The sequence below is a fragment of the Microchirus variegatus genome (genome assembly GCF_963457635.1).
Source record: "Microchirus variegatus genome assembly, chromosome: 10".
NCBI classification, from domain to species: Eukaryota; Metazoa; Chordata; class Actinopteri; order Pleuronectiformes; family Soleidae; genus Microchirus; species Microchirus variegatus.
This window is the reverse complement of record NC_139811.1, coordinates 5,746,809-5,805,588: the sequence shown is the minus strand read 5'-3', so window position 1 is coordinate 5,805,588 and position 58,780 is coordinate 5,746,809. Positions and strand designations below refer to the sequence as shown.

General features: G+C 40.6%; 3 protein-coding genes across 3 annotated transcripts; 1 reads left to right on the top strand and 2 right to left on the bottom strand.

The window, feature by feature from the left end:
- The first annotated feature begins 13,633 nt into the window (after positions 1-13,633).
- gadd45gip1 (growth arrest and DNA-damage-inducible, gamma interacting protein 1) lies at positions 13,634-15,503 on the top strand. The gene is made up of 2 exons (XM_083895929.1): positions 13,634-14,011; positions 14,971-15,503. Exons 1-2 carry the CDS (start codon positions 13,635-13,637, stop codon positions 15,275-15,277), a joined length of 684 nt encoding a protein of 227 aa, XP_083752055.1. The 5' UTR covers position 13,634; the 3' UTR covers positions 15,278-15,503.
- A 1,055-nt stretch (positions 15,504-16,558) lies between these two features.
- Positions 16,559-34,298, bottom strand: LOC310933262 (tetratricopeptide repeat protein 39A). Its single transcript, XM_083896703.1, has 18 exons — positions 34,202-34,298; positions 33,772-33,876; positions 33,134-33,265; positions 30,829-30,872; positions 28,815-28,882; positions 25,916-25,980; positions 24,580-24,679; positions 24,066-24,131; positions 23,853-23,961; positions 23,684-23,751; positions 22,117-22,176; positions 20,963-21,124; positions 20,781-20,872; positions 19,579-19,699; positions 19,312-19,423; positions 18,294-18,408; positions 17,742-17,858; positions 16,559-16,674 (listed from the first exon to the last, which is right to left on the bottom strand). Exons 1-18 carry the CDS (start codon positions 34,240-34,242, stop codon positions 16,566-16,568), a joined length of 1,686 nt encoding a protein of 561 aa, XP_083752829.1. The 5' UTR covers positions 34,243-34,298; the 3' UTR covers positions 16,559-16,565.
- Positions 34,299-41,187: 6,889 nt separating this feature from the next.
- On the bottom strand, positions 41,188-46,203 carry tspan34b (tetraspanin 34b; the record flags this gene model as incomplete). Its single annotated transcript, XM_083896725.1, has 7 exons — positions 41,188-41,247; positions 42,100-42,189; positions 42,270-42,407; positions 42,501-42,608; positions 42,702-42,776; positions 44,751-44,966; positions 46,147-46,203. The coding sequence occupies 7 exons, from the start codon at positions 46,201-46,203 to the stop codon at positions 41,188-41,190; spliced, it is 744 nt and encodes a 247-aa protein (XP_083752851.1).
- Between the last annotated feature and the right edge of the window lie 12,577 nt (positions 46,204-58,780).

The following is a 58,780-nucleotide window of genomic DNA, read 5'->3' as shown; positions in this document are numbered from 1 at the left end:
TTCATCAGCGTGTCAGACAGAGCCACGTCGTGCCAGGCAGCCCCCCGACTCTGTGTGGTCAGGACACAACTGTGTCCTCTCAGCTGCTGTTTCACATTCACAACTAACGTGACAGCAGCAGCAGCAGCAGCAGCAGCAGCAGCAGCATCCTCGCTCATTCACTGCAGCAGATGGTGGCGGGGGGGCTCGCTTTGCTGCTCGGCGAGCACGCGCCTTTGCCCCGTTTCTTTTATTTTTGGAGAGGCAGCTGCGGGAGGCAGAGCGTTTGCCCCGCTGCTGCGTCTGTGCCCGACGCAGATCAGAGAATCTCGCAAAATAAGAGAGGATGCGTTCGGCTAAAGAGAAACGAGTCTCACATATCGCTCTGTATCATCACCGAGGCCAGGGCCAGAGTAAATCCTTATAGATTATATCCCTTTTGCACGGGACGGACAATGAGCATATTGTTGTGATCTTGTTGCCGTAATAATCCAGCTCAGCACCATATGCAATAGACAGCAGCCGCTCTCTCTGGAGAGTTAACACACTGTCCAATCGTTGGAAAGCAAACCCATCTGCCACTGTGCGTCTGAAAATATCTCCACTTGACTCTCAGGGAGCGTTCTCTGCAAAACAGAGGCTGAAAAGTAGCAGAGTTTTTCAGAGTTTTGTTTCTTAATCTCTTTCTGTTATTATTATTCGCTCCTCGGGACGGAGACAAAAAACGCAGCACGGAGCAGGACACTCGAGCCTCCTGCAGTGCGACATACGAAAACACGATTTCAATTTTTATTCATAACCTCCAGTGCTTGCAGCGTGGATAGATTAAAAAAAAAAAAAAAAACGAGGATGGGGTGAAGCCATCTGTTTTGCAGTACATATCACAGAGACGGAGAAAGAAATCTGGAGGAGCCGAGGCTCATAAAGGAAAAAACGGGCAGACTCGGGCCAAATTGTCAGTCAGTCGGTAGATGAGATGTCATGCTAGCCAGACATGCTAGACGGGCGGGCGGCGTTGCCCGAGGAGGAATCCGACCATTTAATGTTCCTCCCCGCAACCCAGCTGATTCACCACTACGCCATTCACTCTAATAGGTTTTGTGCTGATGAATCACTCCAGGTTTTTCCTTAATGGGAAGAGCCAAACGCGCGGCTCTAACGTCGGGCGACAAGGGCACCTTGGGTTTGCAGATGTTCGCGCAGATGACAGATGGTCGCTGGCGCAGCTAAGGGAGCGACGGGGAACGATGTCTGCGCCAGGCTGGTGCCACATGTACCAGCCCTCCCTCTTAAACTTCCCCTCTGTACCGCAGAGTCGCCCCCACCCGATCCCCCAAAAATCCCCCCAAAAATCCCCCAAATGAGGGGGAGGAAATGTCTGTGTGAACATCTTTACCTGAATGACTCAGCAACCCTGCAGTCAGAGCGCTAATATGCAACGTGTGACGCAGGTTAGATCAGGTAGCAGCTTGGTTGTTGCGTCATTCAGTCACTTTTCACATGAAGTAGGAAACAATATTGACATCATAACTTGGCTCAAAGTGCTATTAGCGGCTAGCTTTTTAATAAGATAAGATCTAAATAAAAAACCCTGTAAAAGAATATTAACATTTAGCATTAATGGCAGATTACTACCCATACGTTTGTTTATAGGTGCATTATGTAATAAATCTAAATCAACTGTCCATAAAATCCTCCTAATATGTCACAGAGACTCAGGAATAATGTTCATATAACAAACTGAACTCACCAACAACAACAGTACAGACAAAATATTTGCATTAAAAAAAAATATTTTGCAGACTGCAAATCATGTTTATGTTTTGAAATCATGTTTCGGCATGTGGCGCCACCTACCGCCGTCTACCAATCACTGCAGTCAGTAGAGTCTCAGCTGCCGCGCAACCACGGGTTGCCAGTTACGTCAGAAAACGAAACCCAAAAGACCTCTGTGTTTTGAATTTGAATGTAGTAACCGTTTTTGGCCACATTCTTACATATGGCGCCTTTAAGTGTATAATTAGAGTTTAGAGTAAGCGTTTTTACGTGTCCTTTAGGTTAGGGCCTTGATCCATGGAGGCTGCCATCTTGTTTCTACAGCAGTCTGAATGGACAAACCAGGGAAAACACACAAAACAAACATACCTTTTGGTATCCAAAGGCCACACTATAGCTCTAAATGTCTCCTCAATGAGGTAAGGACACGCAAAACGACACAATATATCATATATGTGTTTTTAAATGTGGATTTTCATAGAAAAATCAACTCTCAAAAATCAATTTCACGGCACAAAGGAAATGCACATTTCCATATCCAAAACAAAAGAACATGCAGGGCTTCACCATCTGTTGGGCGTGCTAATATTTACAGCTTATGTTAGCTATGTTATGCTAATTTTGCAGCCTGGGCCACTATCTGATACCAAAACCAATACACTACTCCATGTACATTTTTCCCCTGCAGAGGTCATTTAAGTCTCTTCTGTGGTGAAACAAACATGATATTTTACATACTCAAGATACAGCAGATTCATTGTGCCAGTAAATAAACATAAAAAAATTATATTTGGGGAGGGCAGAAGCATATAAGACAAGGACGTAGCAGCCTATTCAGCTTTAATTTTTGAGAACGCTCTGTATGAAGATCTGTGTTCATAGATCTAAAGTTCTACCAACCCAATAGACTTTTGTTTTTCAGGGTTAATTCCATCGTTAGAGCCGCCACCTTTCGGGGACTGTGGAGGAGGCCGAATGTGCCCGAGATAATCTCTCTCTCTTTCCCCCACTGAGGTGGAAATCTCTGGAAAACGAATGAAACTCCAGCCTCGCACATGTTTCTGTCATACTGTACCTAACCGCACCCTATTAGTGGTCACTATACTCCAGCGATTTGGCAGCAGGGAAGCACATTCACCCGCCGCTGCACATTGCGATTTTATAGCAACCAGTGACATTTAACAGCAATGCCGAGCGAAAGCGCAAAAAAAACAGTCACGGCTCTGTTGACCGAGCGATAGACGCAAAACACCGACGCTCCCACACTGTGTCTGTGGAGAAAAGCTCCCTGATTAGATCGTCCGGTGCCAACATGCAAAGCGAGGCATTCACCGTGGCAACAATACGGCCGCATTAGCAGAACGTCAACAAGCTTTCGCTTCACATTCAACGACGATAAAGAGGGAATTTGATTAAAGCGTCGTCTTCTCACGTGGACGCACGGGTCACGAGCCGTGGAAACCCCCCCCCCCCCCACAGAGAGCAGGAGCATGGCCGTGAACAGGTACAGCTGATGGATAATTACCTCCATTCATCTTCGCCGGACCTCACCACTGTTTTTATGAAGGTGCAGGACCCAGGTTTGATGAATCTCCCCCTAAATGAGCAGTCACTGGTGGATGGAGAGCCCCCCCCCCCCCCCCCCCCATCACTCTGCACGCTCTCCCCATTCATCATCTCATTAGGAACCCGGGGCCGCGGGGGCCCCGATGACAACTTCCAAAGAGCAAAAAAAGAAAGAAAACTCTACGAGCTCCGCCACCGCGGCTCAACATTTTATGGATGTAATCATGATTGTTGACAAATCTGTCAAATTGGGCACATGCACCGTTTTCATAAGCCGCAATCTGTTCAATTCCCAAGGCTGTGTGATCATTTGTAGGGAGAAAAAAAAATAAATCTTAATGTATCAGGAGGAGTTTACTCTCCAGTGTTTACTACCGAGGGAATCCATCGCCATTACAGGCCCGCGGACAAACGCCAACATCTTTATGTATATAAATGTGTGTTTAAATGAATGTGTGTGTGTGTGTGTGTTTGTGTGTGTGTGTGTGTGTGTGTTACTCTTCAGGTGTTTACATGAGCGTGACATATAAAGATTTGTGATGCAAGATAATTTGTTCAAATGCTACAGCGATTATGTGGCGGGAAGTGAAGTGGGAGATCGGGAGGGGTGGGGATGGAGATGGGGTTGGGGTTGGGGGTCGGAATCCCAGCCTGCCGTTTTTTTACGGCACTTTTTAGGGCAAAGTGAGCAGAAATAAAGGCTCTCTGGTGGTTACACTGCCAACACATACACACACACACACAAGGTTTTCATGACTTCAGGATAAATTGCATCGACTTACACTCATTTCCTGGTGACTTACTCTAACCTTAACCATGGTTACTACTGGCCTAATCCTAACCTTGACCCTAACCCTGGCATTGACTTACACTCATTTCCTGGAGACTTACTCTAACCTTGACTATAGTTACTACTGGCCTCATCCTAACCTTGACCCTAAACCTAACCCTAACCTTAGCCATGGTTACTACTGGCCTAATCCTAACCCTAGCATTGATTTACACTCATTCCCTGGAGACATACTCTAACCTTAACCATGGTTACTACTGGCCTAATCCTAACCTTGACCCTAAACCTAACTTTAACCTTAACCATAGTTATACTGGCCTAATCCTAACCCTGACCCTAAACCTAACCTTGGCATTGACTTACACTCATTTCCTGGAGACTTACTCTAACCTTAACCATGGTTACTACTGGCCTAATCCTAACCATGACCCTTAACCTAACTTTAATCTTAACCATAGTTTCTACTGGCCTAATCCTTACCCTGACCCTAAACCTAACCCTAACCTTAACCATGGTTACTACTGGCCTAATCCTTACCCTGACCCTAAACCTAACCTTAGCCATGGTTACTAATGGCCTAATCCTAACCTTGGCCCCAACTCTAACCCTGGCATTGATTTACACTCATTTCCTAAGGGACTTACTCTAACCTTAAACATGGTAACTACTGGCCTAATCCTAGCCTTGACCCTAAACCTAACCCTAACTTTAACCATGGTTTCTACTGGCCTAATCCTAACCCTAACAAAACCCAACCCTTGCATTGACTTACATTCAACTTACTCTAACCTTAACCATAGTGACAACCGGCTTAATCCTAACCCTAACCTCAACCTAACCTTAAAACATATATTCACCTTACAATGTAGTCATTTACATTGTGGGGACTTGCTTTTTTTTCCCCATAATGTGACTGTGCAAACACTTTTAAGTCCCCACAACATCAGTAATACATAGGCTCATCGCTCTATCACCACTCAATCTGCCCAGGTGGACAAATCTCCTGGAAAAAGCCACCCAACCCCCGCCAATCGAAAAACCAAACACAACAGCTCCCTCCGACTGGATCTCCATGTGCTAGATCTATTAATGTGAGAAAAAAAAATTTGCTATCCTCCTTTGCCCTCCACTTTCCCCTCACACACACACACATCAACCCAACCACCACCACCACCAAACTCCACCACTCCAGCCCCCTTCATAAAACCGCTTACGCTGGCAGTTCTGAATTGGGTTAAGTCCAAGTTTAACATTAGCGGAGGGGGGGGGGGGGTTGTTGGAGTGTTTAAAAAGCAGCCTGTGGAGAACTGCAAGAGTGATCACAGCCGTGACTTAAGCTCCGGTATAAAAAAAATAAATAAAACAATCCCTATTACTTTGTTGTGAACATGATGGTCCTCCCTCTGATTTTTTTTTTTTTTTAAATAAACCCGCAAAATTGTGAAATCAGTAATGCAACACAGACGCCGTAGATTCTGTTTTTGTCGAGGAGAGGAAGCTTAAGTTGTCTACGGGCAATTTGCGTCGCCGTTGCCAAGGACAACATCACATTACTTCGGGATTATTAATTTCTTGCGCGATGTTTGCCGTGGAAAGCAGTCATTTATCAGCAGCACTGCAGGGACGTGTCTCACCAAATATCCCTCCTCTCTCTTCTCTCCATCCGTCATTCCCTCACTCTGCGGATCACACGGCCACAGAGCGATGTCATTACCAGGAAATGGAGATATTCTGGGGCTCAGCATTATTATTTTGTTCTCATCTCTTGTTCTGGAGGGGGGGGGGAGGGAAAAAAAGAAAGAAAGAAAGAAAGAAATGCTGACAAATATTATTTTTGGTGCCAGATTCTGAGCGAAACCCCCCCGTCATTGTCCGAGGGCCAACGAAAGAGTGGTTCGTTTAGACTCAATTTGTTATGATTTCTTCTCCGTGTCAACAAACACTGTAACACTGGCTTGGCAAATTTGCCGCGGAGCAAATGCAGAGCTGTGTGTGAAAGAGAGAGAGAGACAGAGAAAGGAAAACCTTGTGATGATTTTTCACTCTCACTGGTGTAAAGTATACGTTCACGTTAAAGTAGATTTCCCACGTGGCGTCAGTGGCAAATCGTGAAGTGTGATAACGGGATTAAACGAGTGCAGCGAAAAAGGAAAAGGTCAAGAGACCAAAAACCTCATGCAATTCCACAATAATGAATTCTGCCTGTTTTTATAAGAATGTGGAGACGGTTAAACCATTATTGGACGTCCACCGGTGTTTTTAACTGTCTTTAATTTGTGTTTTTTTTATTGTAACAGAAAATTTACCCAGTTAGACTAAGAAAGGATTATTCTTCTTAGATTATCTTTTCATTTTTACATGGAAACAGTTTCAAACTCATAAATATGTTATATTAAGTTGGACCGGCACATTTTTTTCATTGTTTCTTGAATAGTAATTAGAGCTGCAACTAACGATTATTTTTGCGCAATCGATTGATCTGTTTTCTCGATTAATCAATGAATCGTTTGGTCCATAAAATGTCCGAAAATTAAAAAAAAAAACATTGAATTGTTGCGTTTGTGTTTGTCAAAGCTGGAAATTATGATGTTCTCGGAAGTCTTGTTTTGTCAACAAACCAAAATAATTCAGTTTTAATGATTTCTTTGAAAAAATATTCACATTTAACAAGCTAAAACAATCAGAAATTTTGTTTTAATAATGAAAAAAGCTTCAAACCGATTATCGATTATCAAAATAGTTGGCGATTAATTTATTAATCGATTAATAATCGATTAATCGTTTCAGCTCTAATAGTAATAATAATAATTAATGATCAACTGATTTTTAATTTAATTTAATTCATTTTAAAAATTGCAATCATTTTCTAGTTCTATTATTTTATTTGTTTGCATTTCATCTTCTTCTGCTCATTTTATGGAATGGTCTCAGTTACTGTGACTATTCGTTATATATATATATATATATATATATATATATATATATATATATATAAAGATTAAAAAATATTTCCACCACTAATTTTTTACTCAGTGGGGGCAAAAATGATGACATTTACCAGGCTCTTTGAATGCATCTCGTTACCTGCTCTTGTTAGCTCAACACGCTGTCAACCCTGCATTATTTTTATTAGCTTTCATGCAAAGAAACCAAGAAAATATTCACATTTAAGAAGCTGAAACAATCAGAAATCTTGTTTTAATAATGAAAAAAGCTTCAAACCGATTATCGATTATCAAAATAGTTGGCGATTAATTTAGTAATCGATTAATAATCGATTCATCGTTTCAGCTCTAATAGTAATAATAATAATTAATGATCAACTGATTTTTAATTCACTTTAAAAATTGCAATTATTTTCTAGTTCTATTATTTTATTTGTTGGCATCATATAGTTTAAATCTTCTTGTAATACCTGTATCTGTGTATTTATATTCTATTATTTTGCATTTCAACTTTTATAGATACATTACATTTTACAGTATATTTAAGAGTAGTAAGGTGCCTGAAAACACTCTGCTTTGAACACAAACATTTCCCAGTTTTGAGGTCAATGAAGTGTCCAAAGAAAATTTAAAAATAAAAAAAAATCAAGGATCCAAAAATGTCTAAAAGTCTAATAATAATAATATGTTCAAATTGTAATACATAAGGATGGTTTTCTTTTCCACAAAAAAAGGACAGAACATTAAAAATTAGCAAATGAAAATATGGTAAACGCACAAAAACGTTTTACCTCACTTAAGATTTGACAGTTATTTGACCATTTACGCTGTTATTGTCATTATCGCGTTGTTTCTCTGGACGGTAGAAGTTTCCTAACTCACTGAGAGATCCTTTCTTCTTCCTCAGGAGGTTTTTCTCAGGAAGTTTTCACACGACGCTTTCGCATTCGACCGTAACTTGGACGAGACTCGGTCTCATTCATAAACGTCTTCGAACGAGATTTATCCCGGAGAAAACTTTCCTCTGTCAGCAGACGAGTGTGAAAACAGCCACTCGGTGTCAAACTCTGCACTGAACTGTGCTGTCCGTCATTCTGACAGGCGACGCACAAACATCCACGTAAACTAACAAGCACAACACGGAGATTTGACTGGAGAAACACGTTCAAATGATGCATATTTCCACGTTATTTTCATCTCCTCCTCATTTTATGGAATGTTCTCAGTTATTGTAGCTATTCGTAATATATATATATATTTAAAAAAGATTTCCATCACTAATTTTTTACTCAGTGGGGACAAAAATGATGACATTTACCAGGTTCGTTGAATGCATCTCGTTAGCTGCTCTTGTTAGCTCAAAACGCTGTCAACCCTGCATTACTTTGATTAGCTCTCATGCACTGGAGGTTAGAAAATTCAAATATTTCATCAAAAATTGTCTTGTTAGCTCAAAACGCTGTCCACCCTGCATTACTTTGATTAGCTCTCATGCACTGGAGGTTAGAATATTCAAAGATTTCATCAAAAATTGTCTTGTTAGCTCAAAACGCTGTCAACACTGCATTACTTTGATTAGCTCTCATGCACTGGAGGTTAGAAAATTCAAATATTTCATCAAAAATTGTCTTGTTAGCTCAAAACGCTGTCCACCCTGCATTACTTTGATTAGCTCTCATGCACTGGAGGTTAGAATATTCAAAGATTTCATCAAAAATTGTCTTGTTAGCTCAAAACGCTGTCAACACTGCATTACTTTGATTAGCTCTCATGCACTGGAGGTTAGAAAATTCAAATATTTCATCAAAAATTGTCTTGTTAGCTCAAAACGCTGTCCACCCTGCATTACTTTGATTAGCTCTCATGCACTGGAGGTTAGAATATTCAAAGATTTCATCAAAAATTGTCTTGTTAGCTCAAAACGCTGTCAACACTGCATTACTCTTTTTAGCTCTCATGCACTGGAGGTTAGAATATTCAAATATTTCCTCAAAAATTGTCTTGTTAGCTCAACACGCTGTCAACCCTGCATTACTTTGATTAGCTCTCATGCACTGGAGGTTAGAATATTCAACAGAAAATGGCATTGAATATCCTTGGAAATTGGAAATGCTCACCCCTAATAATTACACATTAGGTTTAATCAAGATTTAATCATACTAATGCAACCCTATCTTTCTTACTTTTTCTTTCCTCCCTCTTTCATTGGTTATTTAAAGGCGCCATATGTAAGAATGTGGCCAAAAACAGTTACTACATTTTCAAACAAATTCAAAATACCGAGGTCTTTTGGGTTTCGTTTTCTGACGTAACTGGCAACCCGTGGTTGCTCGGCAGCTGAGACTCTACTGACTGCAGTGGTTGGTAGACTGCGGTAGGTGGCGCCACATGCCAAAACATGATTTCAAAACATAAACATGATTTGCAGTCTGCAAAATATGTTTTTAATGCAAATATTTTGTCTGTACTGTTGTTGGTGAGTTTAGTTTGTTATATGAACATTATTCCTGAGTCTCTGTGACATATTAGGAGGATTTTATGGCCAGTTGCTTTAGATTTATTACATAATGCACCTTTAAGCCCAACTCGGATTTGTCATGCAATGATGTTCTTGTCGTTCTCTCATTGAAACGTTGAGCACCCTGAGATTTATCACGTGTTTTTACGGTCAGTAGCGCTAAAGCTCCGCTCGTGCTGCTACTAAACCACAGCAGAAGTACAAGTGCAGCCATGATGACATCACTGACAGAGCGAGCGCCGGTCCAAAAACTACGGTGGGAAAGGATATGGAGTGGAAGCAGGAAAGATGGAAAACATGATGTTTCTGCTTCATCCAGCTGTTTTTACAAAGTTTTACAAAAACAGTTTGTGACAATTACGCCCGGGGAATAATTGCAGTTAGAACAAATAATCAGAATCACATGACTTGTGTAATAATTGCGACAGGCCCCGCTCTATGGACCGCACCAAAACTGAAACAGCCAAGATGTTAAATATCAACACTACTTCATTTTACGGATCACGTATAAAGTTTTTTTTTTGCCAAGAATAGATGTAGCTTTGTACATCAGCCTAACAAAGCTGCTCATCGTCTAATGAACATGTGACTTTTAAATAACCAAATACGTCTTTGCATTCAAACCGCTGTCGAATGAGTTGATTATGTCGACCATATCCACACGACTAGCGACTTTCCCACACTGCACACAGGAAGTGGTTTGTTTAACGTGGAGGCAACGTGACATTGCACTGGTTGAAGTGAGACGACTGCAAACAGGTTGTGTAGTTTGATTGAAAACACAAAAACGTGCCAAGGAAATGTTACAGAAGGGAATTTCACCGCTCTTTTATATAGATCACCAAATCTATTATGTATTTTGCATGAAGTTTTCTCTGTAACGTTGTTGCTGATATTTTCTGAAATGTTTAGTATGTGTTTCATTGTCTTTTAACGCCCTGCCCAGCAGGGCCGTTTCTAGCTGTTTGGGGGCCCTATGCGATATACTATTTGGGGGCCCCTATTTTTTCTAACTCGAGGTAGAGATTCCTAACTTTTTCTGATTACCCCACAAACACTTACATGCTTTGCAAATAAATGCATAATGAATGCATCCAATACATGCAAATAAAGACAGGTACTTTTAATTCTCAAAAATATAATAAAATATGAGTCTGAACTTGCAGTTTGGGGGCCCCCTGGCGGCTGTGGGGCCCTATGCAGCTGCATAGTCCGCATATAGCAAGAAATGGCTCTGCTGCCCAGGGACCACAGACATAAATTAGCTATTTTGCTAACTCTGGTATAGATGGTCACCTATCAACTAAACCAATAAACTAAATTATTCTTGCCCCCGCCCACTCCTGCGCTGCAGCTGTATAGACAGAAACGGTTGCTCAGTTAGGTCTGATAGTATTGCTTGGCAGAGGCTGATCAGATGAAGGACACATCATTTTTGTTCATGAAGACCAAAAAGGAAAAAGTTTGAAATAGGGCTGCAGCTATTGAATATTCTTGTAATTGAGTATTCAACCAATATATATATTTTTGCAATTATTAATTGAATATTTCTAATGATATAATTTTTTTAAATTATTATTATTTTTAAATCTGATTACTCGATTCATTGAGGAATAATCAGTAGAATACTTGATTACAAAAATATTCAATTGCTAAAGCCCTATTTCAAACTTTTTTTCCATTTGATCTTCATGAACAAAAATAATGTTGTGTCCTTCATCTGAACAGCCTCTGCCAAGCAATACTATCAGACCTAACTGAGGGACCGTTTCTGTGTATACAGCTGCAGCGTGGCAGAACCAGGTCTATACCAGAGTTGAGATCAATGTTTACGTTGGCGCGTGCCATAAGCACGTTAGCAACTGGATGCAATTGGCAACCCTAGTTTGAAAAACATAAAACTTTATGTAGTGCAGCTTTAAAACCTGACCACTGCGACAACTGCTCCCCACATTCAAAAACAAACATACTCTTCTATAATAATAACAACAAGCATCTGTGAACAGAGATGTTGTTGCGACGGAGTCGTAATCCAGGTGAACGTGCTCCATGTAACTTTCCTCAACACAAATTAACACGCCACCCATCCCTCCTACTTACTCAGAAATAGACCTGTCATCTTGCCACCATCCCCTTATCGTCTAACTGCTAACAAGCCTATTTGCCTGTGACTGACGTTGATGCGATCCCTAAAGCCCCGGGCTTGGCACCGGATCGCTCCTAAGCCACATTAAGCCTCTGTCATGCCCACCCCCTCCTCCAGTCCTGCATGGTGCTACCCCTGCCATGGGAACCCTAAATCTTTAATGACGATGGAGAGCTCTGCGCGCTCCCACGGCACAAAAAAAGCGATGACATCTGTCTCTGCAAGTGCTGCACTTCAGCGCAGCCCCATTTGTTCTATCTCCGCCGCTTGAAAAGAAATTAAATATAAAAGTTTGAGGGAGGGCGGAGGCTGCTTAAAAGAGGAAGGAGGAGGCGGAGCTCAGGAGGTTAAAACAAAGGTCCTTTCTTCCAAAGGTTTATTCCCTGTGCCCAGTGGTCCCTAAATGTTCAAAGAAGGTGTTAAAAGAGTCTTAGCTCCACACCCCCCCCATCCTTGCTCTGGCACTCTGGCTACGTCCCACCTGCTCACAACTCCATCCAAGTCCATGAGGACGTTAAGTCAAACACATGCTCCCGAACTACTGCATCCATCTTCTGGAAGTCACTAACTATCCAAGTACCCTTGAAAGGGATTGATTCACTATAGGCTGAAATGATTTTTGACCTTTGATCACCACAATGCATGCAGTACAACAATTAATTACAAAATATGACTAAATGAAAATGTCTCATACTGAAAATATCATCAGAAGAAAAAGCTTTGCCTTCATTGCACCATAACAAACACAAAATATATTATCTTCAAATAATTTGGGTTTTTTTGACAAACACTGAAAATGTGAACGATATGAAGCCATGAAAAGAATCGATAAGTCACGTTTAAGAAGCTGGAAAATAGTGGTCGTGTTTCTAAAGTGTAATACAGTGTTGTTTTTTGGGTGAATATCACTTTAATGAGACAATAACACCACTTCTAATGTTTATATTTTGTGTTGCTACAATATACTTCAAATAACTGGTATATTTCCTTAAAAAACACTTTTTGTACATATCACTTTTTGTTTGCTCGTATGTCTTTTTTCTTTTTTTTTACTGTGATCCTCCTGATTTTCTTACAATTCATGCATTTAATTTAGAGTCTTTTTGTCTTTTGCAATATTAGTGCACACATGTGCATCTGTATCGTTGACTGCACAAATTTAATTAAACTGAATCCTTTATGAAAATGTAATTTGTCAGAGATGTTTAATTAAAGCTGGAAATAGAGAACGTCTGGTACTTTAGCTTTAAAAAGAGCAAAAAAAACAACTCATTTGAATATTTGGTTAATTTTGAAATAGTATTATTATTATTATTATTTCAGTGACATACATTTATGTCACTGAAATTCAGCCTGAGCTCAACCTTTAAAGACATCTTTTATGCTAGTTTATCTAATACAGTGCCTCAATGCAAATCAACTGACAGCCATGGTTCTCAAATTGTGGTACGTGTACCACCACCGGTACTCAAGCTTCTTGTATACCAGGGTATGTGATCAGAGTAAATAAATAAATTAAATAATAATAATAACAACAACAACAAAATAAAGTCATCTTATCTCTCAATCCATCTCAATCTAATTTCACTAGACCAGTGTGTAAAGTATGTGAGGATGATGATAGGGTAAATGATCTTATTGTGAAAAGTCTGTAGGTGACTTTGCTCGGCCTGTTTACACCACTGTATTTTAACTTCGAATAATCAATATTTTTTCAGGTTGTACTTGGTATAAAACGTTTGAGAACCACTGCCTTGCAGTGTTTATGTTTCATTTCCCACCACAGAATAATAATAAAAAAAGAGCACATGTTAGACTCACTCATTCAGCTGTCGTGTTTTGCGCAGGCACTGCGATAGTCGCCTATGACTCTCTCCTTCGGGTCCTTCGCCTTCTTGTCGCTGAAGAAGAAAGATGGCGGCGTCCGTGCTGTGCAGGAGGACGGCAGTGTTACACAGAGGTTTAAAGCACATTACTGGCTCTCAGTGCGGGAGTCTGTTACAGACAGCGTCATACAACCACAGACCTTTGAGGCTGAACCTCAACGAGCCGTACATACCGGATAAAGACAGCACGAAGACGCCGGAATGGCAGAAGACGGCCCATTACGACGCGAAGCTGTACGGGCGCTACGGCTCAGCTTCGGGCATTGACCCCGCGAGGCTGTGGCCGAGTCACAAAAAGCTGGACAATATCATCGCCGAGGAGAAAGAGTGGCACCCTTCGTTAGAGGTGATGCTGAAGAATATAGAGCTCAAGGAGAAGGAAGAGACGGCGAAACGGCAGGCAAAGTAAGTCGTGCTAACGTGGCTAACGTCAGTGCGTTAATTATCGGACAGCAGGGCTCATTAATCTCACGTCACGCGTTCAAAACTACATTTAAAAGTACGCAAATATTTACTTGGCACCAGGTTGTGTTGTGTATCTTACATTGCAGACGCGTTAAATGTATTTTGTAGGATAAGTCAATTTTATTCACAAAGCCCAACATCACAAACACAATTAGCTGTCTGTCCTTAGACCCTCACTCGACTGAGGGGAAACACTCTAATGGGACAAACCGGACATTAGCTGTCACGTGTACAGAAACAAGCCCACCTGTGATTGGTTCCAGCTCGTCATGTGACCCTCATGGAGAGGGGTCAGTACTTCCGCGTAAACACATTTATATGGTGATCTTTTGAAGATAAAAACATATCTGGTCTAATGTTTGTGCAAATAATGACAATTACTACAATATCTAACTCAATTAATGTTATTTATAATTCAATTTACTTTGACTACATTTATCTGTAATCGTTTAAAACTCTGTTGCTTTATTTTCAACAACTTTTCTTCTGATTTCCTCATATTGCCATTGTCGTTTTTAATTTCACTGCCTTTGAGTGTTAATTACATTAACAGATTCCCTTATACCAGAATTAAATCCATACTATATCAATTGAACCAATCTGTAGTTTGAGAAATACTGAAAGTGTTTTTTTTTTTTTATCTAATTCTGTGTGTGCATGTCACCACACTGGCTGTTTGACTTTTTTTTTTTTTTTTTACCTCATAGTGGCATTAAATGGCAAATAAATGAGAATACCAGTTACTACGGTTCATCTTGAGCAGGAACATAAACGCCTGTGCCAGATTTCATGGCGATTCATCCAATAGTTGTTAAAACATGTCTCTCAGAAGCCACAGTGGTGGACTGCACTGCATCGAGTAACATCTGTTTTTCCCATCTTGTCCGTTTCCCTCGCAGAGAGAGAGTCATTGCGGCAAACATGGCCAAAATGCCCAAGATGGTGGCTGACTGGCGCAGAGAGAAGCGCGAAGCCAAACAGAAGCAAAAGGAGGACAAGGCTCGCCGCGAGAAGCTGCTGGCAGTAGCCAGAGAGCGCTTTGGCTTCGCCGTGGACCCCCGCAGCCCCAAGTTCTTAGAAATGGTCGCCGAGATTGAAAAGGAAGATAAGAAGAAGAGGAAACTAATGAAACGCATGCTGAAAGAAGAGCAGGCGGCTGCTCCCGTCACACCTCCTCCTCCTGCTGCCGCCGCCGCCACCTCTTAGTCTTGCGCCGAGTCATTTCAGACACAAATAACAGTTGGGCCTCAGTCTGACGGTGTTTAATGAGATGGAAAGTAACACAGCCGAGTGGGACAGGAGTTGTTTAAGAGTAGACGAAGAACAGTCTGGTCCTGGTTTGGCGTCGGGCGTCTTAACAACCTGCATCCTAGGGAAGCGCTTGGATTTTCTTTTCCTCTGTTTAAAAAAAAAGGTTTATCTGAAGTTGTTTGTTTTGCTTATTTTTGAAAGTCACTGAAATAAATTAATCTCTGTGAAGATTTGTTTTAAGTGGTTTTGAAATGAAGACAAACGTCAAATGGATGGCTAAAATCCATTTTTGCATTGCAGAAGGGATACACATTTGCCAACAGATTAAAGTAATAAACAAGAATAAAATACTTATAGATGATAAAGTCCCTGGAATAATAGGACAGATGCAGCCCCCAACCTCCTTATGGCCCTTTAAAATAAACCTCTCGGTCAAGTTAGGAGATTTTTATTTCACTCTGAAAATGAAATATTTATGATTTTCCCCACTCACAATTATCCTTAAAATGGAATTATTTAATGAAACATAACAGACACTTGTGTACAGAATTTATTTGATAACTGAAAGTGCGCACACTTGGTCGCCATGATGGTGAAAGCGAGTCAGAACGGTGTGTACAGAACTGGTCTAACGGAGCACACAGGCGTTTGTATAAATAACCAAATACAAACAATATCTAGTTTTTTTCCAAAATACTTTCGTACCAAATATTTGCGTGTGTGAAATACTACGGACATCTTAATCTGAAGTAACAGGCGCATAAATTTATTATACATTTAATATTAAATGCCTTTAATTTATTTATTACATTTGATATTTACCATGACATTAATCAATCCTCGATTTAGTGTCTCTGTAATTTAACGTGACGATAAAAACACGTTTCCGTAAAATACAACATTTTCCTCTATATACACTCGAGTCTGCGCTGACTCGTGGAAGACGGAATTAAAATGTCCTCCTGACACAGTTTTCCTCTTCAGAGCGGGACAGGACGTCCATCATCTGTTAATATTCAGGTTGTACCTTTTGTTGCGTGATTAAAAAAAAAAAAAAAAGGAAAAGAAAGGTTTACCACTTCACCGGCACACCCAGCAGCGTTCACTTTTACAAGTTATAAACGTGGTATGAAGCCAGAAACGGCCTCCACTGATGTGTGTGTGGGAACATGGAGGAGTACCAAACTGTGAGAGAAGAGCCTTTTGCAGTCCTGCAGAAATAAACGTCGTCGTCTTCTTCTTCTCACATATGAGTGTCCTCGTCTTCACTGGGGTCGGTCTTGAGTTTGGCCAGAGCGGCGTGAACCCTGAACTGTGTCCGTGACTCCATGGAGTAATCTTTGTAGTTGTGTCTGTAAGGAAAAGCAGGAAGTGGGTCGTGATACTCTGCTCAAAACCACTCACTATACACTAGAGCTGCAACTAACCGTTATTATCGTAAATGTTTAATCTGTCGATTATTTTCTCGATGCATCGTTTGGTCCATAAAATGCTAAAAAAACGTTGTCAAACCTGGAAATGACGATGTTCTCCAATGTCTCGTTTTGTCCACAAACCAAAATTATTCAGTTTTAATGATTTATTTGTTTATGTGGAGCAAAGAAACCAAGAAAATATTCACATTTACGAAGCTAAAACAATCAGAAATCTTGTTTTTACTCATGTTAAAAGCTTCAAACCGATGAATCGATTATCATAATAGTTGACGATTAATTGTTTCGGCTCTACTATACACTACGTGTATGTGTGATGTGTAACTCTCTCCAGGAGGGGGCGTATTGTGCCAGAGAATAAAAACAAAATACTTATTTTACAGAGCTATAAATGCACATGTGTATAATCTAATTCAGGTGCAATTAAAAGTTATGATTAAATGAACAGAGAATTAAAGATAAATTATATAAAATATAAGAATAAAAAGGGGATATTCTCAGGAAAAAGCCTTTAATTCATAAAAAATGACACTTTCTATTAAAAAAGATGCAACAAAAATACAGTTTGACACACTTCAATATAAAGACAAAACTGTCGTCACCCTTATGAACAGAGGGAAATGACTGTATATTACCAGGCAGACAGCGACCTCTAGTGTTCCCTGGGCAAAACTGCCGGTTTGACAAAACAAAACCAGGAGCTGCGTTGAAATACAGTCTGTGGTCTCGTTAAAGTCGCAGAGCAGCTGAATAAGAGCTTAGTTTTCTGTCAGCGCCGACATCCGCTGTTTATAAATAAGCTAACTTATGATTTTTCTTCATTATTCCATTTCCTAATGATTCACTAAACATGATCACATGGACCAACGCTGCTCCATCTGCTTTTAGGAGGCAGAGGAAGTGAACTCAGCACCAAAAATGAATAAATAATACTATAAATATATACATGTATATATATATATAGCTGCTTTGAGGGAGTGACTTACTTGGCTTTGCGCAGAGTTTTAATGGCCTCGTCTCTTCTGCCTTGATCGATGTAGAGCAGACCGAGCTCCACCAGAGAGTTGGGCAGCAGGTAGTGGTCAAACTTGATCTTCTTTTCACTGGACACACACACACACAAACACACATAAAATATTACAATAATAGAAAATGATGCACAAAAGGGTTTCACTAAAACATTTCTTGAACACTTGTGTGTCTGCGCTGGAGGACATCCGTATATTTACAATGCAAATAATGCATAAATTAAATCAGGTCATCAAAAACTTAAACACAGCAAATGTGCAAACGTGTACAAATAAGTAATAATCAACTACCTAAGCAGATATTAAGGATAATAATAAAGGGAATGTCGTGTTATAATTTTAAGCTAAAATTCTCTCACTGTTGTGGGAGACGCAGTAGAAACGGACATTAATCCTTCGTACATAAACCTAATTAAGCATAATTCATCTATTATGTGGTTTGTTCAGTGATTTGTAATTAAATAAATCATTCAAATGACTTGTCACTCTAAAAGGTCACAGCTGTCTCACCTGGCAAAGACTTTTTTGAAGCTCTCCTCTGCGTCCTGGAGTAAACCCAGGTTCTTGAAACAAAGACCCTTGAGCAGGTGAATCAGACACCGGTCGTCCACCGAAAACTCATTTTCTGTGGAAGAAAATGAGTTCATCGCGTCACTTTCATTTTCCCACGTTTGCGGATTTGTGCACAGGAAGCAGGAAACGGCTCGTATTAAGATTTTATGCATCAATATCAGCTCTTAAAATCTATTTTAATTTTACATATTTAAAAGAGCGGTGAATTGAATCATTCAGACTTTATTTACCTAGCACTTTTGAGAAAATAGAAATCATAGCACAAAGAGCTTTAAGGAACAAAAAGTCGACTAAAGGAACAAAAAGGAACAAAATAAAAAAGGCTGTGGCGCTAAAAGACACGTGTCAAACTCTGCTTTAAGGCCTGCGTTGACCATAAACTCCATTTCCCACAATGCACGGCGATTGCGTTACCCGCAAAGTGTCGGCACTGCCACCAGATCGCAGCGTATCATTGTATATGCATCATTTGACGAGTGAAATTGAATAAGTAATAAATACAGAAAGTTATTTACCAATATGTTACGGAGTAGTTACCTTTATTTTATTATATTTAGTTACATTTATTCTGTATGACAGTTACATCTTGGCCCTTTGAGGGTAACCATTATGCTGATGTGGCCCTCAGTGAAAATGAGTTTGACAGCCCTGCTGTAGAATATTAGAGATTAAATTAAAGGAAGAAAATAAGCAGATAAATAAGAGAATATAAAACAATAAGCTGCCTCACTGTGAGTTTTATGTTTTTAACTCCAGAACCAGAAAACCTGAGGGTTCCAGAAGATTCACAGGGTTAAAGGAAATTAAAGAAGGTGCAAGACCAAAAAAAAAAAAAAAAACTGTTAAAGGACCTTAGAATTGACTCTGAAGCTCTATGTTACATAGTCTATCTTTAAGGAAAGGTGGAGGAGAGGGTTTGTTTGTTCACACGTTATAAGAGAAAACGCTGCGTTACCAGGAGTTTCCCGCAGAAGGCGCTCCTCCTCGATCAGAGTCTGCATCATGCCCTCCGTCAGCTCCGGTCGTTTCCTGATCATACTGAAGCCGTTCCACATGTACATCATCTCCTGTGACAGAGCAGTAAATGATGATCCGACGGCTCGCAGAGTCAAATGTGTGTGTTTGTGTGTGTGTGTGTGTGTGTGTGTGTGTGTGTGTGTGTGTGTGTGTGTGTGTGTGTGTGTGTGTGTGTGTGTGTGTGTGTGTGTGTGTGAGGATTTACCAGCACTGGCACCGGTAGCCTGACCGGACAGGCGGCCTTGTAACGCCTGGCTTTACGAATAGCAAACTTCTCCGTCGGCGGAGACTTCCCTGCTATCTTCTGCTTGAAGGCGGGAACTTGTCTGAAGACACAGGGAAATAATTATAGAGACAATAAATACACGGACAGCCTTTATCTTTGATTAGCACAAGCTTGTGCAGTGTCACGTTCATGTCAATCCACAGTTGTGTTCAAGGCCTGTGGTAAACATGATGACTCATGCTTTTTGAGCTTGGCATTGTCAACTTGGATGTTTATTTTTACCCAATTTGGGGTAAATTAGGGTTACAGGCTCTTTTAAAAGGGGTTTCAATCATAGCATAATATCATATATATCAGTTCTACTTACAAATGATCAATAACATACTGTGTGTAGACAGTATGTCACCATCTATGCTAATATCGTTGTCTTGTTTATTTTCAAATAGTTTTGTTGGTTTTATTGCCATGGAGATACTGCACCTTTAAATTTATTATAGGCTATTTATTAGTGCTGCGTTAACACATGACACGTTTCCATGACGACTGACCGCAAATAGACGTGCGTGACGTCATGTTTTTACGTGCCGCGACACCGGAGTCCAGGCAGTCCGTTTACCAGTTAGCGCCGTTAGCTGCATTAGCTCCTTTTTAGCGCCGTTAGCGCGCTTGCAGTCGAACTGGAGCGGTCTGCTTGTTAAAGGAAAAGAGCAGCGCTACAAATAACCAGCGTACCTGTGTACTGCATTATCTGTGCCTCTGTTTTTAAAGTTTAGCGTTACTTTAGAGACTCATTTTAACAATCGGGGAGTCACGTAAACATGACGTCACGCACGTCTTTTTCCGCTCAGTCGTCATGGAAACGCGTCGTGCGTTAACGTTGTTGCCGTTAAAGGCCGTTGACGTGTTAACGCTTGACAGCACTACTATTTATTACCAACACCTCTGTGACCATTACTGCGCGAGCAAGCTAGCTAGCTAGGCTGTAACTCTTCGCGTGTCTGTCGTTAGCCTCTGTACGACAGTATTTAGACAGTGTCCTGTCTTTTCTGGAGTTTTCTGGGGTTTATACAGTCGAGCATTGAGTTTCTAAAAGTGAACATGAACAGGTATGGGCAGTGTGTGTGTGTGTGTGTCTGTGTGTGTGTGTGTGTGTGTGTGTGTGTGTGTGTGTGTGAATTTACCTAAAGAGTTCTACCTCGTCGTCCCCAAAAGGCCTCGCCTCATCCTTAGGCAGCATGCTGAGGTATGCAGCTTTCATGTACACATACATGGCCTAAAGGAGATAAACACACACACACACAAACATAATTCACTCACTGTGTGACTCGACGAGTCTAACTTACTAACATTCACAGACTCGTACCTTGGACCAGCGACTCTCCTGGCTGAGCAGGTCGGCGTAGAAGTAGGCCATCTTCCACGCGCGCTTGTAGGTGAAGCACCACATCAGCTCCCAGTAGCACATGTGGTGGAACTGCTTCCACGCCTGCTGGGCCTTACAGCCGTCTTCAAAGAGCGCCACCGCCTGGTGAAAACACGCACACACACACACACAAGTATTAAAGCTGCAGTAGGCAGGACTGCAAGAAAATGGGGTCGTACCATTTTCTTGCATGGTACGACCCCGGGGAACATAGGACCTGGGGGACATAGGACCCGGAGAACATAGGACAATGGGGAACATAGGACTCTGGGAACATAGGACCCGGAGAACATGGGACACGGGGAACATAGGACACGGGAGACATAGGACCCACAGAACATAGGACACGGGGAACATAGGACTCTGGGAACATAGGACCCGGAGAACATGGGACACGGGGAACATAGGACACGGGAGACATAGGACCCACAGAACATAGGACACGGGGAACATAGGACTCTGGGAACAAAGGACCCGGAGAACATGGGACACGGGGAACATAGGACCATGGGAACATAGGACCCGGAGGACATAGGACACGGGAAACATAGGACCCAGGAGAACATAGGGCACGGGGAACGTAGGACACGGGGGAAATAGGACCCGGAGAACATAGGACACGGAGAACATAGGACCTGGCGGACATAGGACCCGGGGAATATAGGACCCGGGGGACATAGGACCTGGGGGACATAGGACCCCAAGAACATAGGACCCGGGGAACATTAGACCAGGGGAATATAGGACCCGGGGGACATAGGACAACCAGAACATAGGACCTGGGGAACATTGGACCTGGGGGACATAGGACCTGGCGGACATAGGACCTGGCGGACATAGGACCCAGGGGACATAGGACCCAGGGGACATAGGACCTGGCGGACATAGGACCTGGCGGACATAGGACCTGGCGGACATAGGACCTGGCGGACATAGGACCTGGCGGACATAGGACCCAGGGGACATAGGACCTGGCGGACATAGGACCTGGCGGACATAGGACCCAGGGGAACATAGGACCCGGGGGACATAGGTATGGCCCCAAGAAAATCATCAATCGAACACTATCAATCCTCACATTGTCTGAAACATACCTCATCAATGTTCCCTTTGATTTCCTCAGTCCTGCCTGCAAAGAAGAGGAATATTGCTCCCTGGACAGACAACAAAAAAAGCATCAAATCAGTGACCAGCCTCTGCGTTAAAACACATCTTCAGCTCTTATCTGTGTGCAAGAAGAACTTCTGTGCAGCAATTTACTCGGGACAGTGTTTGACCAGTCGCGTTGGGTACACATTGTGTCAGAGCGTGTTGACTTTATTCTCAGGGATGGGCCGGTGTATGTCGGCAAAAGGCGGACACAGTGGACACAGAGGGCGGCTTTTTGGATTCGCAAGAATGCGAGTTCAGGGAGCGATAGCATGAAGTGGGCGTGACTGTACACAAAAATCGATATGTGGGTGCAGAAAGGGAACTGAGGATTAATCAGAATGTGTGTGATCCATAGACTGCATGTGGACTTAAACCTCAGTTTGTGAAGCAACAAAATTCGCAATACGTCAGGTGCCGTGTCAGACACCTATTGGAAGTTGCCAGCTGTCAATCACACTGGTGTGCACATATAATTTTCTTCCCATTGTATTCCAGTCAAAACTGATTTATTTCCGCAAACAGTGGAGTCGCACCCTGGTGGCTAATTGCTACTTCTACGCACACTTCCTGTTTTTAAGTTAACGCATGGCGCGTTTTCCATGACGACTGAGCGGAAGAAAGACGCGCGCGACGTCATGTTTACGTGCCACGACGCCGGAGTCCAGGCAACCCGTTTCCCGGTTAGCCCCCGTTAGCTGCATTAACTCGTTTTAGCGCCGTTAGCGCGCCTACAGTGGAACTGGAGCGGTCTGTTTATTAAAGGAAAAGAGCAGCGCTACAAATAACCAGCGTACCTGTGTTACTGCGTATGTGTGCCTCTGTTTTTAAAGTTTAGCGTTACTTTAGAGACTCATTTTAACAATCGGGGAGTCACGTAAAACATGACGTCACGCGCGTCTTTTTTCCGCTCAGTCGCCATGGAAACGCGTCATGCCTTAACGTTGACGCAGTCCTGCCGTCCAAGCACAATTTTTTTTACTATCTTTTATTGGTTTTACTTTTGTATTTGTTTTAAGGTTTTAAGGATTTCACTTTTCAAAACTGGGAGACTTCATCTATTGTTGCAGTATATACAGTCCAGTGGCAGTTGCTGGATTTCTGGCTCATATTTGTACATTAATTCTGCAAACAAACAACTAGAACAAGGGAATTTGTAAAACTGAAATGCTATAATAGTGTTTATATTTACGGTGTGTATGTACAAATGAATATATATATATTGCATAGAGCAAATAACACTTAAGGACCATCTATTTGTCAACAGACGAAATCCACACAGGCTGCTATGGGGAATACAAAAATGACGAAAGGCGATCCGTCATCCGTCAATCCAGCAGAATTATGCAAACAGTTAGAGAACAGAAGTTCAGCTCCTGTGGTGGAAACGCACCCTGACAACTACCTAACGCACATAATCCCTGATAAAGTCTGCATTTTAAGATTATTTGTCCTCGGTGGAGGTAAAGACGCTCTCATGAACACCGTAGATTTCTCTTTATTGACACTCACCCTCGGGTAGCGAAGCTGGAACGGTTTCAGCAGCTTCTCGGCTTCGGCGACCTCTCCCTCGCCCGTCCCTGAGAGGGGAAAAGACAGACGACGATGTATGCCGCGCGATTAAAATGGCTCTCACGTAACGCACACATCATGTACTGTGTGGACGCGGCGCAGCGAGTACCTAGTATGAATGTGAGGAAGGTGTAGTAGCAGAGCAGCAGCAGCGCACACAGCATGGAGCGCAGGTTCATCCCTGTGGCGCCGTCGTGCAGCAGAGACAGACCGTACTCCTACGACAGCGGCACAGTCAGTATAAAACCACGCGTGAGTGAATCACGGACGTAAACGTAAGTTTAATGTGCACAAATAAGAAAGACGAATACGTGCATCTCACCTTCTCTCCTGAGAAACCGGCAAACTCCAACAGCCGCAGTAACCGCGGAGGAAACAGAGAAAGTGTCTGTGGATAAATGATGATTTTTTTGTTTTGTCAATGAATATAACATTAAATGAATCAGAAATACACTCTATACATTGGTAATGTGTTAAACGACTATTCTAGCTGCAAACGTTTGTTTTTTAATGGAATACGTACATAGGTGTATAGAGGCCCATTTTCAGTGTTCTAATGGTACATTGTGTTTGCTAATGGTGTTAGAAGACTATTGGATGATTAGAAAACCCTTGTGCAATGATGTTAGCACAACTGAAAACAGTTTTGCTGGTTCTAAAAATCATTATTTCTAATCTAATCAATGTCTTGACTATATTTTCTATTCATTTTGCAACTCTTTTGAGACACAAAAAAAACATTGTATAGGTGAGCCCAAACTTTTCAACGGCAGTGTACACACACACACACATAATATAGTCAGTCTGTAAAGTTTAAAGACACTCTGATTACGTACCAGATTAAAAGCCCCTATTCCAAATGCGATGCCTCCCTCTAAGTGAACGTGGCTGGGTCCTTTGAGGTAGGCGTTGGATTTGACTAAGTTGTGTAGTTCTCTGCATGAAAGAGAGGAAACTGGTCAGCATTAAAAACACAAAATCACTCACTTATAGCATGTTCTTCAGGCTGTTTCATATGAGGCTTGAAAAACACACGGGAGAAACCAAAGGTGTCTTTAACCACGGCACTTATGAGCGATTATTCGATAAATCAAATCAAAACTATTGAGGAAATTTTATTTTTTAATAATTAAAAACAAGCTTTTCTGATTTTTCAGCTTTTTTTTAATTATTGAAAAATATTACATTTATATTTTTTCTTTGCTCCATATAACAAATAAAGCATTTAAGCTGAAAAGTTTAGGTTTGTGGATAAAACATCATAATTTCTAGGTTTTTGAACATTTTATGGCCCAAAGAAAGACTGAATGGGTCAGAGTTCATCAAGAAGATAAATCGACAGATTCATCGATTATGAAAATAATCGTTAGTTGCAACTCTATTGTAAAAAGGAGCAGAAAATTCCCAGAACATTTCCATAAACTTTCCATGAGAACGAGTGTAGGAGTGACTGAGAAATGCAGACAAAATGATAAAAACCTGACGCAGATTTATTTGTATAAATAGAGAGAACAGAATAACTGTACATTTGCTAGTTAGACTTTAAAGGTGCCATATGTAAGAATGTGGCCAAAAACGGTTACTACATTCAAATTCAAAATACCGAGGTCTTTTAGGTTTCATTTTTTGACATAACTGGCAACCCGTGGTTGCTCGGCCGCTGAGACTCTACTGACTGCAATGATTGGTAGATGGCGGTAGGTGGCGCCACATGCCAAAACATGATTTCAAAACATAAACAGGATTTGCAGTCTGCAAAATAATATAGTTTGTTATATGAACATTATTCCTGAGTCTCTGTGACATATTAGGAGGATTTTATGGCCAGTTGCTTTAGATTTATTACATAATGCACCTTTAACACCACCAAGATTATACTGCAATACATTATTCACCAACTATATTTAAGTTCCGGTCAATCTCCATAAATTCCCATGGAAATTGCAAAGAGCAATAAAATCCTACACTGATCGTTTATAACAGAGATCAATGTCTCCAAATGCAACCTAACAACATTGACACTGAAAGCACTCGTTAGTCCAATCTATGGGTTTATAAACATCGACTACGAGATACGGACGCTGCCTGCGTTCTCTTTTATTGCTCATTTACGTACGTACGTCACTCACTCACACAAACAGACGCTCTCTGTTTTCTCTACCGTCGACTTACTTGTAAATCAAGTAACTGTTTCGTACTTTGATCCCTCCTTTGATGAAACTCACCATGTTCTCGTCCTGCCAGCAAAACAAACAGAAAACTCAATGAGGAAGTGATATATGTACATATAGTCATGTGTTTTTTTTGTACTTTTATGGACATTCTTTCTCTGCATACCTCCAAAGAATGAGTAGTACTGCCATATTTAAAGGCGCCATATGTAAGAATGTGGCCAAAAACGGTTACTACACTTTAGAGCTATAGTGTGGCCTGTGGATGCCAAAAAGTATGTCTGTTTTGTGTGTTTTCCCTGGTTTGTCCATTCAGACTGCTGTAGAAACAAGATGGCGGCCTCCATGGAGCAAGGCCCTAACCTAAATGACACGTAAAACGCTTACTCTAAACGTTATTATACACTTAAAGGCGCCATATGTAAGAATGTGGCCAAAAACGGTTACTACACTCAAATTCAAAATACCGAGGTCTTTTAGGTTTCATTTTCTGACGTAACTGGCAACCCGTGGTTGCTCGGCAGCGGAGACTCTACTGACTGCAATGATTGGTAGACGGCGGTAGGTGGCGCCACATGACGCCAAAACATGATTTCAAAACATAAACATGATTTGCAGTCTGCAAAATATATATTTTTTAATGCAAATATTTTGTCTGTACTGTTGTTGTTGGTGAGTTCAGTTTGTTATATGAACATTATTCCTGAGTCTCTGTGACATATTAGGAGGATTTTATGGCCAGTTGCTTTAGATTTATTACATAATGCACCTTTAAAGGTTATATGTGCCATTTTCCACATTAATTGCGTTACTGAGTTGCATTACCTCAAACTAACTATATCTGCACGAACAAAAAGCCACTAATCGTGTTATTTCAGGGCTACACTCAACTGAAAACCGATTCAAACACACATTTACTAACTCACAAAAAAACACTGCAGCAAACTGGATTTGCTCTCAGTAAAAAAAATCTGAACTATTTCACATGAAAGACTTGAGAATGCTGCCTGGCCACATATCTACATATCTGTCATCAGAGGTGGAAAAAGTACAAAAATATTGTACTCAAGTAAAAGTACCAATACTTTGATGAAATATTACTCAAGTAGAAGTAAAAAGTAGTTCATTTGAAATGTACTTTAAGTAAAAGTTACTTAGTTACTTTGTGTTTTGGAGCACACGCGCCCGGCGTGACACAGGATTTTACATCACTTTTGGCGTAGCGCCCTCTATGTTCACGCGCCAGTGCTGGTGCTAATCACATCATCATTGGTCTGGTTCTGGTGTATATTTCCCCCCTGTAGGTCTTTATTGTGCTGAATTTTTATTTTTATTTATAAAGTAACTAAGTACAATACTTGAGTCAGCACGTACTCAAGTAAAACACAAAATCCTGATTTTAACTTGTACTTAAAAAATACAAAAAACACAAAAAAAGTATTCAATACAGTAACTTGAGTAAATGTATTTTGTTACTTTCCACCTCTGTCTGTCATTTATTATGAAATGCCACTGAAATTCTCCAAAAACATAACATTTGTCTCAGTACAATCACGCGGCTGTATTATTGTTTTTTATTAGCCCAGAATGAGCCTTTTGGTGGCCATTTTGAACCACCGTGTTTTTACAGTAGCCCACAATGGACAAATTAAACATCTATTGAGTTTTGAAGCTAACTGAAGGCTACATAGGTTCTTCAAGGCACTTTGAAGGGAAGGACAAGGTGAGGGATAATGGGCTGTGACATGCAACTTCACCAAAGTGTTACTAAATTTCACAGACTGTACCTTTAATTTGGAATTCACACCAGTTTTTCTTCTGGTCCATGTTTAACAATGTAAAACAACTCTTAGCAGTGCGGAATCACATTAAATACAAATAAACTTATTTTATGAACTGGACTTTTAGAATAATTTGATAACTTCAAAATTAAAGAGTTGTAATAATACTGTTTTTAGCCATTTTTGTATTTTTGTCGCAGGAGTTGCCTTCTCTGTTTCATAACGAGAATTCATTCTCAGCATTTATTCATTCATTTATTTATTTATTTATTTATTTCACTTCCTGTCTAAGTGATTAATCCTCAAGTCTTTTTCCTGAACACCAGGTTATCGATTATTACTATTATTATTATTATTAGTTAGTGAGTTACACACACCACACATCTACCATCAGCTCCCTTTAAAAGTGTGACACTGACCCTACGCTCCACATTAAACACCATTAATGCTACTAAAAAATAAAATAAGGCTTTAAAGTCGAGCTTAAAGCATATTTCTTACTTATTGATTTTATTAATCACATTTATTCCGGTTGTGATGATCCTGAGATGTTATTTTCACTATTGTTAGCTCTTAGTTCTGTAGGGAGATCTTTATATTTCAGTTGTGCCTCTGGCTGTGTGTTTGGGGGGGGAAGTGTTTTTATTGAACACCAGTTAAACCACACCTTACTGAGAACACAGAGGGAGGAGTTCATGGCTGACAAATATTGTATAATAATAATAATGATGTAAACTGATATCTTTAATCTTTGAAAGCTTAGGTCATATACACAAAAATGTGGTTAGAGGACTGCGGTTGGGTGGGTTACATAAGAAAGAAGCCAAAGGATTGGCATAATTTTGCTCTGTGTCAGCCACCATAGGTAGTATGCAAATCTGGAGACAAAGATGTTTTGTTTACCCTTAAGTGTTTGGTGTAATACTTTAACTTATCATGTCGGTCTTGTAAAGGCATGTTGTTGCTTTATTAACCTGAGACTTTGTCAGTATTTCTTCCCAAAATGTTTGGATCTTGTTCTCCTTCTTGCAAAATTTGGATCCATATAAAAGCATTTAAATGTGTGTATGTGTGTGTGGGGGTGTGTGTGTGTGTGTGTGTGTGTTTTAAAGACCGTACCTGTAGGAAGGTGAGAGCAGCTCTTTGGAGTTGACACTCAGCGAAACACACTTCGGCGTGAAGCTGCACTGCAAGAACACAAACACATGCATGAATTAAAACTTTCGATCAGTTAAACGCTGAATATATACTGGCCAATCACAAGACTCTGTCTTCTGGGTGAGAGAGTTGAGTCTGAAATCTCGCCGCTGGGAAACGCCGTCAGAAAAGAGGCTCGTTTACAGCAACTAGGAGGTTTTTTGACCATAAAAACAAGTTAATGTATGTAAGTAGACCTCCGTATGCTATAAAGACGTAAAAATGGCCACCAGAAAGTCACCAGAGATTGAGGGAATGTGTTAAACAGCCAGTAAAATCACAACATAGTGTACATTTTCTAATTCTTTGGTGTACACATCAGAAAAACACTGATCAATACCAGGACTCAGGACTTAAAAGTCCTTGGTAAGCACTTTTACAAAGGTTTCAACCAGAGGAAAAGAAAAACGAGGGATACAATAGAGATGAGTTAACAACTCGATCACTGCGTAGTTTTTAGTGATCTAAAAATAACTATTTAAAAAGCTTCTCCTGAACAAACTACGGTTAGAGAACAACTGACATCGTCTTTGAGGCGAAACGCTGAGGTGGCGGAACGGGGTGTTTTGACACCGCGACGCCACATGTTTTAGCGTCGTCATGAGGATATCCTGGTGTGTGTGTGTGTGTATGATGCTATGTTTAAATAGGAGAGGATAAAGCGTGTTAATCCTGTGACACACTGTTCTTTTTAAAGAGAGGATTTACAGTCGACACTGTGAGGGTAAAAAAAACATCCTCTTTTCCTATAGCGGTAACTTAATAACTAAATAAGAATAACCACTAGCATGTTGATGTACATGTTGTTTTTGCTGTAAATAGTAGAAAATGTGAGTATATGACACAAGCAAAAGAAGAGTACAATGTCAGTACGACGCTCGAGTTCGCTTATTTACGTAGGTTTTGTAAATTGGCTAAATGGACGCCAAAATTAAAAATGGCTGACTTCCTGTTGCGTTGAGGCCATGGTTACGATTGACTTTTTTGTTTGTCTCGGACAATAACATCTTTCCACCAAGTTTCGTAAGATTCCGTGAAACTCAATTTTGCCCCGTTTTCACCATACAGGGCGCTATAGAGCCCATGAGCCACGCACGGGTCTGGGACCTATGGCAATATCGCATTTTCGGCCAGACCTGACCTCCATTCTGAGTTTCAAGAGTTTTGATGCAAGTTAACGTCCTCAAAAGGGACCACAAAGCCATGGATATTGTAATAATCTGATGGATTAAAGGTGCATTCTGTAATAAATCTAAAGCAACTGGCCATAAAATCCTCCTAATATGTCACAGAGACTCAGGAATAATGTTCATATAACAAACTGAACTCACCAACAACAACAGTACAGTCAAAATATTTGCGTTAAAAAAACTATTTTGCAGACTGCAAATCATGTTTTGGCTTGTGGCGCCACCTACCGCCGTCTACCAATCATTGCAGTCAGTAGAGTCTCAGCTCGCGAGCAACCACGGGTTGCCAGTCACGTCAGAAAACGTACCTAAAAGACCTCGGTATTTTGAATTTGAATGTAGTAACCGTTTTTGGCCACATTCTTACATATGGCGCCTTTAACAATATTTCGGGCCCAATGAAGCAAGAAAGGTCAGGCGTATAAGCCCGAGACTTATCACAGATATTACACAATCTCATCCAAACAAACACACGCCAAAGAATAATTATATGACGCCACAAACCTCTCTAATCTCTTGTGTGATGTCCCCCCCCCCCTCCATATTTCACCCTCCTCACAGTTTACTATTATGTTTGAGCACAGAGCCGAGACGTTGACTCAGCAGGTGTAGAATGACTTTAAAGGCTTGTGAGTGAACAGAAAGAGTTGACGACGCCAAACAATGGCTAAATAACCCGTTCAGATACAGACGTACGAACTTTAGGGAGAGAGCATGGATTCATTCAGGGATAAGTTAGGATTTACCTTCGGTGAACGATTCCCCCTCCGACTTATTTTTCCGTCGAAACCTGGAACAAACAACAGAAATTAATCACAAATTTATAATCTTTCCATAAATGAGAGGCTTGAACGTTCACTACTTTCACTTTTATCTGACACTTGTGTCATGATGATGATGATGATGATGTCACAGTCAAATTGGCCGTGTGATTAGAGAAGAGTCACATATGTAAATGAGCCTCGGCCGAGCTGTTCAAATAAGAGACTTATGTGTTTTCAGTTGTGCTGCTGGAACCTGAAGAAAATCCACACAGGCTTCATTCAACCTAATCCAAGGTCACTTTTTAAAGCTTTTCCAGCATGATACGTGAAATGATACATTTAAACATTAAATAAAAATTCATCAAAATGTTGGCCTGAATTAAATAATAATAATAATAATAAAAAACAAATTCATGCACCAGGAACTTTGGCAGTGAAAGATGAAGACAGGTGAATGATGAGGACAGACAGGTGAAAGATGAGGAAAAGTGAATGACCATGACAAGTGATTGATGAGGACAGACAAGTGCAGGATGAGGACAGACAGGTGAAAGATGAGGACAAGTGAATGATGATGACAGGTGAATGATGAGGACAGACAGGTGAAAGAAGATGATAGACAGGTGAATGATAAGGACAGACAGGTGAATGATAAGGACAGACAGGTGAAAGATGAGGACAGACAGGTGAAAGATGAGGACACGTGAATGATCATGACAAGTGAATGTTGAGGACAGACAGGTGAATGATGAGGACAGACAGGTGAATGTTGAGGACAGACAGGTGAATGTTGAGGACAGAGAGGTGAATGTTGAGGACAGACCAGTTAAAGATGAGGACAGACAGGTGAAAGATGAGGACAATTGAATGATGATGACAGGTGAATGTGGAGGACAGGTGAATGTTGAGGACAGACAGGTGAAAGATGAGGACAGACAGGTGAAAGATGAGGACAGACAGGTGAATGTTGAGGACAGACAGGTGAAAGATGAGGACAGACAAGTGAATGATGAGGACAGACAGGTGAATGATGAGGACAGACAGGTGAAAGATGAGGACAGACAGGTGAAAGATGAGGACAGACAGGTGAAAGATGAGGACAGACAGGTGAAAGATGAGGACAGACAGGTGAATGATGAGGACAGACAGGTGAATGATGAGGACAGACAGGTGAAAGATGAGGACAGACAGGTGAAAGATGAGGACAGACAGGTGAAAGATGAGGACAGACAGGTGAATGATGAGGACAGTCAGGTGAAAGATGAGGACAGACAGGTGAATGATGAGGACAGACAGGTGAATGTTGAGGACAGAGAGGTGAATGTTGAGGACAGACCAGTTAAAGATGAGGACAGACAGGTGAAAGATGAGGACACGTGAATGATCATGACAAGTGAATGTTGAGGACAGACAGGTGAATGATGAGGACAGACAGGTGAATGTTGAGGACAGACAGGTGAATGTTGAGGACAGAGAGGTGAATGTTGAGGACAGACCAGTTAAAGATGAGGACAGACAGGTGAAAGATGAGGACAATTGAATGATGATGACAGGTGAATGTGGAGGACAGGTGAATGTTGAGGACAGACAGGTGAAAGATGAGGACAGACAGGTGAAAGATGAGGACAGACAGGTGAATGTTGAGGACAGACAGGTGAAAGATGAGGACAGACAAGTGAATGATGAGGACAGACAGGTGAATGATGAGGACAGACAGGTGAAAGATGAGGACAGACAGGTGAAAGATGAGGACAGACAGGTGAAAGATGAGGACAGACAGGTGAAAGATGAGGACAGACAGGTGAATGATGAGGACAGACAGGTGAATGATGAGGACAGACAGGTGAAAGATGAGGACAGACAGGTGAAAGATGAGGACAGACAGGTGAAAGATGAGGACAGACAGGTGAATGATGAGGACAGTCAGGTGAAAGATGAGGACAGACAGGTGAATGTTCATATAACAAACTGAACTCACCAACAACAACAGTACAGACAAAATATTTGCATTAAAAAAAAAATATTTTGCAGACTGCAAATCATGTTTATGTTTTGTCTACCAATCATTGCAGTCAGTAGAGTTTCAGCTGCCGAGCAACCACGGGTTGCCAGTTTCGTCAGAATACGAAACCTAAAAGACCTCTGTGTTTTGAATTTGAATGTAGTAACCGTTTTTGGCCACATTCTTACATATGGCGCCTTTCAGTGACTTGGTTGTTGTTGTTGTGAACATTTAAGAAACTATTGCACCCCTGCTCCACAGGTGACATGGACCGGTCCCTCTCACCTCTGACACACCTCCTGGGCACTCTTCATGGTATTCCCCGCGTTGGTGATGTCGTCGTGCTGGAAAGTCATCATGGCCTGCATCTCCAGCACGGTGGCGTAGATGAGCGCGTGGTACATGCTCTCGTTCACTCTGGACAAGGAAAAACAAAAACGCGTTAGTTACGTCATCCGGAGCTGCCGTTGTTACCAAAAGGCAGACACTCTTCTCCTTCTTCTTCTTCTTCTTCTTCTTCTTCTCTCTCTCTTTAACTGCTCTTCCGTCTTGTGCTCTCAGTGTTTATTTTGCGGGGCTGCCATTTCCTCGGTTGTTCAACCAGTCGGGCCTTTGGGCGTCAGCTTCAGCAAACACTTAATATCCTGGAGGACCGAGAGCCCTGTGAGTGAGTCAACCCCCCTGTGTCTCGGCTGACAGGAAGCACACACTTCTCGCCGCTCACACACCACACACAAATGTCTCTAACCACAAGCAGATAACCAAAAAATACTGCTGACATCATTATATTAAAACACACACACACACTTACAAACATACTCCATGTGAATGGACTCAAAACTAAAGACAACAGTGTGTTTTCTGGTGTGTGTGTGTGTGTGTGTGTGTGTGTGTGTGTGTGTGTGTGTGTGTGTGTGTGTTACCTTGGCTGCAGCCTCTCCAGACTCTCACTGAAGTGGTTGTTGAGGAAGAGATCCAGAGCCTCCATGCACTCATCCAGGCTCTCCTTCAGGGTCATCGGTGAGGATCTGCACACCCCCACCACACACAAAAAAAATCCCACATTTAACGAGTGTAAAATTATGAATATGAATAAATAAATAATGTGTTGTGTATGTATTTATATATAAAACATGCAGTGTGAAGAGCTGGTGTATTAATTCACCTGCCTGTGTTTCATGTTTGCCGCAGAAAAAACAGAAAATAATTTTGCACATTATTAATCCTGCTGCAGCTGAAGCATATTATATATATATATATATATATATATAATTTCCTGTATTTCCGCAACCTCTGCTGCGTCAAAGTCAGCCCCATTCCTCGAGCCACAGTTGTGTGCGCGTGAGAACTCACTTTTCCGCTGCATTTGCGCCTTTCCCATTGGACATGTTCATCCTCGTGCCCGCCGCAACACCTGTTTGCAGCTCCGCAGTTCTCCCGGAAAAACAACCAGACGCATCCAGCAAGCACGCGCACCGAGAGAGAGAGAAGGAAACTAAACTAAACTAAACAACAACAACAACAACAAAAACACCTGCCGAGCTTCCAGAGCTGGAGCTCATGTCATGAAAGTGACCAAGGGTTCTTCTCCTCTTTGAGCTAAATAAAAGTCATGGGAAGTGACGGATGACACAGCGTGAGACCGCATGCGCTCATGAGAGTTTCGCTCCAGCAGCGCGTGAGTGTGCGCAATAGATGAGACGCAGCAGCGTGACTCCTCCTCTGTGGAGACGCCAGTGCCACGCACACAATCATCACACAGGAGGGTCAGGACGTGCTGTCAACTGTGTGTAACTGAGAAGTTTGATGTGAACACTACTACAACTACTACTACTTATAATAAATATATATTATATATTTAAAAAAATGGCAAAACAAATAACTAGTATTTGTGTCAGTGCCTCTGCAAGGGTTAAAGGTTAAAGCACCAGTACGTAACATCTGCTAGCGCCGTTTCTCTGTATAAACCTAATTTTAAGCTAAATTCGTAGCATCCCTTCCCATCTCCAGGGCCACGTGCTTCGGTGTTTTTCAATTCCTCGAGAGACCCGAGACTTCGCAATTACCTCCTGATTCCATTTAAACCATCCAGAGGCGATTCTAGGGTCTGTAGGGGCACCTAAGCAAAAATTTCCAGGGGGCCCTTCCTTCCAACCAGTATTCATCACCATTATGTTATAAATAAACGAAAAATGTATGAGTTAAAATGTTTTTTGTTTTTTTTCAAAATGAATGAAATAACATGGAAAATCCTTGTAATTAAAAAGTATATGAAAATATAAATGTAAAGAACAATAAAATACTGTAAATAGCTTTTAAAAGACTATATAAACTTAGTAAAAAAATACATTACACTGTAAAGAACCCACATTATACAACAATATAAATATATAGAACAATAAAATACTGTAAATAACTGAAAAAAACATATATAAACTGAGTAAAAAAGATATGCATTACTCTGTAAATAATCCTCTTCATTTTCCAACTTTGCAGAACGATAACTTCACACAGGTTAAAGTGAGGTGGGGCCCCTTTAGGGAGGTTTCCTACTGAAATGTCATTGCAAAATCGCCCATTGTTGTTTAAGGGGGACGGGGAGGCAGCTGCTCATAGCACATTTCAGTAAAAACAGCCCTCAGGCTCCGAGTGTCCCCTATCGGGGGGCCCCCTATCGGCTCGGGGCCCCAAGCAGTTGCCTGCCTTGCCTGTTCACAAGCTGCGCCCCTGAAACCATCACAGTGACTCTGAAGCTGATAAATTAGGGTAAAAATCCTGCGTCAAGGTCACAGAAACAATTCAGTTTCTATGAGTGTAAATCATAAAGTCATCGTTACTGATGTAATAAAAAAGAAAAAAAAAGTTTCTTTCACCTTTATTTAATTATGTCATCAGTAGTGATTCACATCACACACCATGAATTAGGAATGTATCACTTGTTGTTAGTTCACTGTTGCTCTCCTCTGTGGTCTTCTCAATTGAGTCCTCGGAAAACACTAAAGCACACAAGCACACAGCAAATACCACAAAACCAAATAAGCCCAGTGCAAACACAGTGTGTGCGACCAATTACGCAAGTCACACAACAACGAAAAAAAAGCGACGAGCCCTGCGACAGCGTCTAAATTTACTTTAAATACATTTTAGATTCGATCTCGTTGAGTTGGTGTCATAAAGTCATTTTCCATTCATACTATTCAAGTGTGTGCTCCGAAATGTATTTATATCACAAATTGTCAATATCAAAGAAGGGAGAATATTTGCCTCCAGGTGACACACGAAGCATATGTTGATGTAAATATGACATAGTGTTTGAATACGTCGAGTTTTAGTTTCAATATTGGAGATTAAACTGGTTTGACTCAGTGATGTGAATTTGAAATGGTTGTATTTGCAAATCAGCTCACTCACATTACCGGCACCTACACAAGCTAGCGCTGCTAAAGTAAATAGAACGCATTTCCGGGGGAAACTGCAGAGTGTGCTTGTGCTCGGGTGCATTTCACTAATGCGAGCAGCTAGTGGAATAGTGTGTGTTGATGCTTCAGCTGAGAATTTCATCAATACTTTATTTTCATGTACAAAGTTTGGTTTCAATACGTGAAAGCGTTCCTGATATATGACCTAACTTCCTGTTTGGCGGATATGCCGCCGATTTCGTCTGGCTGTGACGGGCAAATGCTTCCGAAAATCAAATATCCTTCTGGTAACTTTTGTGAGGTTTGGTCCAAGGATCATGTACGTCAAGTTTCGTCAAGAAGATCAGACACAATTTGTGACCTGTGCTTTCCATTCAATCCAATATGGCGGAAGAACGCCAAGGGTCAGTAACACTATCTTAAATTTCCACTCTACACCGGTTCCCGGCCTGACGTTCCAGAGTTGGACCGGTGGAGATATCTCAAAAGGTCTAAGAGCAGGAGCTGAGCAAAAATCTAGCTGACAGGAATAAGAAAACGTAAGAAGGACAATAGTGTGCTGCCTTTCAGCAAGCACACTAATAAAAAGATGGGGGGAAATGAACCAGTAACACATCAATAGATAATGGGTGAATTCCAATTCCTTGCTTAACCCTCAATCTCAAAAATGTGCGCTCCCTCTAGTGCAAGTGCTGTCCCGATTCTCAGAAAAATTAAGTTGAGGGGCGAGTTTAAGGGCTGTATCTCCCTCAATATTGAGATTTTACGAGGCCACCCTTGGGAGCAAGGGCTACCCAGAATGCATTGCGTGTTTTCACATAACAAAGATGGCGCCGAAAGCAGTGAAACGAGTACGCTACAAATGAAGTATTTTCTTTGTTAATAGAGATATAAAAATGATGAAAACCATTGTATTATCTTAGTTTAGGCCCATATTATGGATTACTGACGTCATTGTTGCGTAACATTTATTTTTATTTTACTATCTTTTGTCAATAGCTGATGGTTTGCTATGGTTTACTTTTCAATAAGTCGTGGTGTGTGGTAACTGTCAGCTGAATATGTCCGTGGTTGTGGTATTTGTATGAGTATCATCTTATAACTAACTGACAACCTAATAACTTGACTGACAAACGGATCGTAATAAATAATCCTGACGTAAATGTGTTCTTCTTCTTCTTCCTTTTTTGGAGTTTACAGACTGGACGCAGCTTTTTCTCGTTATTCTGCCCCCTACAGTCTGAAGACGTATCTGCATTTAAGGGGTGTCCCATTTCTAAGTGACAAAATAACCCTCAACACTTGGTTTTGATTAAGGGTTGAGCTTGAGGGTTAAGATAGGAATTGGAATTGGCCCAATAAACATACAGAGACGACATACTGAGGCTATCAGACACAAAGAGGAAATCGTAAGATACAATGATGAGAAAGTCATCACAGCACTGAACGAGGAGGATGGTAAACTTACTGAGGATCTAGACAGGAAGGCCTGGAAGAGTCCAGACCAGACGACCACAAGAACAACAACATATTGTCCTTAAGATGCCCAACCTGTTCCACCCATTCTGCCAGAGCAGAAATGGACGTTGCCATCAGTAAATCAATTAAAATGGTTTCAGGCTCCTGCACAGTGAGGATGGATGATAGAACTGCAGGAGATCCCGTTGTCATCACACTCATAGAGTTGTTTAACAGATGCCTAACAGAAGGGAAAGTGCCTTGCAGTTGGACAAATGCCTCTGTAGTCTCTGAGATACCGCTGAGATAAAGAACTACAGATTGGCCAGACCTCCTGCCGGCGATGAGTAAGGGTTTCTTGCAATTTCTTCATAAATTGCTGTACACATCACCTGTCAAGAGAGCAGACCACGTCCATGTTGTCAGCCTACTGCAAGAAATGGTCTTTGTTGACCATCTATCAAGTTTTCAAGGTACTGACGAACCAAGGAGCCTATCCAGCCTACATTAATCTCATATCTGTACAGTTGTGCCACTTCCACCCTGAATCTCCATTAAGGACGGTGCCAAAATCAAGCTGGAATGGGAGTAAGACAAGGTGACAACATCTCACCAAAGGTCTACACCTGGTGCTGTCAAGACGCGATGATCGGCAGGGATGAATATCTCTTACCATCTGATCTTTGTCGATGATACCACCAGAGGATGTTCAAAGCGTCCTCACAGACATTCACGGAACCAGCGAACCCCGTGGGTCTCAACGTTCATGTTGGAAAGACGAAGATTGTGTCCAATGACCTGGAGTCTGCAGCTATCGTTGAAGGTTAAAACTCATCTGAGAGGTTGATAGATCTATGTATAGATCTCACATAAACGGTGATCTCCTGCCAGAGATAAAGAGGAGAATTTGCCTCGGTCGGGCAGCCTTTGGGGAAAGTTGGTACGCCGTCAAGATAAATATGAAAATGAAGAGGAAGGTGTTCAGTGATGTGAGACATGCTCCTTGGGCAGGACATTAAGCTATAGATAGACCTCAAAACATCACACCAGAGTCAAGACACCCAAAGACTAGGATGGAAAGATGACCTCGTGGATAGGATGGATGAAGTCTGGAGTTGGTGGAGATGGTCCAGGGGAGAGTGTGAATGAAGCCACCCTGATGATTTACATAAGGGTTCCATATCCATTGTGTAACAATGAGAAAAGATCCAGGTGATTATTATTATCTTGTACAATGGCTCCATTTTCACCGGTCACTGTCTGCAGTCGGGTGTAAATAATCCGATCAACAATGGCTGAGTTCCATTTATCTTCTTGACTTTAATGGTGAATGCTGATTCATGGTCAAACTGCGGTCCTGTATTACACGAACAGAACAGAGCTATTGTTAAATGACAACAATAACACCTGTGCTTTTCCTGCTAAAACATATCAAAATGGCTGCCAAACAAAGGGGCCCATTCTCCTCCGATTATAAAGCAAAGTCATGAAAGTAGGTCAAGTCTTCAGTTTAGTTTAGTAACATCACGGTGTTATGTTTAACTAATGATTTCACACGACTTGTACATGTACAGTTATTTGTGCATGTGCTAGTGACAGTACAACTGGACTGTTTGTAAGTCTGACACAGTGCTGTAGCGCCTCCGTGTGGTCGAACTGTGACACTACAGCTGTCCAGAGCACAGTGTGTGTCAAATGGTTGATTCCCTTGTTTAAAACAGCTTGTTTTTGTGTCACAAAAGGTAAGTTTCAACTGATTATTATTTTTTATGATTTATTTATGTTATTTATTTATTTCTTTATTTTTTTACCATTTTAATATTATTATAATAATAATAACAGGTCCAATATTACATTGAACCTGCTGTGATCAAACCAAATGATTTAAAACACAAAAATGATGACACAACATCAGGCTCTGAACCTTATAATCATGAATTAGAAGAAACCTATGGAGATAAAACACACACACACACACACCACACACACACACACACACACACACACGTGATGGACACGGTTTCCATTCAAATGAATGTGCCTTTATCTTTTATACAGAGGTGATGCAAAATAATTTGTATTTGTTTGCATGTATTTCTGTCACTGTCCAACATTTGCATTAAACAAACACTACTGTTTACTTTGATAGCATCAGGCTTTATAATACAGCACACACTGTACACACATGCATTTATTAACTCTTAATTTACTTAACTTAATATATTCTCTAACTTACGTGCATTATCTTCCCTTATTAGATAAGGCATCGTGTGCGGCACGGATAGCACTAAACATATTTAGTCTGATAAGTTGTGTATATTTGATCGCGTGCACATTAGTTCGTTAGTTAATGATCGACAAAATGCAAACATGTGATGTCATATTACTATTTGTTTAATTATAAACGAGTAAACTCCCTTTATTCAGTGTATGCAACCTCTTGACCCCGATCTCATTTAGTCTTCAGTTTTGTCCCACCAGGTGGCGCCCTTAACTTGTTCTAAAGGTTTGTCGCTAACTGGTTTAAAGGGCTCTTTTACCTCCTATTCATGGATTAAATTGCACTTTAGTCACTTTATAACACTCGAAAACACTTTCACATTGAGATATATTTGTATTCTGAATTCTAAGTTACTGGTCAGCTGTTTTAAGCAGGTTTTCTGTTAGTAAGTAGACTAATTTGATTTAAATGATCTAAGCAAACATGACACTAAATGTGCTTTACCTTATCACACTCTGAATATTACACACGTCAACCCCATCATGAGGACAATTCTTGCCAGATTCTATGCAGTCAACTGGCAAATGCTCTTTTAATTGCAGTTAATCAAACATAATGATAAAAAAAAAGCAAACATCTGCGTATCTAAAGGCCGTGGAAAATTGCATTCAGCTCGTGTTTAATCTCTCATAATAGTTCCAGGCAAGCAGCTGCTATAGTGATATCAGATAACACACTTTTATCCTCCACGTGGCAAAAAGGACATATAGAATTAATCCCACACGTCTAACAAAAAAACAAAAAACTCACCAAAATCTAGAAATATCTTATACTTTATTTCAAAATCGATCACCGTACAACATGCTTATAAACAATGAATCACGTCTCTTGCTATTTTATTTAAAGCTGCATTAAGGCAACGACACTCAGAATAGTGGCTCCCGTGTCCCCAACTCAGGGAATATTCAGTCGTTATCCATTTTCATCATGTCATTTCTACTGTAATTATTACTGGCCGTGTTTTACACGTACTAGCGCAGCTGTCGTTGACTGTGCTACAGAGACGACACGACAAGTGCGTAGTCTGCTTTATAAAGTCAAGTATACGTCGTCTACTGGATCTAAATGTCGTACAAAATATAAGTTGTTATGTCATTAAGTGTCTGTGATTGCACATGAGGAGACAGTAAGTGTCTTCAGCGATGAGACATTCATGCAGAATGATGGCGACGATGCTGTCGTCAGGCACTCGTGGATTTTATTCTGCAGTAGAGGGTCATGGAGACGACCATGGCACAGATCTACGGAGAATAAACCCAAAAACAAGTTAGTTATACAGTCTGTGTTTAATCCTGAACCGAACTTCGCATGAAGACGATTAATACGGTGGCCCTGAGGTGCAAAACACACATCGCAAAACGCAAAACCACCAAAAAACGCAAATCATAAAACGAATCGAAAAACGCAAATCAAAAAACACAAACGCAAATCACAAACACAATCACAAAAAACACAAACAAATCACAAACGCAAATCTAAAAACACAAACGCAAATCACAAATGCAAACGCAAAACAAAAAACATAAACACAAAACAAAAAATACAAATGCAAATCACAAACGCAAATCGAAAAACACAAACGCAAACAAAAAAAATGCTAATAAAAACACAAATAAAAAACAAACGCAAATCAAAAACACAAACAAATCACAAACGCAAATCTAAAAACACAAACGCAAATCACAAACGCATATCACAAAACACAAACCGAAAACATAAACACAAAACAAAAAATACAAATGCAAACAAAAAACACAAACGCAAATCACAAAGCGCAAATCAAGAAACACAAACGCAAATCAAAAAGCGCAAAACAAAAAACACAAACGCAAATAAAAAAACTTAAATAAAAAAACAAACGCAAATCAAAAACACAAACAAATCACAAACGCAAATCTAAAAACACAAACGTGAATCACAAACGCAAAACACAAACGCAAAGCAAAAAACATAAAACAAAAAACACAAACGCAAAACAAAAAAACAAAAAACATAAAACATAAAACATAAAACATAAAACAAAAAACGCAAAACAAACGTTTGTGTTTTGCACCTCAGGGCCACCGTAGATTATAGACGAGCTCATACTGTACCTCCAGAGCTGCGATCCCCAGTGCCACTCCAACAATGACCACTGTGTTGTTTTCAATCAGCTCCATGATCTTTGGGAAGCAGCCGGTGACCTGAGGGAAAATACAACAACAACAACAATTATCGGATGAGTTTTTCCTCGTTTTTTTAGTGCACGTGTGAAAGTCCATACCGGGGAATTTTCAGCCGCTGTCGGAATACATGTGGAATTTCTGCCTGAACAGCACTGTCCTGGGTACTGGTTGTTGTTTTTGCCATAGAATGGTGAGTCTGTGAAGTCTGTGTAGTTGTTGAATCCACAGCAGTTTAACTAACGTGGAAAACACACACAGAAGGAGCAACAGTTACACAAAGCGCTGGAGAAATTGTGAGCGAAACTGTCGACAAACTCGACGGCGCATACCGTGTTCATCGTCGTGTCCCACAGTCCCGTGACGTCCGGATTCTGCCCGTAGTCTTTCTGGATGTTCTTCACGGCTGCTACGCCCAGCTTTTTCATCAAGTCGTCAGCCTGGAATTACAAGAATATGGTCAACCAGGTATCAAAAGATGAACAGCTACAATGATGATGATGATGATGATTCAGCTGAAAAAAAGAACTTACCAAAGGTCTGAACACCAGGATCACCACTGCTCCTGCAACCTCGGCGATGAAGACCAGTAGGACGATGATGAAGAACTGTGGAAGAGATCACAAGGCTTTACAAAATGAACTTTATTAACATTAGAATATGGAATCTGCAGCCTCTGCAACAACAAATGTGTACAGTAGTTCACAAGTCTTTGGGGTGTGTTGACTCAGCGGTTTTTATAGTGTTCAGCACATCCTTAAAACCATTGGTTCTAAAAGTGCGGCCCGGGGGCCAATGGCGGCCCGCAGAAACTTTTCTGGCGGCCCCGCAATGAATTACAGTTGATAGTTTTAATCCAGGAGCGACTAAGCTTGTTAAATGTTTGTTGGACATTACTGGACACAGACCAATAAGTGTAAACAAAAATACTGGGTATTTACCTGGTTTCTATATGGTGAATTTTAGTGTATTATTGGGTTATAAGCTGGTAATAAGCAGGTAGCTACAGCCCCCAATTACTAGCTATTTACCCAGTAAATATATGGTAACAGAAATGTGTTACTTGGTATTAACCTGTAATTAGAAGGTAAGAACAATGGCCAAAATACTGGGTAATTACCCAGTAAATAATAATAATAAATAAAGCGTTATTATATTAATGCTTAAATTACATTATATTAACGCTTATATTACTAAACGCTAAACTGTAGAACTGTAATCTGGTCATTAAAATGACTACAAATGGAGTTTTTTTTTTTTCTGGTTTTTTCCTTTGGCGGCCCTCAGTCCAATGTTGGGTTCCTAAATTGGCCCTCAGGTATCAACACTTTGAGAACCCCTGCTTTAAACCCTACAACAACAGTGTGGTGACAACTGATCTTTTTTCCTGGCAATGAGCAGGTGCTTTGGGGCAAAAAAAAATCCAACCACAGTCATAATAACCAGGAAATGGATATAATCGCCCTAGTTTCCTCGTTTACACACAAATGTCTGTACACATGTAAATAAGTAACACGGGCTCACACGGGTACGTGTGGTTTGCAGAAATTAGGAAATACTGTACACTCTTAGAAATAAGGGTTCTTCTACAAGGGCTGAGGTTCTACCTGGAACCATTTGCTTCTGAAAAACCCTTTCTTTCCCGAAAAAAGGTTTTTTTCAAGGGTTCTTGGTAACACTAATGGTTCCAGTAAGAACCATTTTGATCCAGAGAACCCTTTAAAACCCCTTATCTGAATAAAGGGTTTTAAAAGGGTTCTTGGTGGAACCCTCCAAAAGCCGAAGAACCTTATATGGTTCTACTTAGCACTTTTATTTCTAAGAGTGTAGAATGTTGCAAAGAGTCAATTTCATTTTGTGTAACTGTTTGACATTATTCAAAAGTAAACTCTTGGTAAATGTGTACCCTTGTACCCGCTGTTCTTATATTTCTCCACCACAAATACTTGGGAATATGAGTGGATCCTTTTATGCAATCACATTTTTTTTTGTTATTTATATTGCTAGACAACATGTTAAAGGTCCCATATTATGCTAAATCAACTTTTTTTAAATCATTTTAATACTTATATTTGGGACGTACTTATATAATACTTATATTTGGGACGTGAAGTGTTCTATTCTGTGCAGCACAGAGTTCTACACAAACTTCCAGCCTCAGAGGATTTACACTTTATATATACGACGGCAATGTGTCCCGGCTAGAGTCGGCAAATGATGGCTTTTCCCCGAATGCTAACTGCTGTTAGCTGCCGTTAGCCTCAGTGACGCTGACCTAGTTTCCCGTGTCTCATTTGCATATTTAAAGAGACAGGCACTCAAAAACAGAGCGTTCTGAACAGGGCTTTTGTTTTGGGCGGGGTGATTGAACTGCTGTGGTGCTTCATCCTTATGGTATTTTGACCAAAGCATGTCACAGACATGTTTATTAGGACACCAGGGAGCTACGTTCACTTGTAAAAATAGGGTATAATATGTGTACTTTAACTGCTTGGATTTGGCGAATCAGGGAAAAGATCTAATAACCATCCATTTGCCTTGTCTCATTTCTTTAATCCGCACAAAAAGGGTCAGCAACTCACCAGCAGCAGCATGCACCTGCTTTCTTTAATAGCTCCGCAGCAGCCCAGGAAGCCGATGACGACCAGCAGCGCTCCGAGCGCGATCAACAGGTAGCCCACGTTCAGCACCTGACTGAGCTCCTCCGGCGCGTTTTCGATGGCGCCGAGGAAGCCGAGGATGGAGCCACTGTCCACCTTCACCCAGATCCCCACGGCCAGGATCCCGATGCCTGCCACCTGGTGGTGGAAGTGACAGAGGAGAGGGAAACGTTCAAGGTTGTAGCGGCAAAGTTTGGATGGTAAATATTCTGCATGGGTATATGTTTATTATACATGTCCAGTCTTAATCAACACACACTGAAGATTTCTAATTATGTTTTCATTATTTTATTAGTGTTTTTGATTTTGTGACCTCAGATTGACCTCTTTATATTACGCTGTCTGTCATATAGGGATGGGGATTGATATTGGTCCGATAATCACTGGTCAAAATCACTGTATCAGATATCGGGCTGATAATAATAATGAAAAATGTGATACAGTCCAAAAAGTCTAAAATACAGTCTAAAGTAACTTTATCAGACTAGATAGACTTTGTGCTATCGTCCCATCGCTATATATATGATATATAAAATCTTTACTATGCCACTAAATCCTCCGCACGGGTCATTTAAATCAAATTCAGTTTTAAAAATGCCATAATTATTCATTTCTATGTCACAAGAATGAGATCATGTACAAATCATAAGTGTTAAAACCTACAATATTTGTATACAACGAGGAATGGGAGTCGGTATCGGTCCGATAATCACTGGTCAAAATCACTGTATCAGATATCGGTCTGAAAATAATAATGTAAAATATGATACAGTCCAAAAATCCAATATATAAATATGTGTGTATGTGTATATCTATGTATTGACTGTAAATAATTGTAAAAAAAAAAGCATTTTGACTGAGTCATGTTTGGGCTGTTGATGTTTTTTTTTTTTGGGGGAACAATGCACAGTTTTTGAATTATGACTCAGCACAAGGGGGCGCAAGTGCAAGCGCAAAACGAGTAAAACATGAAAAAAGTTTTTTTTTTTTTTTTTCAAAATGAGGGATTTTTTTTGAATTGTTTAACTTGAAGTTTGGAAGAAGCCACTACATGCTTCAAATGTCACAGTATTAAAACCATGTTAATGTTGTTAACCGCTTCATAAAAGGTCTAAAATGACTGTATCAGAGTAGATTCTCCAGTTTGTGACATCGGTATTGGACACAAAAAAAGTGTTATCGTCCCATTTCTATATATATAATATATCAAAACTATAACAATGCCACTAAGTCCTACACAAATCCAGTCTTACAAATGCCATAAATGATTCATTATTATTCATTTCTATGCCACAACAAAGGAAGCGTTAAAACTTACGAATATAATGCCGTTGAAAATGAACATCATGGCTTTGAGGAATCCGAAACATCCCATTTTTGCGTTGTTTTGTTGAACCTAAAGAGGGAGAAAAAAAAAGAAAAACAGATGTTTTCTGTAAAACAACATTTAATCTCTGTGTGTATTTTAAAACAAACACTGTTAACTAACTAACACACGTGTTACATTAATGATGACACTGTCTCTTCACTAAGTATCCATGCTTTGCCAGTCAGGTGACAAATTAACAGCACGACTGTGCGTGTGTGTGTGTGTGTGTGTGTGTGTGTGTGTGTGTGTGTGTGTGTGTGTGTGAGAACAGGAAAAACACCTGCCTCTTTTCCCACCACTGCACCTTTTACCATTCCAAATGCCTCCTTATAACTTATCTCGTTCAAACATTGACCTGAGGGCCTTTCATTTCAAAATCTGAGGACGTCGAACACACACACACACACACACACACACACACACACACACTTGAACTTTCTGAGGTGCTAAAAGGTGACGTGGGCTTTTGTTAAGCAGCAGAGAAGTGATGACGACTGGAGGAAGTTGTATAGCTTTGTATTTTCTGGAAATGTGAAGTGTTATTAGTTAGGACCAGCAAATGAGTGACAGAAGCAAAGGTCATGAAAGTGAGTTATACAATATATGACTGAACTATAATATAATGTAGTATAATATAATATACAGCATGATAAAGAGACACAAAGTCCAGTGTGTACATTTACATAAAAACTCTGGGACAAACATGTAATAACATGAGAGTCCATGGACACTGTCAATATTGTTTTCTTTAACTTTTAATACAATCCATACGGAAGAGGATTAGGGCCACACAAGGAAGTAATATGAATATATTTGAGTTCTGACTTTAAACTCAGGGTTTAAAGTCAAAATTCTGAGAATAAAGTTAGAATTCTGAGTTATTAAGTCAGAAATTCTGAGTTTAAAGTCAGAATTCTGAGTTTAAAGTCAGAATAAAGTCAGAATTCTGATTTAGAAGTCAGAATTCAGAGAATAAAGTCATAGTTCTGAGTTTAAAGTCAGCATAAAGTCAGAACTCCGCGTTTAAAGTCAGAATAAATTCAGAATTCTGAGTTTGAAGTCAGAATTCAGAGAATAAAGTCAGAATTATGAGTTTTTAAGTCAGAATTATAAGTTTAAAGTAAGAATGAAGTCAGAATAAGGTCAGAATTCTGGGTTTAGTCAGAATTCTGGGTTTAAAGTCAGAATTCAGAGAATAAAGTCAGAATTATTCGTTTTAAAGTCAGAATTATGAGTTTAAAGTCAGAATGAAGTCAGAATTCTGGGTTTAAAGTCAGAATTCTGAGTTTAAAATTTTTTTCCTGTGTGACCCTCATCCATGTAATCTAATCCAATCCAATTTTACTTATAAAGCAATTTAAAAACAACAACAGCTGAAACAAAGTGCTGTAAATCAGAGATAAAGAAATAAAACATAACCTAATAGGCCTACGAACAAACAATAAAACAATAAAATACTAGAATAAAAATATAAAAACAACACAAATAACAAACAGGTCGTACAATAAAACTATAAAAAACAGAGTCTCATAATGGGTCCAATTAAAACTGCTGAATGACTTGTTTTAAGTAGAATTAAGAATATAATATAATTAATATATAATTAAGATCATAAGACGATGGTCTACAGTCGATATCTGCAGAGCGTTTATCCAAGAGTTATAGAATGAAACACTTAAATAACAACTACTGACGACCACTAACGTTACCTTCACACGTCCAAGTTTCCCCCGTTAATCTCACACTCACACACAAACTTTATTCCTCTGAATGTTCTCCCTCCACCTTCCCCCCTAAAACCTGAATCCACATGACCCAGGATCATTCACAGGTCCATCCTTCTCACAAATCCACTTTTACTTCCTGGTCCTTGGTCTGCGCCGTTTGTTAATGATTCGGGTTCCCGTTAGAGCGACGCTATTGTCCGTGATTAAATCCTTTCCTTTTGAATCGGAGCTCTTGTTTTGTCTCGTGTTGTCGCGAGTGAGACTTGGCAAAATCGTCCGCGTCCCCGATGTCCTCGTGTCTGTACTTTGAGGCCCTGAGGGACAGGGAGGAGGTCTGAATGTGGCCTTTTTTTTTCTTTTTAAAGGTTTTAGACAATGAGCACTTGGGTTTCTCCTCCATTCATCCATTATACTGTGTTTCAGTGCGTTTTTAAACCTGTTTTATTTCCTTAATATCATGTTATTTAGTTATTCAGTTTTATTCAGGTGTCTGGTGGACACACAGCTGACCTTGGGTTTTTGACACATGGCCTGAATTTAGAGACAAAAAGCTCTAAAATGGTCTCACATCTTGAGTAACATCACTACGATAAAAAGTTGTCTGCAGAATTTGAGCATTGTGTGCTGACTTCACCAGTAAAAACCTCGATTGATAACCGACCTTGATTAAAAAATGACACAGCAAATCTCTTCTCCCATCTCTGATCCTCTATTAAACTGGAAAACAAACAAACGAACAAACAAACAAACCTTTGTCCATACGTCCGAACAAATCCGAGCCTGTATACAAATTCAGTCAGAGTCAGTGCCAATTAACTCACCACATAATAGTTTAGACAAATTCCAGTTTGGCTTTTGTCAGAAGCCTAAATTTGCCTAAAAAAAACTGTACGTCCTCTGAAGAATGTTTAGTTTGGACCAGAATCACGACTTAAGCTGAGGTCTCTGGTCATTTTCTGTCTCTCAGAGTGATGTCTTTCTGTGTGTCCATAGGTCCTTGTACTTTAAAAAACAGTTAACCTTTTCTTCTGGAGTGCCTCAGGGTACCGGCCTAGGCCCCATGATATTTACCTTATTTACCTTAAAGGGGAAGTAAGTATTTTATAGTGCCATCTAGAGGAGAGGCTGAAATTTACAACAAAGACCTGCTGCTCTGCTCACCCCCTCCCTTCCCTGAGCGCTACGGTATCCTCAGCTGGTCAAATGTCGTCCTCGTCGTCTTTCTCCGTGTCAGCAGATGAGGTTTCGTGAGGCGAGGGAGAGGGCGAGCTACCGCGGCCGTAGCAGACCAAGCGGAGAGAGTGGAGGCGGGACTTCCGCTACAAGTAAAGAGACGCTTGATTTGTTCTCTCGCGTTTGTCCTTACAGGCTCCGGTAGAAACATGGCGTCTCGCTGCTAACAGTGGCTATGCAACCGCGGTCATGTTATTTTACATGACTTTTTGAAACACTACGAAAATGAAACAAAGAATATTATACAGCGACTAGACAATGCAGGAGCACATAATATGTATAAAAAAGTGGATTTCGGGTAATATAAACCCATAAATACTACATATTGTACCTTTAACTCTCATCCATAAATTTTCCATATTGCTTTTTGCAATGAACAACACAGAGATCCTCAGTATTTCTCTCTCGTTGTTATGGTTTGTTAAACGAGCAATCACCCCAGCAGTCACAGCACTCTCCAGGAAGTCCATGAACCGAATTAAAAGCATGGCAAAAAACACAAACCCTCACAAATAATAGTACATGAGGCCAATGTTCTATTTCCGCTACTAATATGTTCCAACTTACTAAAAACCTCTGACCAATTCTTTGTTTCTTTAAATTACAAAATACTCTGCCTGGCCAAAACAGTAGCCGTTTATTGTTGGTAGTCTTGGCAGTTGGTCAAGTCTAGGTTCAGCAACATGATGTGCCCAAAGAATATGCCCTGATGGCACTGGCATATGAGCCCAATGATGACAATGCCAGCATTGTCATCATTGGGCTCAAATTGTGAAAGAGAGTGGTTCAGGGAGCATGAGACGTCATTTTCCAGACCTTCAACCTCATTGAGAATCTTTGGGATGTGCTGGAGAAAGCTTTAAGCAGGGGTCCCGACTCTGAACGCAACACTGGATGGAAGTACATCTTGTGAATCTTATTAGATTAGATTAGATCCTCCTGCTCCGGGCACTAGTCCGGGCACATCCGGTTGCGTAGATTGAACCACAGAAGAAGAAGAACGTCCGTTGTGGAGGTGTTTCACATGCGACAGTGTCTTCTGACTCCGGGTCAAAGTCGGGAGTCGTGGCGAAGCTATTTTTAAACATTGTTAAATCAGTGTTTTGATAATGAGTAGCAGTGCCTCCACCGTTCCAGAGGGGGGAGCTGCGCTTCTGAGAGCTGGTGTGCTGAATATGTCACTTCCTGGTATTGGCCAATCACAAGACAGTTGGGAAGGCTCTACGCTGGCTGGCCAATCACAACACACTCTGTCTTCTGGGGGTGAGATTTCAGTCTGAAACAGCGCGGCTGAGGAGAGCGTCAGTAAGGAGAGATTTCTATTGGAGGTTTTTGACCATAAAAACAAGTTAATGTATGTTAGTAGACCTCCATAACTAACATATATGTGCAACAGGACCACTCTATGTGAGCTTTAAAGCAACGCCATGGCGAATACGAGTGCCGTAATCAAAGCTAAAGGCTATTTAGAGTTACCGCTTTCCTGTATGGTCTCCACAGGGCTACTGTAATACCATGTTCACTTCTCTTATAGATGATCCAAAAATGCTGCCGCAGGGTCACACATCACACCAAACTGATATAGTCGTCCTCTTCCCGTCCTTCTTTACACTTCTCCCTTTAGAGCTAATCTTGCCTCTTTGTGTCCTCTTCTGTTACATTTTAATATTATTTCATCTGTATGTGCAAGTAGTGGCTCAGGAGCCATCAGTTGTTGGCCCACCTGGTGAATCACCTCAAGTGTTTTAGTGCCTTGCGAGTACTAAACAAAATGTATTATCTTCTATTTTTTACAGCCGCCATTGTTCTAAAGTTCCTTGAAGGCTGTCACCTCCACACATTTGTGTGTTTTCTCTGTCTCTCTCGCTCTGCGAGTGCCTCGCTGACGGGGGGGAACAATGCTCTTTGTTCGGAGAAACAAAACAAATTGTTATTCCCGGTGACAACGACAGAGCTGAACCCCATAGCAACAGGTGGTATCCTTTTTTTGGGGGGTAATTATTAACACTGCCTTTCAGCTGCCACATATGGAGGATCTCTTATTCATTCACTATCACCTTCCTCAAATCAGTCAAATGAAGCAAAACAGGAAGTCGCCGCTTATTTCAGTGTGATCCGATAAAAGCTGCTTGTCATCAAGTTAATCATACATTTCAAAATGCCTCGACTCCCCCATAATTCTCTCTGTTTTAAACACACTTTCCCACTTCTTTGTGGTCAATGATTGCACTCTGACGCCAACCAAGTCAGCCCGGTGATGTATTAACAAGCCGGAGTCACATGCGAAATGTCAAGCTGAGCCAGCAGTGGCTGAAAAAAAAAGAAGCATCCAGGTGCACTTTTAACAGAGTTGAATAAAAGCTCTTTACAGCGACAGAGTGTGTTCGTGTCAACAAATCCTCTCTCATTCTTCTCTGCGACTGCAACTTCAAATCACAAGCGGGACAAAGCATCTCAAAGGACACCATTGAGAGGAATAATTGCAGGCAGGTCTCAGGAGAGACAAAGCGTCATTGTTGGGATGGATGGACGGACTCTCTCTCCCTACGCTGCCGTGGCACATGAACAATCACCACCGAGAGAAACAACACAACAAACAGAAGAAACTCACAAGAAGAAGAAGAAGAAGAACTAAAAGTTTCTTACCTTTCACGGCAGAGAAATCCAAGGATATGCTCCTCCGATGCTGGGCAACTGTTCAGAGTCTCCACCTTCACTGCGGTGATGGGAGCTGTTGCTGTGGGAGTGGACTGACTGTGAGATAACAGGAGCTCGGGGAGGGGGGGGGGGGGGGGGGGGCGTTGTCAACCACGTCTCTGCTCTGAAAGTGACCGACAGTATAGACTTCCCGTGGCTTTGTCACTCTGTGAGATAAAAGAGATCTGTTTCAGCTCCTATTTTTGAGTCCTGGTTATGTTTATAAGTAGAGGAGGAGGAGGAGGAGGAGGAGGAGGAGCAGGTGGGCGTCAACCAAAGCAACAGAGTGATAATAATATATCACATATCACCATGGAGCTGTACCTGCTCGCTCCTGAGGGAGGTAAAGGACATGGAAAGCAAAGAGTGTGAAAGACGAGAGTGAAATCACCTGAACGCCAACATGCGCTCGCTGTGTCACTGAGGTGTTAATGTGGAAAAAGATAGTTTGTAAATATGACACGACGATGAGATAATTCTATACTTCACACACTTCACAACAACAGACTAAACTCTAATAATAATAATAACAACTCCTTCCCTGAGCCATAATCTACATCCAACAGAACAGAGGTCATTAATATTTAGAGCAAATCAGAACCTAACAAACCAATTAGGACGAGAAGAACACGAGGTGTTCAAGTCAGAGTTTAAATCTAATTTGACACCTCAGAGTCGCCTGGTGCTTGACTATTATTTAAATGTAAATGTTATTTACATCAAACCAGTGTCACTTAGTTTGTTATGAACAATTTTCACCAGAATATCCAATGACACGAATGGTGCTTTTCCACTACATGGTACCGGCACGGCTTATTTTGCTTTTCCAGTAGTAATAGTACCCGGTACCTGGTGACCTTTTTTTTTTTTTAGTACACTCTTAGAAATAAGGGTTCCAAAAGGGTCCTTCTACAAGGGCTGAGGTTCTACCTGGAACCATTTGCTTCTGAACAACCATTTCCCGATGAAAGGGTTTTTCAAGGGTTCTTGGTAACACTAATGGTTCCAGTAAGAACCATTTTGATCCGGAGAACCCTTTAAAACCCCTTTCCCTGAATAAAGGGTTTTAAAAGGGTTCTACCTGGAACCCTCCAAAAGGGTTCTCCTATGAGGACAAGCCGAAGAACCTTATATGGTTCTACTTAGCACTTTTATTTCGAAGAGTGTACCTACCTCTGGTGAGCAATGCCAAACTGAACACTCTTAGAAATAAAAGTGCTAAGTTGAACCATATAAGGTTCTTTGGCTCGTTAAAAGGGTTCTTGGTGGAACCCTCCAAAAGGGTTCCAGGTGGAACCTTTATAAAAAGGTTCTACCTAATGCCAAAAATGGTTCTCCAAATAGTTATTTGCCTTGTCTCATAGGAGAACCATTTTTGGCATTAGGGAGAACCATTTTATAAAGGTTCCACCTGGAACCCTTTTGGAGGGTTCCACCAAGAACCCTTTTAAAACCCTTTATCCAGCAAAGGGGTTTTAAAGGGTTCACTGGATCAAAATGGTTCTTACTGGAACCATTAGTGTTACTAAGAACCCTTGAAAAACCCCTTTCTTCGGGATAGGGGTTTTTCAGAAGCAAATGGTTCCAGGTAGAACCTCAGCCCTTTTAGAAGAACACTTTTGGAACCCTTATTTCTAAGAGTGTATACCAGTTCAAAAGTCTCCAACATTTAGCAAAGGAAACGTCAGAAATATCAATATTTAACTGGTGTGTTTCGCAGAAGGAAGTACACGTCCTTTGACTGAACTGATTTGACTGATTCACTTCCACTGAAAAACACAAAGTCACGAGTCCCTCATTTTCATGCAGTTTCATGGCGTCGCGCTATGATGACTCCGCCCACGTCCAGGAAGTAATTGGTGCCGGGAATACTCGGTGGAAAAAAGCTCATTAAAAAAGGTTAAAACATGTGACTCCCACCTGTTTACTGTAATACTTAACGTGTCATTTTCACAGCCCTGTTTACGGCTTCTACTTTTATGGGGTTCCGCAAGGGTCAGTCGTAGGACCGCTGTACTTTCATCAATTTTAAGTTAATTTTACATTTAAAAATGATTATTTGGCCTTATTATCACGGCTGTTTGACTTATTTTGGACATTGATATTTGCTTTAAAAGTCACGTCAATAGCATTTATTAATCCGGCTTTGTGTCTCATTATAATGGCGCCCTTCTAAAGCCTCTTTCTCTCTCTCTCTCGGAGTTAAACAAAGAGTAACCATGACCATTAAAGCAGCGCAGGTTGAGCAGGAGTGTTTCTGTCCACAGGGCAGCAGCTCACATAAAAGAATTTGTTTGCCGCGATGACGTGGTGAAGGTGTGCTCGTTTGCTCAAACCACAGCGACGCCGGACAATCTCAACAGGATTACACTAACAAATAGGAAGGCTGCAGCTCCCATGATGGCACACACACACACACACACACACACACACACACACACACACACACACACACACACACACACACACACACACACACACACACACACACACACACACACACACACACACACACACACACACACACACTCACGTACATGGAAAGCTGGACATTATTACCCAGAGATTCAAATATCAGTTCAAAGAGAACATTAATGTCCACATTCTATTAACTTGGGTTATATTTTTTAGTCACAGGAGGGTTTGTCACTCTTTATATTGATATTAACAACAGCCCAACAACCATTAACTACGACTTTTCCACCCAATCATAATCTGTTTATTGATAATATAATAAATAAATGAGGTCTATTCTTATGTAACAAAACACAAAATGACAGGGTTAACAATGTTTGAACAAGACTCTAGACTTAAAGGCGCCATATGTAAGAATGTGGCCAAAAACGGTTACTACATTCAAATTCCAGGTTTTTTCATTTTAGGTTACGTTTTCTGACCTAACTGGCAACCCGTGGTTGCTCGGCAAGCTGAGACTCTACTGACTGCAGTGATTGGTAGACGGCGGTAGGTGGCGCCACATGCCAAAACATGATTTCAAAACATAAACATGATTTGCAGTCTGCAAAATATTTATTTTTAACGCAAATATTTTGTCTGTACTGTTGTTGTTGGTGAGTTCAGTTTGTTATATGAACATTATTCCTGAGTCTCTGTGACATATTAGGAGGATTTTATGGCCAGTTGCTTTAAGACTTATTACATAATGCACCTTTAAACGTATGTTCTCTATGCTGAAATTAGGTCTAATGCTAATTTGACACTAAGTTTAAAAGTGAGATAACGTATGTGCAATCCCTGGCAATGCCTACACAACTTCATGCTGTATATATTTTGGCTACTTCATTTTTATACTGCATGTCATATGCTTTATACTCTTTAATTGTCAATATTTTCCACCAGATGTGAAAATACATGTTTATCATTTAGTACCTTTACCTTGACGGCCTTTAAAAATGTAACGGGATTATCTTACCTTAATCGTCATTTAATCGTTTGCATCCGGTCCAATCCAACTCTGTGCGGAATCACAAAAGACGGAACAAACCAAAGGCATAAAGGCACACAAAGAAGAGAGCAGAGACAAAAGTAGCATGAAAAAAAACAATAAAAAAGACTTTAAATAATTATTAGTAATTTAAGAGTAATTTTACCTGAGTGAGGAGGGAAGGTGTGTGAGGCTGCAGCAGCTCAGGGCAAGGCCATTCAGGGATTTAAAGACTAAAAAGAAAAGGAAACTTCAAAAGTATGAACAGCCAGTTAAAGCTAAAATGGGAGTAAATAAAGTGCACATCACAGTAATCTATCTGAGAGGTGACAAAGGTGTGGATTACCGTTTCAACCTCTTCTTCCCTGACCTTCTTTTTGGGCTGCCTGCTCCAAAACGACACTCTCAAACTAAATAAAGTACATCTCTGCAGTTGCAAGCTCTATCTTGGTATCAAAATAAAGATAAACACTTGTTGAGATTATACACCAGAAGTGTACGTTTCCCTGCATCAGAGGAAACGCAGAGGAAGTCGTGTGACGACATGTGGACACGAGCTCTGCACAAAGTCTGATGCTGCTGAAGTGAAGCAGAGTGAAATGGCAGAGGTTTTAGTAAACATATGCCTTGACGTTTGGCACAGTTTGGCACCATCTGTGACATTTGAGCTATCTTTGGTAGCAAATTATTGAACCCATTTAATTTACATTTACATTTATTGATCCAAAAATTGAAATTTGAGGGTGTCAGGGAAAAAGAGGCTAGAATCTGAGTCCATTTTAGCTCCTACATGACAGTCAGCAGCTACTTAATAGCTAATATTCGTACGTTGACACAGTGTCCTATTTGTGTCCTTCTGCATTTCCCTCAATGCAAAACACAGAGGATTTTACATTTTAATAAAATGCACGTACTGTACGTATGCAAAACCACGCCGTCACGCCTGGACTGGAACACGAGGACTGGATTTCTTTATTTCCCCTAACGAGAGGAGATCAGTGTCAGTCAGGCGGTGTCCGCAGGTCACAGCTTCTCAGACGTTGACCTCATTTTAATGTTTTTTTGTTTTTTTTTACCCTTACGTGACGCAATGTGTCCTGGGCTATTTTTTTTACGATGTTCTTGACGAGTGGGAAAAAGGAATGACTTCACAGCAAAATAATAAAAAGAAAGACTGATGATTTACACGATGATAAAAAAAAGACTGACAGTTTTAGCAGCTGATAAGGAAAAAAAGCCTTGTTGTGATGGACGCGTACAGTACGGACAAAATCATATATATTATATTAATCCCATCATTTCATATATTAACTTTAGACATCTTAGCTCTGTTAACTGATGCTACTCCAGTCTAAATACATAGAAAGCGACATTGAGAGCAGGATACGGCGTACTGTACATGTCATTCCATGAGTCAGCGTCATGCCTCGTCTTACTTTATATGCACACACACACCCACACCTTCAAACACCGCAGAGAACATTACGTAAGAGGCAAGAACCCATTGCATATGCATATTTATATTATTATTATTATGAACCATTTCTGTCACAAATGAGTCACACTCTTATAGTGAAGTTCAGATTCATCAGTGACGAAGAAACGGGATTGAAAACACAAGGAAAAAAAGGACAAGAGGGAAGCGAGTGAGAAAACTGTCATCGTAAAACTCATCATTCATTTCTCATCAGCGCCTGCTGTGAGTCAGGACTGGTGGAATAGTTTAAAAACAAACACTTGATTAGATAAAAAAAAAAATAACAGACCCACACACGACAGACGCTCATTTCTGGACTGACGTAAATGAAAGAGGCTACGGTTTGACACACGATGAGTCGAGTGTGATGGAGCGATGACATCGCACCAGGGTTATTATAGTTTAACTAAGTCGAAAACACTAAAACTAGCAGTGAAAAAATCATTGAGTTAACAGGAATAAATTCAGCTTCGTCTTTGCTTTCCCACAACTTCATCCTGGAATACAGACAATTTGAAGTTTTACTTTAGATTTACCTGCAGGTGTTAAAGGTTAAAGAATGAAACAAAAGGTTTTGATTGTCCATATTTGGCGTCACACATTCTTTCGTCCTTTTCAGCGTCTACTGCACAAGTGTCAAACTCAAGGCCCGGGGCCCAGATGTGGCCCGCCGCGTCATTTTATGTGGCCCGCGAGTGATTAATTGGTCCTTAAAAATCGGTGTTAAAACAGGTCTATGCTGCTATAAGGCGTGCGTTGACCCCAAACTACATTTCCCACAATGCACGGCGATTGCGTTACCCGCAAAGTGACGGCATCACCATTCGCGGACCAGGTTATGCATCTATAATGCATCATATTTGTAACTTGAATCAGTGATAAATACAGAAAGTTATTTAGCAATATGTTACAGAGTAGTTACCTTTATGTTACATTATATGTAGTTACATTTAGTTACATTTATTCTGTATGACAGTTAAATCTGGCCCTTTAAGGGTAACTATTATGCTGATGTGGCCCTCAGTGAAAATGAGTTTGACACCCCTGGTCTACAGGGTTAAAGGCTTTCTCTTAATACCTGAAAAATTAAGACTAAATAAAAACTAAACTAAAACTACTAAATCATTTGTTGAATTAACTAAAACTAAACTGAAATAATAAAAGCAAACTGAAAAGCTAAATAAAAACACACACTCTAACTCTAACACACATTTGCACATGAACAAAGCCATGAGTTAATAATGGCTTTGCTTAATAACCGTAACCTTAACCTACAACCACAAAAAATCTAATCTTATAGTCCCAAATTTAACCAGTTCCTCTGGAATGAGGTTCTGTCTCATTAGGACCAGGTTTTGGTCTCCATGACAACAAGTCCTAAAGAGGTAACATTAGTTATCATCAATAATCTTGATGGTAATGGGCCTCGTCTTCACAGTTAGATCATACTTTATTTTGAAAGGGTTATATCAGTGTTTTTTTTAAGACCTCACTGTCAGCTCACGATGTATGAGCTATAATATAATGGAAGTTATGACAAATTTGGAAATTATTCCTAACTTTTGAACAACAGATTGTTAATTTGAGACCAACATAGAAAAAAAAAATACGCTGGCAGCCATTGTTTTTTTTTGTTTTTTTAATGGCAAGGTGTCATTTGAGCTGCTCGATTGTGTGATAAATGGCTCTCAGTGGTCTTGACTGTTTGATCAATCGATCCCAGGACTCTAACAGCGCAGGTAGGAAGAACTTCACAAGTATTCCTAAAACACTTTTGTCAAAATGAGGAGCAAGAAGACACAAGGACACACTGTAAAAGGCCATGGTCGATATCCAAGATGGCAGACCTTGTCACATGATCTCAAGCAAGTGTCAAAAGTGCACCGTCCATCGTCTTCCATTGTCTGGAGGACTGGTCTGGTCTGGTCTGGTCTGGTCTGGTCTGGTCTGGTCTGCACAGACCACAGTGGAAATGGGAGGACCGAGCAAGACCTAGCAAAATGC

Bases quoted from the DNA above. Each gene is read 5' to 3' on its own strand.
- gadd45gip1 (XM_083895929.1), top strand. From the start codon at position 13,635: ATGGCGGCGTCCGTGCTGTGCAGGAGGACGGCAGTGTTACACAGAGGT. The intron at 14,012-14,970 runs GTAAGTCGTGCT...TTTCCCTCGCAG, and splicing joins ACGGCGAAACGGCAGGCAAA to AGAGAGAGTCATTGCGGCAA.
- LOC310933262 (XM_083896703.1), bottom strand. From the start codon at position 34,242: ATGAACATGTCCAATGGGAAAGGCGCAAATGCAGCGGAAAA. The intron at 23,962-24,065 runs GTGAGATGCACG...CCGCTGTCGTAG, and splicing joins CCGGTTTCTCAGGAGAGAAG to GAGTACGGTCTGTCTCTGCT. The intron at 19,700-20,780 runs GTAAATTCACAC...CTGTGTCTTCAG, and splicing joins GACGAGGTAGAACTCTTTAG to ACAAGTTCCCGCCTTCAAGC.